A 70,399-nucleotide genomic window follows, 5' to 3' on the forward strand; every position below is an offset into this window, starting at 1 on the left:
TTCGCGGGATGCCCTGGAAGAACTTATCGTACTTACCACAAGCCAGCGTGGGCAACGGCTGGGCTTGTAGTGTAGCTTTCCTCTAGTCAACGCATCCAGGCAAGGGTGGGCGTGATGGAGCGGGGCGGGCCCTGCGACGGCCTCTGTCGCTTCCGGATTCACCTAGGCACGAGAGGGGACTGCCCGTTGCCCGCTGAGGACAGGGGTGAAACCTGAGGTGTGGTGTGCTTGGCTAGAGGGGGTTATGCGAAGGGTCCTGTCACGGCCTCTTTCTGGTATGTCGTGGTGGCATGTCGGCGCACGGAAACGTGTCGTGGGGCTGTGTCTTGTGGGTACAGTTGTACACCTCTGATCAGAGTAAAACTATTCGAATAGCCGTGCCCGCGGTTATGGGCGGTCGACCAGATTCACCGTGATTAGTCTCACACCTAATAAATCGACCCAATGCACTGTAGTTCAGGTGGGTTGGTTAGGCCTATTCAACGTGGTGTAGCATTGATCAGTGGAGATTTAATGTTACTTTAATTACTCAACCGTTTTACCGTTTTCTCAATAAAATGTTTTACAACCGCCTTTATGCAAATAGCCACAAACCGTCCTTGTATCCCTTTGCACATCTGCATTGTTGGTGTGGCTTGCTGAGTACGGTGGTTGTACTCAGTCTTGCTATTATCCCCCCTTTTCAGAAGTGTAGTGCTTCTGAGCTGAAGATGGAGTTAGAGGACCAAGGCTCAGACCCCAGTTGAGTTTTGCCTGTGGAGTGGAGCTGAAGCCCCGCTAGGATCGCCTTTTTCCGCTGCTGTCGTTCTGTTTCGGTGTGAGGACTAAGTGCCTCTTCTGTAAGTATTTTGCGCTTGATTTACGTTTGGAACTATATATTACTTGTCGTTTTGTGTACCCTGGCTGGTCCTGGACAAGGATTTAATACGCAAAATAGTCTGGAAATTTAGGTTAAATTTCTGGGCGTGACAGAACAATAGTGAGGTGAAAGTACGTGCGGTCAACCGTCACCGCCGATGTATTGCCGTAATTATTGTGTACACGATGTAAACTATTTTGGATGTATTGATTATCCATATAAATCAATTGATGTATGGCATATGTTAATTACGCACGATTATTAGAGGTTTTAACAAGTTTAAATCATGTATATGCTAGTTATATGCGATACTTACAATTTTTAAAAGTTTTAAATCACGCAGGTGGCAATTTCATATGTTAATTAGAGTTTTTAACATTTAATTTACTATCATTCATATGCTAATTATAATTTACTAGAGAATTTTTAAAAGTTTCAAATCATGCATGTGGCATTTACATATGTTAACTAGAGTTTTTCACAATTTAATTTACTATCATTCATATGCTAATTATATATGACTATTCGAATTTTTAAAATTTTTAAATCATGCATGTGGCATTTACATATGTTAATTAGAGTTTTTAACAATTAATTTAATATAATTCCTATGCTAAGTATATATGATGATTACAATTTTTATTAATTTTAAATCATGTCGTATGTATATACATATGTTAATTAGAGTTTTTACCAATTTAATAATATCATTCATATGCTAAGTATATATGATTATTAGAATTTTTATTAATTTTAAATCATATATTTTCTTATTATGTTTTATCCACTTAATTTATTACAGACAACAATAATTTTTCGAAGTAATTGTCATTAATCTTTGTACTTTAAATAATTGTAATGCATTATCTTCTATTTTAGAAACACATATGTAATGGAAAATAATATTCAGTGCGCTTATCAGTAGTCCCGGTTCTTAACCCTAACCGGGTATAAAAAGAATTTGGAAATAGCGGGAAAAGATCTTTAGTCCCGGTTGATGAGAACAACCGGGACTAAAGATATCTTTAGTCCCGGTTGTTCTCATCAACCGGGACTAAAGATCTAGGGCTATATATATTCCCGATGCGCGCCCTCGTCTTCTCCACCAACACTTAGAAGTTTTTGCCCGATCGATCTCTCTCGGCTTCTCCTTCGCCGCCACTGCCTAGGGCATCCCCGCGCCGACGCCGCCGCCGTATCTCGCCGTCGTCTCGCGCTCGTCGTCGTCGCCGCCGCCGCCGCCTCCTCCGCCGCCGCCGCATCTCTGGGGTGAGAGCCGCCGCCGCCTCCCTCTCGATCTCTCTCTCCGATCTCGATCTCTCTCTCTCCCCCTCTCGGTTGCCGCCAGCCGCCGAGTTTCAGACGCCGACGCCAACCTCGTCACGACACGACGCCGCGCCACGACGACTCCGCGCCACGAGATGCCACGACGCCGCCGCGGCACTGCACCGGCGCCGTGCCGCCACACCGCCGCCACGCCACGCGCCACCGGCGGCCGGCGCGCCACGCCGCCGCCGCGCAACGCCGCCGCCGCGAAACGCCGCCACCGGGCGTAGCGCCACGATGGCACCGCGCCGCGCGCCGCACGCCGCTGCCGCGCCACGCCGATGCCGCGCACGGCGCCACGCCGCCGCCGCGCCGCCCCGCCGCCGCTCCGCAGCCACCACACCGCCGTCCCGCTGCGGCCACACCGAGAACGTGAACGAGCGAACGAACGTGAACGAGAACAAGGTGAATGAACGTGAACGAGAAAGCGAACGAACGTGAACGAGCCAACGAACGTGAATGAGAACGAGCGAACAAACGTGAACGAGAACAAGGTGAATGAACGTGAACGAGAACGAGCCAACAAACGTGAACGTGAAATGCAATTATAGGCAGGTTAATGAACGTGAACGAACAAACGTAGGTGAATGAAACGTGACCTTAACGAGAACGCGAACGTGAACGATATCGTGAACGAAACGTGAACGTCAAATGCAATATATGTTACTTCGTGTTTATCCTAATACATCTTTTTGTATCTTGCAGAAAAGACGTTGTCGGAGTCGTCCCTCAAGCCAGAGTGGTAGAGCTAGCCCTCGAAGGAATTCGCCCAGGCAAGTGACGTAATTATATATATATGATTGTTATATTTGAAATGCAATTAAGATTATTAGATTTGTAATTAGACTTAATTAGCATATAAGATTATGTAGTGTTCTAATATACGACAGTTACACTTAGAATATATGACTATTTGAGTTTTAGTATAAGATTATTGGAGTTTTAATATAAGATTATTATATTTGTAATTAGACTTAGTATATAATTATTGACTAGCTAGGGTCCTATAATATACGTCACCTAGACTTAGCATATATCACTATTTGAGTTTTAGTATAAGATTATTAGATTTGTAATTAAACTTAGCATGTAAGATTGTGTAGGGTTCTAATATACGACAGTTACACTTAGCATACATGCCAATTTTAGTCTTAGCATATAAGATTATTGGAGTTTTAATATAAGATTATTATATTTGTAATTAGACTTAGTATATAATTATTGACTAGCTAGGGTCCTATAATATACGTCACCTAGACTTAGCATATATCACTATTTGAGTTTTAGTATAAGATTATTAGATTTGTAATTAGACTTAGCATGTAAGATTGTGTAGGGTTCTAATATACGACAGTTACACTTAGCATACATGGCTATTTTAGTCTTAGCATATAAGATTATTTGAGTTTTAATATAAGATTATTATATTTGTAATTAGACTTAGTATATAATTATTGACTAGCTAGGGTCCTATAATATACGTCACCTAGACTTAGCATATATCATCACTATTTGAGTTTTAGTATAAGATTATTAGATTTGTAATTAGACTTAGCATGTAAGATTGTGTAGGGTTCTAATATATGACAGTTACACTTAGCATACATGACTATTTTAGTCTTAGCATATAAGATTATTTAAGTTTTAATATAAGATTATTATATTTGTAATTAGACTTAGTATATAATTATTGACTAGCTAGGGTCCTATAATATACGTCACCTAGTCTTAGCATATATCATCACTATTTGAGTTTTAGTATAAGATTATTAGATTTGTAATTAGACTTAGCTTCTAAGATTGTGTAGGGTTGTAATATACGATAGTTACACTTAGCATACATGACTATTCGTTTAGTCTTAGCATATAAGATTATTTGAGTTTTAATATAAGATTGTCAAAACATAAATGTCTCATGACTTAGCAGATGTTTCCTGTATGAACAGATGGCTGATCGCGATGAGGAACAGATATTGTACGATACAATCGCGGAGGGAAGCAGCCAGTACTGGAACGAAGAAGAGGGGAACGAGGATCCAAACCAGTATTTGAACGAGGAAGGGAACGTGGAGAGGGATGCGGAGGGGAACCAGGAGGGGCACGTGGAAAGGGATGTGGAGGGGAACCAGGAGGAGGAGGCTAGTGGAAGTCAACCCTCCGTTGGACAGAAGAGGGCACGCGGGCAACGAGGTACCGCGAAGAAGCTTGAGGGTCGGCACATCATAACGGAAGTGGAAGAAGATGGACGACCTAGTGCCCCGGCAGAAGCCGCTAAGAACTATGTACGTCACAGCGGTTGGGTTATGCGGGATAACGTGCCTGTCAGTACGGTGTACTGGCGAAGAACAAGGGCACGCGGAGATCATGAGAGCTTTGTCCCAGATTCGGAGAAAGAGATGCTGTGGACCACAATGCTCGAGACATTCACCCTTCCCGCGGGTACAGAGGACAAAGTGAAAAGGTGGACTCTGAAGAAAATGGCAGAATAGTTTCAGAGCTTCAAGGGAGATCTGTACCAGAAATATATCCTGAAGGGGCAGACACCGAACTTCGACACATTCCCAAAGCTAAGGGATCACTGGGACGAGTTCGTTGCATATAAGATAGGTGAATAAGGGCAGGTGATGATGGAAAGAAACAAAGAAAATGCCGCCAAGAAGAAGTACCATCACCACTTGGGGTCAGGCGGCTATAGCGTCGCGATGCCGAAGTGGGAGGAGATGGAGGCTAGCTTGCTTGAGAGGGGTATCGAACCGGCCACCGCTAATTGGCCGGAACGATCGAAGTTCTGGTACTATGCTCACGGTGGAACGCTCAACCCAGCTGATGGCTCACTGGTCTTCAGTGATCAGATATCGAACTCTTGCAGATCTAGAGTTCAGGGTATCGAGCTACGAGCGCAGCATGCAAGAGGAGGTGGCAAAGAAGGTTCATGAACGCATGGCCGCACATCGGTCCCATGATCCCCAGCCGACCATTCCTCCTGCAATGGTGAGCCCGTCAGGAAACCGTAGCAGCTGTGCCTCAACGAGGCAGGTAGGATCACAGAACATGGACGCCATGCAAACCCAGGACGAATCCACCTGCCCCGTTGATGACATCACTCAGTGGACACCATGTGAGCTGCATATTCCTTTCAAGAACTTATCAATAAAGGTAAGCTCGTAGTTTATATATTTTAGATTTGCCCATTCCGCTAGTTGCTGCTTACATATATTGATTACTAATAAATAACCTCTCACCACATGAAGGTGGCGTCGGGCATGGCTATCCCAACGGACCCTTCAGGTACTTACCACTGCAGGCCGATTCCAGCAGGATACTCCAAGGTCGAAGTTGAGTTGGTCGAAGGCGCGTACGAGGACCTCGAGCTGGATTACCCTGGAGGAGACGGTGAGACGCATCTACGAGACACAAGCCATGCCATTATTCTATGGCGCAGGCGGTACATCATCCTCCCTGGGCGACAAGCGGCGTCTCGTGCACCATCTCCTCTGGCTCCGCCATCTCCTCCTCAGGATCCTGCACCGTCTCCTCCTCATGCTCCAGCACCGTCTCCACCTCAGGCTCCTGCACCGACTCCTCCTCGGGCTCCTACACCGACTCCTCCGCAAGCTCCTCTTCCGACACCTTCAAAGTCAAGGGCCCCCCAAGCTCCACCGCCTGCCCACACAAGGGCAACGAAGAAGGCGAAAGTTGACGCCGCCAAGAACAAAGACCCGGGGTACGATTGCACGCAAGAGGAGCTTGACGCTTACGTGGCATTAGAAGTCAAGAGACAATTCAAGCCTCGAAGTCCAGAAAAGAAGATTCCTATAGACCCGAGTGTCATGAACTTCTTCAGGGGTATGTCTGCACCTGCCAAGGAGGCCATTAAGCTATCGGACTATGAGCGAACGCTGAAGAAAGCATCTTCTGGAAAGTCCAAACCAGTCCCTCAGCTTGGAGAGCAACCAAACCAGGAGATCGAGCCGTTGGTGACCGGTAAAGAAATGACGATAGAAGAATTTATTACTGACACCGGTCTAACTACGGATCAATTGCTAGGAGTCGCACCAATCGAAAAGGCGGAAGTGAAATACATGTACGAACTCGTTAAACCGCATGTCAAGCCTGAGCTGCTGCAGTCCCTACCCAGACAAATGTACAAGTTCCATTAGCTGTACATGGAGATGAGCGCCACCGGTAGAGAGATGATCGGAGCGAGGATCAGGGACACGGACTTCTTGCAAGGAGATGACATTCTCTGGATCAATTTCAAGGGAATCTACTAACTATACCAGCTGGACGCCCTCGACGTCTCTATTATGAGTTGCTGGATTTTGTAAGTATATCGTTTAGTTAGATTTCTTACTATGTCTCCTTTAATTAATTAGGTCCTTGTATATAAGTAGACTATAGAAAATAATATACTCCCTTTTATCGTTGTAGAATAGAGATTCAAAGGGCCCGACGGCGGGGGGTTTTCGATACTGGATTCATCGACCCTCGGAAAGTAAATGTCGCAATACTCGACCAATATCCGCAAGCCATAGAGGACAATCTCGTCCATCTCCTGAAGGCGCAGCATTACAAGACGTTCATACTGTTGCCGTACAAGACAGAGTTAGTTTAATTTTACTGTCTTCCTATACCAAATTTCATTCCCGTACGAACTTGCTAAGTGTTTCATATGTAATGCATCACACGCACATTGCAGATTCCACTGGGTGCTTTTACTCTTCGACCTGTTGGCCTGCACTGTCAACGTATATGACTCAATGGATAAAAAAGAGTCTACGTTTGACAAGGTTTTCGAACTTATAGACAGGTACCGTCATAAGTTCCTCTGTTAATTAAGAAAATCTTATTATGTTAATTGCTACTACGAATCATAGCTTTAAACTCCATGTAGGGCTTGGTATCGGTTCCGTCATTTGGTCCGCGGCAAATGGAGAGAAAGACTTAGGCGGAAGTTCAAATTTCCTGTGAGTACACATGCTCTACATTTATATTTCTCCGATTCAAATACATACAAGTGTATATTAATTAGATCTCTCGTTGTTTGTCATTTATTTGTAGTGCGCAAAGCAAAAGCAGGGAACTAACTTGTGCGGCTATTACGTGTACGAGTATTGCCACTGCCTTGCAGACCAAATCATCACCACAAGAGAGCTCGATGTACGTACAAATAAATTCAAAATTTCATTACGTATCGATTTCTTGTTTAATTACTAATCAATTTCATACATTCATATAGTTTATTCGCATGAGGGATAACCTGACCACACACAAGGAATTTATCGCGGCGGTTCAAGAACAACTCATGGGATTCATCAACGAACAAATCCTTGATCCCAAGGGTGAATTCTACTACGACGAAAATACAATTCATAGGTCCTTAGCTTCTGAGCTAGCGACTACTACTACGTCGAAATCGTAGCTAGCTAGGACATATAATGGATTGTAATTAATACATGACTACATATGTTTCTATATGCATGTGTACACATTTTCTATAATGTAAATATATTTTGGTCATATATATATATATACATATGCATTTGCATAACATATATATGTATAAATACATATATATTATGCATGTACATATGTATTGAAACATATATAAATATAATATAATATATATATATATATATATGCATATATATGTACTGAAACATATATATGCATGGTTTATATATATATAAACCATGCAGCAACAGGGCCATGAAAAAAAAAAGGTCAGCTCGATCTTTAGTCCCGGTTGGTAACACCAACCGGGACTAAAGATGGCTCAGCCGGCCACGTGGCTAAGCCATCTTTAGTCCCGGTTATTTCACCTGGGACTAAAGATAGCGATTTTTAGTCCCGGATTGGTAGTCCCGGTTTGAAAACCGGGACTAAAGGGGGTTACGAACCGGGACTACAAAGGGTTTCTCCACCAGTGAATAGAAGATAGATAGATAGATAAAACAATCAATATGGATTTAAATTATTTATTTAATTGTCAAGAATATAAAGAATTAAATTGATCATAAAATCAACATATATTTTTCAAAAATTAACACATGCGGATCCACGCATGCATGTAGCCCTCCATGAGGACGACACTCTGACGTATAACCATACATATTCAACCGAAGATACAAATCAAATGTTGTTTAGATTTTATTATGTTTGAGATCTCGACAACTTACAGAGAAAAGAGAGAGGAATTAATCTTGGCTGGTCGTTCAGGTTTGTGGTTTTATAATTAATCTTGGCTGTGTGTTTTTTTCCAATCATATATATGTAATGTTTTGTGTTTTTTGTTCTTTATTTAGATTGTATATGTATGCATATCTTTGGCTTTTTTGTTTGGATGAATCGTACGTAAAGATTTTCTCTCGTACGTGAACGCGATATTAGGAGTGAGAGACTATTTTATTTACAGATCTAATAATCTAACGGTCTAAAATAACGGGTTCACCGCTTTAAGTGAAAATCAAGAGTTAGATGTTTTGTTTTTTTAGAATTTCTATGATTTTTTTCTAATTTATTATAACGCCACGTGGCGGCGTAGGAGCGTTTGTAGAGTGCCACATGGCGATTTAAGAGCGTTTATAGGAAATTTTATGGACTTTTAGTATATAATAGATTCTTGGTTGCATCGACTCGCTTTTTTTATTATTCTTGAGACCTTAAATGTGCGGTTCCAAAATCGGCACCTTTGATTTTTCTCTGACAGTTGTTTAGTTATTTAGTTTTCTTTAGTACTGTCTGCAAATCAACTCCTTGATAGTACTGATATTGCTTGGGTGGCCCGACCATATTAATTTGGTTGACAGAGTTGTTTTTCAGATCCCGGGGACGGTGGACGTGATCCTCCCGTCTCACCTGCAGGGACAGACCAGGGACAGCAGGCTGATTAACTGCACCCAAGATCGAGAAATTTGGTGACTAGACGTAAAAAAAAAAAAGTCAGCACGGGCTGAATGAAACAGGACAACAAAATAATGTACCTAAAATATACTCCAAGAACCTAACACCAAGTAGCATTGTGCATAATTTTTTATTGACTATAAATTAAAGCTGATGCAAATTGTTGATGTGTGCATGTGATGCACCAAGTTTATTCAGATCACACACGTATAGTTGTACAGTACGTTAATTGGTACTCCATACTTAATTTTCTCAATCTTTGTTGCTCGATACGACGACACATATATGTAAACTAAGGCTGTAGGCCCGGTTGCTGGCCGGAGCAACCCTCCGGCGGCGACGGCGGCGGAGGGCGATTTGCCTTTGGAGCTGCAAGCAAAAGGGGAGAACAAATCTCGTTCGTCACATGTCCATGATGTTAATTACTTCCTCCATTTCATATTATAAGATTTTTTTAGCATTACCTACATTCATATATATATATATATTAAAGAACCTAGACATATATGTTTGTCTAGATTCATTAACATCTACTGTATATAAATATAGGTAATCCTAGGAAGTTTTATAACCTTAAACGGAGCTAGTATTAATTTGTGCGTGCACCGGTGAAGGAGGATCCGGCCGGATCGGGGCCGGAGAAGAAGAGAAAGGTGCTCACGAGGAGGAGTCGCCGGCGTACGGCCGCCGTCCACCAGCCCGGTCGGCGGCGGCGGCGGGACGGCGTCGAGCTTGCACTGGTAGCAACTCGTGGCCGCCAGCCAGATCGCCACGGCGAGCCGAACGATGGCGAGTAAACGGAGTCGCCGCAGCCGCGCCATCTGATATCACAATGAGAGAAGAAACAAGATTTTGGAGTGTCTTGTGTCTACTAGCTACTGTACTAAAATAGCGGCCCGGCTGTTCAGGATTTGACGACAGCAGCTTAATTACTCCCTCCGTTTCACGTAAAACCTAATCCTGAAGATTAATTTGGACATACGCTAAGTCCATATTCATTTTCAGAATTACTGTAATTTTTTTTCTACAAAGAAAGTAATTATTAACTCTCATCAAGTGTACACGCATGCCAAAGTTTATCCTCTCTGCCATGCTAGCTAGATAGAAGTGATCATTTATTCTTTTAAAAAAAATCACTAGTGATAATATCTCTAATATATCTCCGTCCCAAAATAAGTCAACATTTTATTAGGATGTAACACATCCTCGTACAATGAATGATGTATCACATTTTAGTACGAGGTTGACTCTATATCCAAATTTGTTATACTATGATGAGATATGTCACATTCATATCAGTCTAATTTGAAAATTCTCAATTAGGTTGAGCAATCTTCATCTTGGCACGTAGAAAAAGAGAACACGGTAGGAGTACTCCATTCGTCTCAAAATAATATATTATCTCATGTTCAAATTTCTTTCCATGTTATACCATCCATTCTAAAATATAAAAATTTATGGTAACCTAGTATTATACGAATATGAATATGGATGTGTCTGATACGAAGATATCCTTTTGTAAAACGACTCATCTCTTAGATAATTTTAGCTCAAAACCTACAAAATTTTAGCCCAACTTTTTTTAATCAGTAATAACATTTTGTAGGCAAAAAATTTAGTACACGTTGATAGTCCAAAACAAATAAAGGCTGACGTCGCGGGCCGGTGCAATCCGGCGGGCAGACCGGCTGCCGGTAGTAGTTCCGGCCTTGTGTGGATACTGGAGCTGCAAAATTAAAAAGGGAAAACAAATTGCGTCAATCGTCACATGTACTATATTCATCGCCCAAATTAAGATTCAGGTGTGGTGTTGACAGTTAAGCTAGCTAGGTGCTAACAAATACTCCCTCTATTTAAATATTGAACTAATCAACGTTATATGTATAAATGGAGAGAGGAGTATTTCATTGTTTTTAAATTTACGATGGTGTTGTCTTTAATTTGAACTGGACGTTTCGTTTGACTGTTTCCAGTTATTAAAAATTGAATACATATATTAAAATAACATCAGTCATGTGTATTATCTTTATAACAAAACATGTCGCAATGAAATAAACGACGTTCACATAGATCTAATATATTTAAGAACGAAGGTACACCTTCCATCCTTATAAATTATACGACGTCCTTATTTTTAGAAAAATCAAACTCGGTTACTTTTGATTAATAATTACACTAAAAATATCTATTATAAATATTATACATTACCATATTTGTATTTTAAAATACTTTTATGTGATACTAATTTTATAATTATTAATAATATAATATAAAATAAATTAATAATCATGACAACCATTTTTAAAACGGGATTTTTTGGCAACCATTTTTATTTTTTTTTACCGACCAATTTAGCTGGTAAACGTAAACTCTCGGTAATAAAAACAGAAATGGTGAAAATCAATTTATTAGCATAGGCGGTGTCTTAGGACGTCCGCCCATGTCCACAATTTTGAGACAATTTTCTTTAATAGCTGTCTCCGTATTGTGTTTTCGTCTTACCAGGGCCACTACTTACTCTATATTTTCAGAAACAAAAGTCAATTCCAACCATTTTCTATGTATTTCAATTCAAAAGTTAGTAACTCAACTCAAATGTTACTTAAAATTGGAAAAACAAATAGAACATACATGAATTTTTTTCCCATGTGAAATATTTCTGTTTAGAATCTTTATAGGTCATTAACCAGTCTTAATCATTAATATACGTCTTCAGCAATAAATCCAATTGCCACGTCAGGCTACATCATCAAAACCACTAGTGGTTACCTTGAGGGTTGCAGCGGAAAGTTTAGAAAATGCTTTAAAATAAACTTGAAGGAAACAATTTGTAATGTCTAAAAAGACAATAATTTAAGCTTGATAGTTGGTGATGTGGAATTTCCAATTACTTCATCCGTTTCACAATGTAAGACTTTCTAGCATTGCACATATTTATATAGATGCTAATGAATCTAAACATTATTATATATATAGATTCATTAGCATCTATATAAATGTGAACAATACTAGAAAGTTTTACATTATGTAATGGAAGGAGTAGTACATAACACATGGATTATTACATTGATGCTTCTTCAATCTTTGCATCACCCTTATTCAATTACAACTCAAATATTCAGCGTCTGAAATACATATATACTAGTATGTATTAAGCTTGGGACTTGGTTTATTATTATCCATCGATAATCCATATAGCAGAGCCCTAACTTGTCTGCATGGAAATTTGTTGACTGGAGACGTAGGGCGAACGACGTACGACGTCGATGATTCTGTTAAGGTTGGCCCTTGCCGGAGCAACCTTCCGGCGGGCAGATCGGGCGCCGCGGCGGGCAGAAGAACGGCCAGCGACAGATCGGTCGCGGAATGATCGGTCGCCGGGGTGAAGCTGCACGCAACAGTTAACGGGGAACCAATTAATTAAGGCGTAGCCCCAATAAAAAGTGAATTTTCTGAATGAGATCTCTTAGATTTTTTTTAAACGGACCATAACTAGTGGCGTCTGCAAAAATCGATGGTTATTTTTGCATGCGGCCCCTTAAGTGGCTCATTTTTGCATGTGGCTCACTTAAGCGCCCGCATGGAAAAATCGATTTTTCCGTACGGGCCATTTAAGGAGCCGTATGCAAAAATAAAATTTGAAAAATTTAAAATTAGTGTATCTCAGTCATATGAATTCCAAATTAGATGATTTTTTTTTAATGTTTCTAAAATCATGCTCTATCATGTTATTGTGTTCTTACTGCTATTATTTTGGGCATTTTTTCTTGTGACTTTGTTTTATCAATTAAAATTTTGAATTTCAAAACTTCAAATAATATTTTGAAGCAGTAATTGATTTCAGCTGAAAAAGTCATCAACAACAAAGTTGTATAATTAAAATCTATAACTTCTATTTTGGTCATTTCTTTATCCGACAAAGTTATTTATAAGATTGTTCACAAAATGTACATATCTTATAAACTATATAAGAGATATGTACATTTTGTGAACAATCTTATAAATAACTTTGTCAGATAAAGAAATGATCAAAATAAAAGTTATAGATCTTGATGAGTTATACAACTTTATTATTGATGACTTTTACAGATGAAATCATTTAGTATTTAAAAATATTGTTTGAAGTTATCATAATTTGAAATTCAAATTCAAACAGTTCAAACAAAGTCATATAGAAAAATAACCAAAACAAAAGTTGTATATCTTAATAAGTTATACAACTTTGTTGTTCACAACTTTTCCATTTGAAATCATTTATTGCTTTAAAATATTATTTGAATTTCTTATATTTTAAAATCCAAATTTTATATAGCTCAATCAAACTCGGATGGAGAAATGACCAAAAGAAAATTGGTAGATCTCCACAAGTTGTACAACTTTGTTTTAGATAACTTTTTCGTATGAGTTTATTTAATATGATAAATTTTGATTCAAAGTTTTGATATTTTAAAATTAATTGTTTTTCTCTCCTCATCCCTTCAAATTTTTTCATCTCCCCTCCCCTATCCAGACATTTTTACCTCCACTCTCCCTCTCTCTCTTTGTATCCTCTCCCCTAACTCTCTCTTTCTTTCCAACTCTCTTTCTCTCCTCTCCACTCCTCGGGCGGCGGTGGCTGGGGCGGCTTGGCCCGGAGCTATTGGCGATGGGGGGCGGAGCTAGCGGCGGCGGCGACCTAGGCGACCTAGGCGACCTCAGCGACCTCGGGCAGTGACCTCGAGCGGTGGCGCCACTGCCCTCTCCTCCTCGCCACCGCCGCCAACGGCAACTAGGAGGCGACGGGCCAGATCCGGCCGCACCGGTCCTTGTCCCACTCGGATCTGGAGGCGGTGGGCCTCGTCTCGCCCGAATCCGGCGGTGGCCTTGGGCGAAGAGTGCCGCAGCGACCTCGGGAGGCGGGAGCGGCCGGTGGTGGGAGCGGCAGCGGGCGGCGGCGACAGCGGGGTGGGCCGCGGCGGGAGCGGGGGCGGGTGGCGGCAGCGAGAGCGGGGACGAGCGGTGGCGGGAGTGGGCGGCGGCGGCGGGAGCGGGGGCTGGAGGCGGGAGCGGGGGCTGGCGGCAGCGAGAGCGGGGACGGGCGGCGGCGGGAGCGGCCGGCGAGCTCGGGTGGCGGCTAGAGTTTCTTTTTTTTTTTGATTTTTTTTGGAATTTTATTTTTTTGGCGATTTTTTTCTCTTTGCATGCGATCGGCTTAACCACCCACATGCGAAAATTAAATTTATGGCCATCTTTGAAGAATATTAGGGGAGGACCTAATATCAAATAATAAGAAGGGGTGAGAGCTTCGAACCCAGGTCGTCTAGCCCACCAACTTGTGGAGCTAGCCAGAAGACCCCTGGGTGTTTCTCGAAAAAGAGGACTAGGCAATGGTATAATGTTGTTCCAAAAGAACGCTTTATATAATAATAACAATATATACTGGTATAAGTATGTGCTAAATCTAAATCGAGAGTACTCTCGATTTTGTCTTAACTAGCGATAAAATCAACGACGTCTTTATGTGAAAAGTGACTGCATGTACGCAGCACGTAATTAATTTTTTCAAACGGTCAAATCTTCACCAACGGTTTATATAAAGAAGAAAATATCCCATTTTAAGAAGAAAACAACAGGTAATTAATTAAAGGAAAAGGTCCAAATACCACCCTAAACTTTAGAACGAAGTCCATCTAGTACCCTAAACTTTAAAATCGAACATACAACCCCTTCAACTTTGTTATACCATCCATATTACCCCCTAATGTGGTTTTGAATGATGATTTATATATTTTGAAAGCTTAAACGAACAATTTGAATAACTAATATAACATATTTGCATATTATCAGTTATAAGTTATCAATTTATTCTTATACAGTGATATCATGCTATTATTATGTTGGTATTTGTTTACAAGTGGGAGTTAATAAGGATCAAAAAGAAACATTTAAGTTAAAATTTTAATATATATGTCCAAAGTATATGATATGTGATCAAACTCATCCAACTTATATACAAATTAGTAAAAACCACTATTGCAAAACCATCTTAGAGGTTAAGATGTTATATAAACGGTATTGTAAAGTTTAAGGGTTGTGGTTTCAAGGTTCAGGGTGCTAGGCGTATTACCATCCAAAGTTTACTTAATTAAACTCCGGGAGAATTGATACTCACGAGGAGGGACGATCGGCGGCGGCGGCGGGGGAATCGACGGCAAGTAGCTCTGCTGGCACAAGTAGCCGTTCGTCGCCGCCAGCCAGAGCAGCATGACGAGCTCAACAACTGCCAGCAGTCGCAGCCGTGCCATCACTGACGGATCGAGGACCAGTACGTTAATCGCAAGCTAGCTAGCTAGTACGCTTTAATTTGCTACTCGAATACTTCGATCGTTTGTTAGCTTACCCATTCGCTGCTTTGGTATCGCACTATTTATAGAGGGCGAGATGTAATTAAGACCACCATAACAATTGCGTGTTTAACGGGGCGGGCCTAAGCACAATTCAAGGAGTACCTAAGATTATTGATAAAAAATAAGTTTGTATTTATATATGTGAATGATCAAGAAAAAGATTGTATCCACACATAATGTAATACGTACGTATGTAATATTATTATAACATCAGTATTATGATATTATACTTGTCAAATATTGAGTTATATATTTTTGGCCGTCAATTTCTTTTATCCATTCGATCCATATTCTTTTTCGATGTCCCTTCACATTTTAAATACACAACCTTAAATTAAATATTGGACCCAATCTTTCTAAGGTTTATCGCCAGAGGTTGTGGCCGTGCATCATGGCATCCATGGCTGCTTATTGCATTATGGTTAGTGCGTCTGCAAGCCCCATGTTAGTCTCATCAGTCTGCAGAGTGAGAGGCGATGGAATTCCAAATATGGTGGTACTGCGACTCATACGGCCCCTCCATGATGCTCCATGTTGGTGCATTGTGCACTTGTGCAGTGCATCCCCTCCCATCCCGCGGTGAAAGTGGAGGGGCCGTGCGTGACTATAGTCTGTTATACTGTCGATGTGATATCCCTATCAGTAATACTAAAGAGGGTAGCATACGAGTTATAAAGTAAACAGTTGTAGAGATAAAATGTTTAGGTGACAAGTTCAGACCCTCTTGGCGAGAGGCAACCTACTCTTTTTAGGGATTATATCATCCGAGTGTATTATGTTGATCTGATGACCGAGTTGTGGTATTTGCCCTTGGAGGAGTCTACCTTTTTATATAGGTCAAGTGGTAGGGATACAAGAAACTTGACTTAGGCTTTCTTTAGTATTACAAAAGATAACTTAGTCGAAATCTAGAATCCTACCTTAATCGACAAGGAAACTCTAACAACTAAGATAGCATACTACTACAAATATCATTGTCACGGCCCACCTCCTATAGCAATCGGATATACTGGCCCTGTAGATACCTGGTACACATATTCTCCACATGTAGTGTGTTAGGCTAAGTCCAGAAGCTTGTTTAGCTTTTGCAACTCTCTCGTTTCAAACTACTAAATTGTATTTTTTTAAAAAAAACATATATTGCATATACATATATAAGTTTTTAAAAAAAATCAAGAAAAGCGTATTTTTTAAGTTTACAATAATTAATAGTAGTTTATTAATCATATGCTAATAACATTTCTCGTTTATAAATGGACTAAAAGCTAGAAAATTAATCCTCATATAAACGGATTAAATTTTTTTTTTACAAGCGGATCTCTTAACATGGCCACTTGTGAAAATATGTTTCTTTATAGGCGGGCATGTTAAGAGGCTTGTACGAGAAAATATATTTTTACAGTAAGTGGATTGTCAGCCACGTGAGAAAATCATGTCTCCTTGATTTTCTCTCCACCCTAAGCGTTAAAGCCAAAGTTCCCCCACTCCTCCACACATCCTCTCATCCACTCCCTCTCTCCCCCATCTCCTCTCCCCTTCTACTGGTCAGCGTCGGCACGCTGGCGATGGGAGCAACAACGACAATGCTCGGCACCTCCTCCTCTCTCCCACTTCCCCCTCTGCTCTCTCCCTTCCTCCCCCTCCCGTCCGGCCTCCTCGGTCTTGGTATGGAAAGCGGGTGGGAGCAACACGGGCGGCGGTGAACTTGAGGACACCAAATCTGGCGGCGTCGTCCTCAACTCAGGGAGGGGTGACAGAGCCTTGGGTGACGATAACGGTGGGCGGCAGCGAGCTCGAGGACAGCGGATCTAGTGGCTCCGTCCTTGGCCCCGGGAGAAGTGACAGCGACATCGGGCGGTAAGCTCAAGAGAGATGGGAATGGTAGCTAGGGTTCCGGGAGATATAGTCTTGGGAGTTTGATTTTTTTTTTGGAATTTTTATTATTTTTTCAAAGTTTGATTTTGCATACAGACAGCTTAATGCTCCATATGCAAAAATTCTATTTTTGCACGCGGTTCGCTTGGAAAAATTCTGATTTTCACAAACATACAGGAGCACGCGACAAAGCTATAGCGCCAACTTGCGAGAATGTCTTCTGACCGTATGTAAAAATTGCTTCTGTGCTAGACTAATAGTAGCTTTGCGCTGGATGGAATTTATTACGCCGTGTTTAGTTTCAAAGTTATTCTTCAAACTTCCAACTTTTTCATCACATCAAAACTTTCCCACACACACAAACTTTTAACTTTTCCGTCACATCGTTCCAATTTCAACCAAACTTTCAATTTTTATGTGAAATAAACACAGAGTGGGAGGAGAGGACTACATCAGTGTGTCGCAGCAAAGCCAAGCGCATATAGCAAGGAGTCAATGGAGCAAAGACTGACAGTCAACGGTCTAGTCTTCGTTCTATGCACGGAGAAAAATTTGGCACGGACGGTCGCATGCGCAGGCGCACTTAGCTACAAAGGGAGAAATCTGCAGAGAGCAACAAGTGCGCATATGGTAAAATGGCAATCTCTGTTAGATATGTTGATTAATTCTCTTCCCTGTATAAGTTTATTTTTTAAGAAACGAAAGCTCATAATTATTTATGCAGATAGGTTTAGAAACATACTATACATGAGTGATTGCCCTGCTTAAATTACAATATAACGGGGATACACAACTACTCAATAATTTAAAAATAAGCCTCTTTTCAGAATGGGCAGTATATATTTTTACTCAATAATTTGCAGAGAAAAGGACTAGCTAGAGAGAAGAGAAAAAATTTAAAAACGAGTCAATTCTGCGTTTGTCTTCAACGTCGATAGCGAAATGGTGCTCAACGCTGGTGGCTATGGAAACTCAAGCTATTCCCTTTATCCCGAAAAAAATAAATCTAAAACTGGATGTGACATACTCTTTTAGTACAATGAATCTGGACAGAGGTATATCCAAATTCATAGTACTAGAATATGTCACATTCAGTACTAGAATATGTCACATTCAGTACTAAGTTGGTTTTTTTATTGGACGGATGGAGTAGGTGAGCTACATGAGAGAAAGCCTTTTGCACAATCCCAAAACCGGGCCTCACACTGTCAGACAGGAACAGGAGGTTCAAGCGTTGACAAATATTACAACGGAAAGCTTCAGCTACACGACATGAGTTTTCCACCGGCACTTTTTACGAAGAAAATCAATGCAAAAATATTGAAAAGATTAACTAGAGGTCGCATCCATATATATCTACGTATACAATTCATCGGCGACGGAAGCAGTAAAATTAAGCATGGCGAGCAGCATAATAAACCAAGGGGCAAACTTGAATGATTTCTCCGTGAATGGTAGGCTGAGATCACCATAACAAAGCTTGAAAACTCTAGCGACTACCTTGTGAAAAAACGCCGCTGGAAAGCAAGAAGGAGAAATCGATGAAGGCCCGCGCAACCTTTATTTACACAAATTTGGAAGCATCCCATCCAATGGCTAGGAGCAGCATGCAACCTGGGTGATGCATGATGACCACTTCAAGAACAAAAAAGAGGAAAAAAAAAAAAACGAGCGAGCATGCATGAGAACATGCACTACAACTGTGTTACGGACTTACGGGGAGCTAAGGTCCCAACCCTTCTCCAGCAACGAGTCACCGGAGGAGGAATTAGAGAGAAGGTGAGGCTAGCGTAGCAGAGATTCGGGAAGGAACAAGAGATCAAGGCTGGGAGATGATAAGGTCGCTCGTATGGTAAGGTTTCATCGTAGGGTTTTCAATTTCGAAATTGGTCTTTTTTTTTTTGCTGGGGGCCCGAAATTATCAAAATTTTGAATTGTTTTGCTGAAATTATTTGAAATTTCAACTGATTTTGAATGAATTTGAATAAAATTTGACCAAATTCATAAAAATTACAAAAAAACCAAAAATTTTAGGCGAGATGTGAGTTTGCCGGTGAGGGATTCGAAATTTTGAAATGAAATTTCAAACCCTGTTCATCGGTTGCGCTGATAAATCAAAGCCAAAAGGCCCAAAACCAAAATTTGAATTTTCAAATTTAATTTTGAAGTTGATATTAAGATATTTTTAATATAGTTTTTATCAACATCGACTTTTAAAAACATATATATAAAAGTTTTGCCTGTAAATTAATTTTTATTTCTTAACAAGGCAAGCAGTTTAGGCTTATTAGGCAATATATGATAACCGATGAGATCAGTACCCTCCCAAGGCCGCGAGGAAGGGCATCGTACGTCCACACATTCCATACATCTATCATTCGACGGTCAATTGGACTCAAAATTGGGGTGTAGTAATCTGACATTCTGCTAGCTTTCTTCAATTTGTTTTTTTTTTCTCAATGTGTTTTAGAGAACGTTCGCACAGAAACATCAAGAAGTGTAGAGCCAAACCGAGATTGATTGCCCCTTCAATCGGGTATGTCTATTCCAGCTGCTACTTCACCTGCACTGCAATTTCTTGCTGCGAATACTTAACCCTATGAATCTGAGAGGGTGTCAAGATAATCTTGCATTTGTGGCTTCGACGCGACGAAGACGACGAACACTGCCTGATTTTGATGGAGCAAAAGCTGCCATTTCCCAATGGGCACAGCAAACTGTTCGACCGAGGAATCTCTACCTCCAATGCCGATGCAACCTCTTGCACCGACAGCAAGCTGCTCGCCGGTGCCGAGGAGGAGCCCTTCTTGATGTTGATGTTATTCCAATATACACGCATAACCGGTAATGTCGTAAGCTAATATATTGACGTGCAATCCTTTTGCGTGTTCGCGAAAAACCGGTAATGTGGTAAGGAACCAAAAGCTCCCACATGTGTTCACCCTTCCAACCTCTTACAGGCTAGATGTTGAAGAAGCATCCTGGGCCGTTGGATATCAATCCAACGCCTAGCAGTAGTCGACTGAGTAGACATTGACTTGGGCCGTGCCCGGCCCGGCCCATCGTGCTTCGTGCCAAAACGGGCCGTGCCGGACCAACCCCCCCACCACGGCGGCGGCGGCGGCGGCGCCATGGCGAACAGCGGCAAGTCATCGCCGGCGGCGACCTCCACCACCGCGCCGCCACCGGGTCGGCCGAAGGCGAAGGCGCCGCCGCTCACCGTCGAGGGCTACCCCGTGGAGGGCATCTCCATCGGCGGGCAGGAGACCTGCGTCATCTTCCCGACGCTGAGCTCCGCCTTCGACATCGGCCGGTGCCCGCAGCGCGCCGTCTCGCAGGAGTTCCTTTTCATCTCCCACGCCCACCTCGACCACATCGGCGGCCTCCCCATGTACGTCGCCACCCGGGGCCTCTACCGGCAGCGCCCGCCCACCATCTTCATCCCGGCCTGCCTCAGGGACCCCGTGGAGCGCCTCTTCGAGCTCCACCGCTCCATGGACCAGTCCGAGCTCAGCCACAACCTCGTCCCCCTCGAGATTGGTCAGGAGCACGAGCTCAGGAGGGACCTCAAGGTGAAGGCCTTCAAGACCTACCACGCCATTCCCAGCCAGGTGAAGGGTTCATCAGTTCTTGGTAGTTCTGGATGAATTGTTCTTGATTGATTGATTGATTGATTTGGTCGGAAATGTGTGGTGAATTTGGTTGAGATGTGATGTGATTGTAGGGGTATGTGATATACACGGTGAAGCAAAAGCTCAAGCCAGAGTATCTTGGCCTCCCTGGGAGCGAGATCAAGCGGCTGAAGCTATCAGGTGTGGAGGTCTGTAGTTTTTTTTTTTTTTGATATTGTGGATGTCTGGATGAAATGGATCACAATTCACAATTTAGTGATGTTGTTGATGCTGTGCGTGGTTCTGTTTTTCAGATTACGAATACATTGACGGTGCCTGAGATTGCTTTTACCGGAGATACGATGGCAGATTTCATTCTTGATCCTGATAATGCGGATGTTTTAAAGGCGAAAATTCTTGTAGTGGAGGTATTGCTTCTTATCGTCTATATGGTTAATTTGTTGTCAATTGTCATTGTTACTATTCAGCCTGAGTGAAAAAAAGGATGGAAACTGTTTATTCAAGCACGTATATCTGTATATTACCAAGATTAATTTTATCAACAGAAGGAAAAGCAACAGCCTTCGCTTTTCAGGAGAGATTGATTCCAAATCCATATTAACTGATAACTGAGTACCATTTTTTTGTGGAACCAATTGGCAGCAATTAGTGGGAACTATGTTGCCTGAAGCATGTTTCAGTTTCCATACTGAATATTTATTGTCCTTCTTCTCCTGAAGAAAATTTAATTATCTCCAAATTTAACTTAGTGAAATGTGCTCTGGAAATTGCAGAGTACTTTTGTTGATGACTCTGTTACAATTGAGCATGCAAGAGAATATGGGCACACCCATCTGTTTGAGGTTATTCCCAAATTTTGCTTGTTTCATATTTCTGTGGAAGAACAACATTTCACCTAGCATTGCTAATTTTGCCCTTATTTTTTTATGTATGCAGATACTGAATCAGTGTGACAAACTTGAAAACAAAGCTATTCTGCTAATCCACTTTTCTGCTCGTTATACCGCAGAGGTGAGCTATCTCTGTTGTAATCCAATTTAACTTATATCATTTTATCCTGATTCAATTAGTAATATGTATGCTTTGTTTCAACTCTGTGGATTTATTTTTTGTTTGAAGCAAGTTTCACCAATATTGTTAATTTTTAATGCCATCACTATGAGCAGGCAAAATGTGCCACTTTTCTTGCAGCATATCCTCCTTTCCTCTTAAAAGGAGACATGTTTGTATTTCATTCTTTACAAGTAAATTTGTTATTGTCTTCAAGTTTTGCTCATCATAAACGTTTCACCACATCCTTTTCAGGAAATTGACACAGCAATCAATAAGTTGCCACCCTCTTTCAGAAGTAGAGTTCATGCATTGAAGGAAGGCTTCTGACAAAGATGAAGTGATCGAATCAGAAATGAAGCATTCAACCTTGCTCTCGATGCACTCATGTACCAAGAACTCAACAGGGAGAGTTTTGTTCTACTATTTTTTTTGGGATCGACTCCTTAACTCTCTTGAGTCCTGAAACATTTCTGTAGCACCCCCCTTCACACACCGAACATTAACAATATTTTACATTTTTTTTGGTCATTGGTGATCGCAAAGAGCAATCGTTACATCCATGCTGTATTACATTTTTACATAGAGATAGTACATGTCGTGGATAATCCCTGGCCCCTCTTGAAAATACGCAGATACGAACATGCCAAAATTCACTCAATTTCAAGACAAAATGGACAGGAAATTTAACCTGGCTACCCTTCCATTTGTCACCCTTCTATGTCGTCCAAATGTTTAATTTTCTTTCCCCATTATATTTTTTTCTTGATGATGATCTCCGTGGTCGCTCAGCTGCATGCCTACGTGACGTCATCTCGCCGGCGGATCAGCACGGCTCGCCGGGCCGGCAGGAGAGCGCGCCGGCGAAGCGTGTGAGCCTCCTGACGTAGGAGCCTGGCTTGGGCTTAACCATGTCGGAGCCCTTGACCTTCCTGTTGATGGCGCCGTTGGACGCCTGGAAGTAGGCGCCGTTCATGAACAGGTCTCCATCCGAGCGCCACGCCCAGTTCTTCCACTCCCACTCCGGCGCATAGTGCCTCGTGATCTAATCCATGACAAACATCAACTGTTTAGATAATGATATGGTCTCTAAAATAATATAGTCGATGATTTTCCTTTTTTTTTATCGACATGGTATTTAGAGTACAATGGTATTGATTTTCGCGTATCGACACGATCTACGAAACGCGAGACTAGTAGGTGCTACTTCCTCCGTTTCAGCTTATTTGTTATTCTAGCCAATTTCCCATAAACAAGTGGAAAATTACATCGTTACCTCATTAACTACATCCTAATCATTTCCCAAAGCTTATTTATTAACCGTTGTGCACGGTTGTATTGATAAAGGTTAGAGATGGAAAGCACTCTCTAAAATATTTTGCAATCCGGAAAACGATTATTACTATTTTGATAAGAAATTTCAACGCTAGCTAGAATGATAAGTAATCTAAAACGAAAGGAGCTAGTAGTACCAGTTTGGCGGCGATGTTAGGAGGGGCGATGTATCGGTTGCCCTGGCTGAGGATGGTGGGGCTCATGCCGCCGCCAATGGCGTACATGAGCCAGTGCGTGTAGTCGTTGTTGACGACATGGAAGAACCCCCACCGGCATCGCGGCATCCGCTGCACGAGCCCGCGGCCGAAGTGGTTGAACGCCACGGTGATCTGCATCACCTTATCCTGCAGGTAGGGGTGATAACGGATCAAGATCCATGGTTTTTCTTTTTCACAACTTTAGGTCAAAAACAAATAAAATTTTAGCTCACCCTGTTTTAAACTCAGCCCTCAAATTTCGTAAATTTAAAAAGTTAGACTAAGGAGGTGTTTGGATCCAGAGACTTAACTTTAGTCTCTGTATTTAGACACTAATTTAGAGTATTAAATATAGACTACTTACCACACTAATTACATAAATAAAAGCTAATTTGCGAGATAAATTTTTTAAGCCTAATTAATTTATAATTAGAGAATGTTTACTATAGCATCACATAGGCTAATCATGGATTAATTAGCCTCAATAGATTTGTCTCGCGAATTAATCCAAGATTATGGATGGGTTTTATTAATAGTCTACGTTTAATATGTATAATTAGTATCCAAACATCCGATGTGATAGGGACTTAAAAGTTTTAGTCCCATCTAAACATGGTCTAATTACCTGTGGGTACGAGTCGCTGGCGCCGAAGAGCATGACGTCGTTGTGGTTGGTGAAGTGGCTGTTGGAGATGGTGACCCCCGTGGAGCCCTGCACGACGTCGATGAGGCCGTCCTCGCACATGGACATGGAGACGTGGTCCACCCACACGTCGGTGGCGGCGAAGAGCGAGATGCCGTCGCCGTCGGCGCGAGTGCGGGGGCCGATGTGCGTGGGCGAGTCGCGGACCGCGCCGCCGTCGCTGTGCTTCACGTCGTGGACGTGGAGGCTGGTGATGATGACGTTGCGGGCGAACTGGACGGTGATCCCGGCGCCGCCGCGGGCGATGTGCACCTGCGCGCCGCGGCCGTCGATGGTCTTGTCGCTGGCGACGAGGAGCTCCTGCGTGAGGCGGATGACCATGGACCGGGCGAAGGTGATCCACAGCGGCGCCGCCTGGATGGCGCCCCACCGGAGCGTGCCGTAGCGCGGGTTGGCGGCGTCGCCGTCGCCGGGGTCGGTGACGACGTAGATCTTGCCGCTGGCGCCGCCGGTGGCGCCGCGGCCGAAGCCCATGGCGCACCGGGCGAGCCGCTTCCGGTCGGTGGCCCAGTCCTTGCGGCAGCGCCAGCACCGGTCGATCGGGTTCGTCGCCAGGCACGGCCCCTTGTACTTGCTGTTCTTCCCGCTCAGCTCTCGCCGGAGAACGCCGCCGCGCTCCGTCGATCTACATCGTCAAATCAAACACATGGAGGGAATTAATGGATTCGTCTAATATCTCGCGAGGAAATTATATATCCCCTCATGCATGCATGCACCTTTTTCAATCAAATTCAATGCAAACGGCTGTTGAAAATTCTAAAAAAAAAATAGATATGGATTTTCATCCCTGGAAGGGATGTCCCCTTATTATTTGCATGTCATATAAATAGTTATAAAAAAATATGAAAGAAAAAATTGACAACATATGTTAATATAAAATATATCACTCCACAATCATGCGAGACTAAATTCAACTTTTATAAGTTGCAACAAAAGAATAAATTAATCTGAAAATAATAGTTATCGTAGATTTGCAGCTATATATTTTTATTTTCGTTACAACTTGTAGAAGTTGAATTTTAACTTACATGTTTGTGCAATCTATCTTACCAAATATTTTTATGATTGTTTAGATAGCACGCACGAAACGACAGGATATTCCCTCGAGGGATTAAATCACTTTAAAAAAAATGTTGACAATGTAGAGTACGGTAACAAAAGGATATTTCCTAGAGAGATTAAAACAGTTTTGTTGAACGCGTGTGCTTTTGTCATGCAACAATAATGGCAATCTACGATTCCATCCCTCGATTTCAAACTAAATTCGAACAAAAACTTGAAACATAATACGAATTCCGACAAAATTTGAACGAAAATTGTGTGAATGGCATGCCTTATGACAGCGTGGTTGAACTCGTTGGTGACATTGAAGGGGTCCGGTTTGTACACCTCCCTGGCCGCCGCCTCCGCCGCCACCCTGCGCTTCTCCCAATGCTCGTCGAACTCGCCGATGCCGGCGTTCGACACGGCGGCCGCCGCCGCCAGGAACACGCCGGCGACGAGGAGGAAGGAGCCGGGCTTCCTCCACTGGAGCCTCTGGTCATCCATGGATATATATCTTCCTATATATTATTCTCTTTGTCTATAACTATATACTATTTGTCATGAAACTTTGTTTCTCTTTTTTCTTTTTCTTGATTGTTTAAATAAAAAAACAAACTTAATAGGGTTGGATTTTTTTGGGAAAATAAAAGAACCCTATTGCTAACGTGCGTGGATTGAGAAAGGAGAGGGTTATATATGGAGGATGAGATGGTATAATTAGAGAAGAGGTGTGAGGCGAGGAAATAGGCAAGAAAAAGCTCTGGGTTTTTTTTGTGTGTTTATGTGATTTAATTATTGGTGGTGAAGAAGCTTGTAAGAACTTGTGTGCCATCAAGTGACATTACTTTGTGTTTTTATTGTGTAATATTTGGCTCTCTATTCTTGGTAGGGAGAGACGAGGGCAAATGGTTCAATTAATAATTCCTTTTCTTTTTAACGAGTACACGTAAGTTTTGTGGATCATTATACTTACTTCGGACAAAAAAAGTACTTCGTATAATCTAGTATAGAGCTTGTCCAGATTTATAGTTCTATTATACTTCCTTCATTATATATCTGTATTAAGTTATATTTATATTGGGATGGAGAAATTACTTAAACACCTCTCAAATTAAAGGTCTAATTGTGTTCAATTCGTCCCCCAGTTTATCTCGGGATTGGACACTGTCATTGACGTCGTCCTATTTCTCTGAAGCTGAAAGATAAAGACCACCCAGATCGTGGAAACCGATGATGAACCAAATTAAATGGGCAAATTCTTCTTACTACTCTGTCTCGTAAAAAGATAAGTTTTAGATACGAATCTGGATAAGTATGTGTCCAGATTCATAGTTAAGATTAGATTTTTTTTTTAAGACGGAGGGGTAGTTTATACAGAAAAAGTACCTGGGTCTTTTCATCACGATCTTTGAGAAGATTGTAGACCTCCGAGTGATCATAACACATGGCATCAGGTACAGCTTTGGGATTCGAGGCGAAAACAGAATTAAATCACAAACTGATAAACAAAATGCAAAAATTTGAAATTTTTTTATGTTGATCGTTGAATAGGCAAACTGATCGTGCTGCACCACCACCAGTCGTGTACGTCACTGTTGGCCTTCGGGGTAAGCAGGTGTGTGACAATTAGATACCGACGTACCTCTAAATATTCTTTAAAGAAATTATAAACGTGTTCGAGATTGAATATAGAATCTCGGGTTGAAACCACACACCCCTTAGCACTACACTATCAAATACATCTCCTCTTCTTGTATCAACGTGCTTGGTAGAGCCAAAATATTGGATAGGCATGTACCTGAAATGTGCTTTCATATCATAGATTTGACACGTGCGGTGCTTGCATTTACGGCTAATTATTCTTTTAATGGTAGACAATGTACCATCGATAGCTATGCGTTCGTGGTAACTTCATCAATCTCAAAATATACTGACCCAGTCTTTCGGATGTGCTCATAGAAATATGATGTGCACGTGTACTTTCATACGAGTGAGTGTGCGTGTGTTGTGAGCATTTACGTTTGTACTGTGTTTCTAGAAAAATCTTTGGATAGGCATAAACGTGAAAGGAGCCCCCATGTGAGTTCACCATTTACGTGTCGTGGGAGCACAACACACCCTAGCTAGGACTGCGTGGTGCCACCAGGACATCGGTTTCTATCTCTTTTTGCATCTCTTTTCTCAACTCAACGTACACGCGTAAGAGTTGGTTTTAACTTTTTTTTTCCGTCCAAATTGCTGAAATTGCCAAATAGGACATTACATGTCCAATGAGTCCCTCCAAACTCGATCCGTTGGCAATGAAGCATCCGACGCAACTGCAACCTATACATATCAACCTGTATATCGTAGACCACCTGTACATATACAGAAGCGCACATAGTAAAGAAAGAAAAGAAAGAAATAAAGCATACTTTTAAGCGAAAACAAACAACGTAAAGAGCATGTCACCTTGTCGATTCTCTAAGGTGGTAGCAGGGTCCAGGGAATGCCATGTCATGCTATCTTATCCCTGTGCTTTGCACACAACTTTTTCATCACCAAATCCCTGAAAGAATCCTCCTATAAATACCACCCAATGGATCCATCAATTTCCCATCACAAAACACATAAAACTATCATCATCTTCCATAGCTACACATTCTATATTTTCATTCATGGCGATGACACCGCAGCTAGCATTTTCTCGCATGCCTCCAGGGTTTCGGTTCCAGCCGACGGACGAGCAGCTCGTCGTCGACTACTTGCAGAGGCGTACCGCTGCGCAGCCATGCGTTACTCCCGACATCACCGATATCGACGTTTACAACGTAGACCCGTGGCAGCTTCCAGGTGCTATATAGTATATGCACACTTTCATTTGCATGAGCCTCGCTATGTACGGTTCTCTCTACTTGTAGTAGAAATCAATCTAAACTGTTAATCTTATTTGATCGAATGGTTTAGATCTACTTATACTACGGTAGTAAAAACATGGATAGGTATTATCGTCCGAAAAAAAAATAAGGGTGGAGGGTATAGTCGTCATTTAGTAGTGACGAAACCCTTTTTTCTTTCTTTTTTGGCTTTTGTGATGCCAGCGCAATGGATGATCATAGAACAATTTAGCCAAGAAGAAAACATAAATAACAAAATAATTTCTAATCATTATATTAGTAAATTACTAATTTACCCTTAATAATATTGGTAGTATAATACTACCAGTAGAAAGCACCGGAGCATCGCTTTGCATACGAGGCAGGGCGGAGGCAGGCCAAGGACAGGTAAGGCTTAAGCCCTAGGCTTATTGCCTCCAAAATCATGGTTAAATTCTCTTAAATCATCATTTAAATTTGGGGAAAAAATAAATAACTCATTAGTAACGCCCTACCTTAGTCCTACTCTTAGATAATTTCTGGCTGCGTCACTGCATACCCAAGAGATTATTGGATAGTGCGATACTGATGCAACATATTGACGGTGTTTGTAGCCATGGCAATGTATGGATCAGATCATGACCGGTACTTCTTCACGATGGCGGCACGAGAGGTGCAGACCAGGCGAACGACACCGTCGGGTTTCTGGAAGCCCACCGGCACAAAGAAGACGATCTTCGTCGTCGCCGGTGAGCATGAGGTGCCCACCGCTGTTAAGAGGAGGTTCGTCTTCTACCTCGGCCACCACCAACCATCGGGCAGCAATAACAACAACAACAAAACATCATGGATCATGCATGAGTACCGTCTCATGAACTCTCCAAGAGCAGCAGTGCCGTTGTCTTCTTCGGTGAATCGTCTTCCCACTGATGATCTCACGGAAGAGATGGTGCTGTGTAGGATCTCCAACAAGGACCTGCCTAAACCACCCTTCATCCACAACGGCTTGTTGCAGTTCTCTTCAGTGGGGTTGAATGGTGATGGGTATAATTACTTGATCCTTGATCACCTTGAGCCTCCGGCAATGGAGTATCCTAATGTTGGCATTGGTAATGTTGATGATGCTGCTGCTGGTACTGATGATCCGGGTGACCTTGATGAGGAGATTGATGATAGCATGCAAAGAAACCATGGTGGCTAGAATTAACCAGTAGCATCATGAGTGAATGGTTTTGCGGGAGATTTGAGTTAAATATCAGACAATAAAATAATAATACAAAGAATAAAAAGAAAAACAAACCTGTATAGTTAGCAGGTTTTGATTCATTTCGTTGAACTTTGTGTGCTTGTTAGCTAGCCTATATACCAAACATGCCTTGGCGAGGCTTTCTATTTGTATATAGCTTTTTTTCTTTTTTCTATTGTAAGGTTCGAACTCTATTGAGTTGATTGAATAAACATTATGCAATTTATGTAACATATTGTCTATAAAGTTCTATTGGCATGCATATTCATATATAGTTACAGTCCTTTAGTTTTAAATTGAAATTTCATTTTAAAAGTTCATTATTTGTCATTGACAATAATGACAAAATGCTCTAGTATGTTGTTTCCATTTACAAATGGAAAGTCCGTTTGGTTTGGCTGTTACCGTCGAAACTTTCATCCAAATTGCCATAAATGCCCTTAGTAAATGTTGATAGCGAAATCTAAACAATAGTTCTGAGCAAAATTGGGGCTGACAGGGCCCAATTATCAACACCAGTTTATTTTGCCTCCATAAGCGGTCTTAACGCTGGTTTCATCCGAGGTGATGCTTACGTGATATTACAATTAGAAAAATAGATCATGAGTCGCACATATTGACGACGCACTCCTTTATCTCCCTATTTCATTCCTCCCCATTCTCCCTCTTCTCTCCAAATGGGCACGCCATGGAGCTCCTCGTGTGGATGGACACACAAAAAAAAACTTGTATAATTAGCTGGTTTTGATGCCATCTAACCTATATCCCAAGCATGCCTCGTAAGGCTTTCTATTTGTAAATGGCTTTTTTTCACCTTTTAAAGTTCCAAAGCTATTGAGTTGATTGAATGAACATTATGCGAAGCATATCATTTGCAATGTTCTATTGGCATACCTATTCATAATTAGAAATCCTTTAGTTTTTTTTTCATTTTTAAAGGTACCTTATTTTCCATTGACAAAATGCTAGTCTGTTTTCTATTCACAAACGGGAAGTCCGTTTGGTTTGGCTCTGTGGCATTGATTAAGTGCAAATGTGTGCAACTGGAAATGGAACAGTGGAGTACAAGATTTCATCCAAAAATACCTTAAATGCCCTCAATTATTAATAAATTGATAGCCCAATAATTTAAATAGTGCCTAATGAAGTTGTGGAGGAAGGCGAACCAGGCAAGCTGATTATGATGTTATAAACATATAGGGGTGCTAACTTTTTAGCTTACAAAATTTGAGGGTTCAGTATAGTGGGCTGAATTTTTATTCATTTTAAACCAAAAATATAGGTAAGGTTGTAAAAAGAACCCATATTTTTGAACCAATACATGTGCAACCCCTTAGAATTGGATAGGGAGCATTTCGTACAATTTAGTTTGGGTGAGTTTTGATCGGTATTAGAGTTAGAATAAATTAACTACTCAATATCTCACAAGGTAAATTGGCCCTCTTTATAAGAAAATATTGTCTCTATGTATGCTGATGAAACATAACACTGAACTGATGAGAAACAGTACATGTAGTAGGGCGGTAATTTTACCTGTATTGATTATTTCTGAATATCGGCTAACTGTAATAAGATTGTGCTGCCTTTTACTTCTGCCAAAAAAAAAATAGCTTTGTTGCCTATAGAAGCGTGAATAAGGCATTATATATTTTAAAATAAATATGTCAACACAGCTTAATGTATCACACCACATGGCTGACTAGCATTTCTGATCCAAGATTATCATTATCGGGGTTTCCTCTCTCCCCTAGGGCGGCTCGGGAGGCGACTCGGCCGCCCCCTCTCTTCCACCCCTTTCACTGTACTGGAGAACCCCACATCTCTCCCGGTTCGCAACTCCCTTTACTCCCGGGTAGCGAACCGGGAGAAGGAATCCGGGACTAAAGATCGCAGTCTTTAGTCCCGGTTCAGATACCCGGGAGTAAAGATTCATCTTTAAAGATAGCTGAGCCACGTCCGGTTGATCCCCTTTTCTTCTTCTTTAATTGTTAATTTACTAATGATAGTTAATCCCTGTATTTTCTCGCATCGGGTGAGAAGCATATCCCCAAATTAAACCCCAAATCAAGTAACATCCCAAATCATTCACCTCACAAATCTAAGTTACACACAAATCAAATACATCACAAATCCTTAAATAAATTACACACAAAATAAAAACATCACAGATCCATGCAATGAATCACAAATTCTAGAAATTATACATCTAGGGAATCACAAATCATAAATCACACAAAAAAAGGACGCCGGCCGCCGCCTGTGTGCGCGGCCCCACCAAGCGCCCTCCGCCGCTGGCCGCCCGCCGCGCGCCCGTCGCCGCCGGCCGCAGGCCGCCTACCCGCCGTCGCCGCCGCCAGCCGCCTGCCCGCGCTCGCCCGCGCCGGCCGTCGCCTGGCCCGGCGCTCGCTCGCATCGGCCGTAGCTCGGCCCGCCATTCGCCGCTCGCTTGCGCCGGCCTCCGCCTGGCCCGGCGCTCGCCCGCGCCGGCCGCGGCTCAGCCCGCCGCTCGGCCGTGCAGAGGGAGGAGGGGGAGTAGAGGGGAGGAGGAAGGGAAGAAGGGGGAGGAGGAGAGGGGAGGGGAGGAGGAAGAGATCGGATCTGAGGGGAGGAGAGATCGAGAGAACTTAACTGATCTTATCTAGGACTTAACCGATCAGAGATGGGAGAGAAATATTTACTCCCAGTTGGTAACTCCAACCGAGACTAAAGATAAATCTTTACTCCCATTGGTAGTACCAACCGGGACTAAAGATCTAAATGATCTTTACTCCCGGTTGGTACTACCAACCGGAATTAAAGTGGTAATCTTTACTCCCGGTTGGTAGTTTCAAACAAGACTAAAGATCCTCGGCCCCCTGGCAGGCTTCTGACAGGGGATGAACCGAGACTAAAGATCAATTTTTTTTAACTGGGACTAAAAACAATCTTTAGTCCCGATTCTTATTAGAACCGGGACTATTGTGGAAATTGCTCGACCCTCGAAAGATCATTTCTCCAGTAGTGTTTCCTCCGCCTCGTCGTCGCCCGAGTGGCCGCCGGCAAAGCCGCGAGGCTACAAGGACGACGGCAGGGGGCTTCTCGCTCCCCAAAGTTCAGGCGGTCAGGGGACCTGCCCGGGCGGCGGCGGCGGTGACCGCCAGATCCATGCCGCTCGACCGGATCTGGTGGGATGGCGATGGCGGCGGGCGACGGGGACGGCGACGGCGGCGGGGTTGGTGACAACGAAGATCAGGGTGAGCGGCGCTGGGCGGGGATGTGGGCGATGGCGTCAGGGATGGCGACGGTGTTAGAGCGGCGGCCGTGGAGTCCACGGATCCGGCGGCCAGCGACCTGCCCCACATCTCGCGCTTGGCCAGCAATGGTGGTGAGGAGGACGGCCGGTTCTGGCTAGGTCTAGATCCGGTACGTCCTCGGTCAGGTCGGGGGTGGCATGGAATCCGGTCGTTGTGCAGGTGGTGTGCATAGTGCATGTACCTTCGGTGTGTAGGTGCAGGTGATATTTGGTGGCTTCCGCTGTAGGTGCTATGGTTGAGGGGGACTCCGAGGCGAAAGCCTTGCTCCGCTTCTGGTGCTAGCAACGGCGATGCCCTCGGGTGCCGTTCACCTTCTTGAAGGCATTGCTATTGGAGCCCTCGTTCAACGCCACTAAAGGAGATCCTCTGGGTGAAAACCTTAGATTCGTTAGGATCGGACGATGTCGCCATTCTTTCGGCGTAACCTTCTTAAAGGCTTCGTTTTAGGAGTTTTCTCCCTTGTTGGACTGCTGTTCTTAGGATCAGTACGTCAATGTCAGGGTTTTCGCCGGTTTTCCTTTAATTAACCGTGCTGTTGTAAGGTTTTTGGCCCCGGTTTTCCTTATAAACTGGGTCAACTCTCTTCTTCTATAGTGAATTGCAGGAACTCCCTGCATGTCCCCTGAAAAAAAAAAAACATGGCTGACTAGCTAGCTGTGTATGTGTACCTTTACATGTGTAATCTGTGCTAACCCACTATCACAAGCCTGTTTGAGAATACTAATTTCGATCTGCAGAACAGCAGCATCAAAGAGATGATGAGACCGGTGAATTCGTTGGGATAAGCTGGGTTTCGCGTCAGGTTGCAGGCATTCCTACTGATGTCCCTCTTGCTAATGCAGATGCCATTTGATTCTGCCTTGTACGCTTGCCATCGGCAGCTTTGGAGACAGGGAGACGCATCATGGAGGCCATCATCATCTCTTAGCTCCAAGCAAATCAACACTGTCTCGTCGAATCCTATCAATTGTTTGCATTACAAGTGTCATTACCAGAGCTAGAGATCGAGAGGCAACCTCTGACGAGCATACATATCGATCACTGTCGTTTTCTTTTGCTTGCACGATTTCATTAATTTGATTTGGAGTTTCGTACGTTTTCAGGCGGCCCGGGCGGGTACACAACGACCCTCCTTGTTGCTAGGAATTTGAGAGCAGAGAGCCAAGGAACAAAGGATGCAATTGTTATTGCATGGAGCAATATTGGATGTAAAGGATTAGCGCAGAATTGGATGCCTATGTGATCGAGATCATGTGGAAATTAGTATCAGTTGGGTCCATGTATTTTGGTTTTATTTGAAGTTTGTCAAGTGTGGATCCTTTGGACGATTGTGCGTGTTTTACTTGTATTGACTAACATAAGTTAGGTCATGAAAATCTAAGCATGTAAGGTGGTTATTTAGGGCTTGTTTATTTTTTTTCTTTTTTGTCGCTTTCAAACCTACCAAATTTTGGTAGATCAACGGTGTCAAAAAAAAAATGGTAGATCAACAAACCAAGCATATATTATCAATGCTGTCCTACTTAATTTTGGTAATTCTAGAAGTTTCTACTCTTAACAATTATGATGAAATCCCTTCTTTCTATAAAGTTAAGGCCAAAAGCTCAAACCTCGTGCTTCCACGTCATCATCAAATTATGAACCGTTGGATGAATGCATTAGATCGCTTTTCAGACGTTGGATAGAATGCAGCATAGAGCCCAATCCATTAGTCACCGGGTGAGTCTCTTCGCCTCCTTAGTGCCAAATGTAGCCCACATAAACACAATGGCCCATCTCCACACACATCTATATGTATCCAGCCCGTCAATCCGTATAAAAGAGCTTTATGGCTGAACGCCCCTTCAGTTGACATGTGCTACCTAAATTATCTACAAAATTTTGGATAGGGCTGCTAAAAAGAATTTCTCCAAGAAAGCTATTTGTTTCTTCTGTTTCTCCTTGAGATTATACCTCCTATCTAATAAATTAATGTTAACCAAATCCCGCAGCAACGCGCGGGGCATCCTCTAGTTTGGTAAGGCTTAAAACCAAACATATCCAACACTATCAAAATTTAGTACTAACACAAAATATGTCAAAATTTTGGTAGTGTTAAAAGTGGTTATGAAGTGAACGCTCTGTTTCTGTTGATGTACATGATGGTTGGAACTATGACGAAGATTGAGACTATGCCCATTGAAAATGCAAAGATAGAAGCTTCAAACTAGAAGATAAAAACAGGGGCTTTCCAATCTTCAAATCATTTTGATTGGTTGAATTTGTGCCAAGGAGTAGAGGAGGAGCGAAGTTATAGTGAATGTAGTAACAATTTATGATTTAAGCTCTTTGTCAACAATAACGACTCTGCCAGAGTTTGTTCAGTCAATTCAATGAATTTACACCGAACAAATATAACTGTACTAGCATGACTTTCAAACAAGAAGACATTATTTTAAAAAAACGAACCATCAGAACTAATTTATTTTTAAGATAATGGATAAAAATTCGCCAACGAAAAACCAAATTAGCTCCAAAAATTATCTACAAGAGTTACCCACGGTCGCCGGCTCGCCGCCGAGCAGTGCAGTCCGCCCGACGCCATGATTTCCATCCTGTCCACGTCGAGAAGCTCCACCGTGTTTGCGCGTTGCCTCGCCTCGCCGGCGGCGGCGGCGGCGGTGATGGCCGCTGGATAAAGCGGGCCCAAAAAGGATCGCGGTGTACGGTGCGGCTTGGGCCGGAACGGGATTGCAGCCTACGTGAGTCCTATAAGTGTTGGGCCGGAACGGGGTTGCGTTTATGAATAAGTCTATTTAGCCCCTCTCAACTCTCGCCCCCGATTCAGTCAGTGGGTATGAGTTGAGGGAGAAATAATAGACTTATTTCTTATCCATGCGGCCCATATATTTGGGCCGGGACGGGATTATTGCCGCCTCCGTGAGGCCCGTGGGCCCTGGTGATTTGACAGGTGGGCTGGGCTACAACGAGCCTGCGCTGCAGGCCGCCTCGGCGTCTTCTTCTCCGGCTCTCTCCGCCGCCGTCTCGTCTCCGGCGCGCATACGGCGGCGAGTCGCCCTGGCTTGCGGCGATGGTGGGGGCATCGGTGATCGTCTCCGCCGCCCGCACGCCTCATGCTCCGCCACCACGAGGCATATATCGAGCGCGCATTGCGATTTTTCCTTTACCCTTCTGGGTTTTTGTTCTAGCTAGGCAAGGCAGCCGGCTAATCACGCCGCCGAGATCGCCGGAGCCCGGAGGCCGCCGCCCGCGTAGGCCCGTCTCCACCCAGCGTCTCAACTGGTCGACTCGGTGGTGATGCTCCACCCCCCGCCTCCGCTTTCTCCTCCCCCGCTTTCATCGAAGGGGTAAACGCGGAAACTTTTTTTTTTTCCTTTTGTGAATACACTGATACTCTCTTGTTTGCTTGGGATGATGTCGATGCATTTGAGTTTGCAACTTCTCAACCAAATGGGGAAACATAAAACATTATACTTTGTGGTAATGGATCTTGGTAAATGTCCATTCCTTTAGGTTAGTTTAGTGCAGTTGCAGTACTGAACCATTGGAATTGGGATTTTTCAGGAGAGGAGCTGTTTGCTGTGAGTCTCTGAACTTGCGTGCTATCGAATGCTTCCATCAAAACAGTTTGTAGGTTACAAGCGAAAAAACAAAAACAAAAAAAACTGTATGTGCAGTTAGTCGATTTACATATTCTTCCTGCAAATGCTAAATGGTTCATGGTTCTTATATTTTGTTCAGTAACAGCACCCTGCATTTGGCTGTGTGCACCCCACAAAGGTGTAGAGGCCGGGTTTGATAATCCTTTATCTAAAAAAAAACAGCACCCTGCATGTGTGAACATCATGAAGCTACTCATACAACCTGAACCTATGCTGATAAGGCTTCGGTTGCTCGGCTGTAAATATCTATTATAGCCTGGGGATTATTATGCCAAATTATTCAGAGATTTGATGCTTCAACGCAGGGACACGCTAAACTTGTCTTTCGTTCTCTGCAACTCTTTCAAAGCATCTCCGATATGCATGCGATCTGCTGGAGATTCCTTTGAGCAGGAGACTCCAATCTGCAGAATTGATATGATGCAGGCTATTCTCGTGTCTCTTTCTTTTGCCATCTGAGTTTCTTTCTTCTCCATCATTGTTCTCTGATAGTAAGTGTTGGTCTGCAATATCGATCACATTGTCTGGAAGTGCCATCTTTACATAATTATGAAGGCTGAGAGCTTCTTTAAATTCAGTGCCAGTTGGTCTTTTTCCGGTAAACATCTCCAGCAACAGTATACCATAGCTGTAGATATCACCCAGAATTGAAACCTCATTGCCCAAACCGTACTCTGTAATCATAAGAAAATGTTACATAGAGGAAATTGTTGCAAGTTTAAGCATTTATATTTAAATTTATATGTAGGCTTCAGTCTAATAATATATAATTTACACTGCTGCATAATTATCATTTGCAAGAATTTGAGTTTTTTCATAACAAATTGCACACATCTGAATAGCAAAACGATCTACTTAAGTATGGATCAATGGAAAGGTTTCTGAATAAATTAGAAAGAAAACCGTGGATTGTAGCTGTTAGAAGCATACCTGGAGCAGCATATCCATTCCTCTCATTGTAGCCCAGCCACTTGATTTCTCTAACATGTCACTATGGTCTTGATGCAGGACTCTTGCAAGCCCAAAATCACCAACGTGAGCAACCATTTCACTATCTAGGAAAATATTGCTTGGCTTGAGATCACAGTGAATAATTGGCAATGGCCTATGTTGGTGAAGATAATCAAGTGCAGAAACCACATCAATGGCAAATGTCGAGCCTTTTGATGATATTTAAAACCTTGTCTTCCCCATTTGTTTTGACAGCGCAAACGAAGGAAGCCTTAGCCACTTCTACTAGTGGTTGGGAACCTTCCCCTTTAGCACACAAAGCGAAACAACGGTTTAGGGCATAATAATTAAGTATTAGCTAAAAAATCTTGAAAAATATATTAATACTAAAAGCAATTTTCTTATAATTTTTTTTCAAAAACACTGTTTAGTAGTTTAGGAAACGTGTATACGAAAAACGAGGAAATAGAGGTTCGGAAAGTGTAGGGAAGAACACAACCTTAATAATTATATCCTAAATTATGCATATAGACCCCTATTTGGATAGCAAAATTTTCAAATTAGCCTTCCTCATCTCATTCCCTTGCTCGGTCGGTGATCTGAACCAAAACTCTGGGTCGCAACCAACCATCAAAATAAAGGACGATTTTGCAAAATGTATTACAATGAGAGCGTGTGTGTGAGAGAGAGATAATCACCGCCGTTGGATCAAGCAGGAATGGTTCAGATGCCACTGCCCCAATCCTTCCTGGCCAGTCGCCGCCTTACGCGGCCTTGCCGGAAGTCCAGCCAGGAGCACCGCCACATTGTCGGAGCCACCACCTCCCCCTCCTTCCCGTCGTTCGTAGCACCCCTGCATCTTCTCCCGGATCCATCATCCTATCTTCATCTCCTTCCCGAACCTCTCCTTGACAATGGAAGCAGGTGTCGAGTTCATATCCTTATATATTTACATTGTTCAACATTATCTAAAAAAAAACTATTTACATTGTTCAAATCCTTTATATTATGAGACAAACAAAGTACTCAGTTAAGCGGAGATGGCTGCTTGTTCAAATCCTCAACGGGAGGTGGCTGCTTGCACCTTAAGCGGTAATCCTTGAGCATTTGTTGCCTTCTTCTCAGTTACTACTTGTTTGCTTTTGATTTGTGTCGATTAATAAATGGAGAATTAATCAGGAAATGATAATTAAAATAACCTTCTTATATTTTTTTTGCAAAAAAAAATAATCGTTTAATAATTCAAGAAACGTGTGTGTGAAAAATGAGGGAAATGAGGGAGTAAAAATTAGGAAAATAAAGAGCCGAACACATCCTAAACATTGATAACAACTACGCTAATTATGGTTCCACTGATAAGCCGGAAAAAAATACTATACTAGTAAATCTGTTATGAACACAACACAATGTAGAGAACACACAAGGCACGGGGTTTTCGCCTGAAATTCCATATCTCCATCTAACAGTCTAACAGACTGTACATTTTAACTTGCTTCACGTTACATGTTTTGTTTTGTACTACATTGGTCAGTCAGACTAATGCCTCCACGTCCAGTATTGCCTGAACATTATGGACTTCTTCAACAAAAGAAACAATGGTAAACTCCTACAGAAGAAACAATCAAACAGTGTTTGCTCTTGATTTGTGTCGATTTTTAAGTTTGAAATGTCAAGATGCAGTATACAGATCAACTCCAGTTTCTGCCAACTTAAGAGCATGCAGGAAACCTTGACAGAGAGCTCGTGTCCTGAAGGTAGCTAAATCATGGTCTTCTGGTGCATAGCTGCTGGTGGGTTCGGTCATTTGGGTGAGCTTCCCGGTTCATTCCTGGCGTTGCCTGGCGCGTTGACGGCCACCGCATTTGCATCCGCAGTCTATCGTCGACAAGCAATGTGAAGATGAAAAATACTTGTTAGAGCAGATTAACCATGGTGTTAGATAATTCGATATCCATATAGGCATTAGGCAACGCAGAGCTTTTGCTATGGATTTGCAGATGGATAGAGAAGACGACGACTTACAGGAGCTTGCTTGGAGGAACCAAGATCCTCTGCCATCGGTTCTGGTCCTTTATGTTCGGTTGTTAATCTCTTACCATGCTGCAGAATGTGTAAATCAGAAAGTGTTAGTTCAACAAAAGATCACACAAAGATACCACAAAGTCCAAGCTGCAAGAATTTCAAAGGGCTCCGAAGGATGAACACGACAACCGAGGTTCGAGAATTTATCCTGCTCTGGCACTTGATACAACAGGTACAACTGGATGAAGACAGGGAGGACGACCTAATGTGGAAATGGAATGCGAATGGAATCTACTCAGCCAACTCGGCCTACAAAATTCAATTCACTGGAAGCATTCAGGACAATCGTGTTAACTTCATTTGGCGAGCAAAAACAGAAAACAAATGCAAGTTCTTTGGATGGCTCATGGTCCAAAAGAAAATTCTGACGTCTGACAAACTCCAAATCCGAGGTTGGGACAACAGTCCAACTTGCTCCCTCTGTGGGACAGAACCAGAAACAGCGACACATCTCTTAATGGATTGCCCCTTCGCGAAACAGGTATGGACAAACATTTGGTTGAAACTAGGACTCAACATGCCTAGGTCTTCTTCCTTCAATGGAAACATGATGGATTGGTGGGAAGCTTGCCGAAGAGAAATGATCAAAGAGCAGAGAAAGAATTTTGATGGCCTACACGACATGGGGGATTTGGCTACAAAGAAATGCTAGAATTTTTAACAATGACTATGGTACAGTGTCACATGTGGTTGACTCCATCATCAACATGTGCAAAGCCTTCGATGAAGCGCAAATCGTTTAGATGAAAAAACGCCTACTTTTGTTGTTAGTGGCTTTGCACTTTCTCAAAGTGCTGTAACCTCCTCCAATGTAAAAATCTGAAGACACCTCTTGGAGGTGTCCATGTACGTGAAACTGCTTCTTTCTCCTTTAATGAATAGGCAGAGCTCCTGCCATTATCCCCTCAAAAAAAAAAGAATTTCAAAGGGCTCGTTTCGCATAAATGCAAGGTATAGATTCTAAATAATTTGTATGAGACTATGCACAACCAAAAAAAAATCCTGTGAGATAAGGAAAAGGTACAACCAATGCTGCCTTAAATTTCATTCAGATGAAAAGGTCAATACATCTATGGTAAGCAAAATAATTTCATCAGCACCACAGTCTTTCTCCACAACTCAACAGCACAAGAGAATTTCGCTATGTTTCTAGCACCGATATGGATAAAGATTATAATTCACATATAGCAGCAAGCCAGCAAGAACAGAACTCTACAATGAAAACTTCATTGTTACTCCATCAATTTCATACTTTTATATTATAAGTCGTTTGACTTTTTTCTAGTCAAACTTGGTTAAGTTTGACCAAATTTATAACATCTAAAATACCAAACTAGTTTCATTAAATATAACATTGAATACATTTTGATAATATGTTTGTTTTGTATTGAAAATACTAATATAATTTTTCTATAAATTTGTACAAACTCAAAAAATTTTGACTAGAAAAAAAAAATCAAACGACTTATAATACGAAACGAAGGGAGTACATAAATAAGCACAAAAGGGGAATGCCACTTCTTTAAACAAAAGGGCGCATGTTAATAAAAGAATGGAGTAAGTATACTGTTAGTTCTAATGATTCAGGCTCAGCTAGTTCTAAGGATTCAGGCTCAGCTAAAAAGGAGACATCTCAAAATAAAATGGTGGACGTCGTGTCTTGAATTTTATAAATGAGACAGGACAGAACCGCTCATTGGAATGAACTGAGAGGAGAAAGTACCTGATCTTTGGTCTCTGTTTCAGTAATTTCTCTCTTTACTCCGATGTTGTGAATAAGGCTTCTAAAATGAAAATATAACATGAGGCAGGGCACATAATTATACAAAATTTAATACAGCTTTTAAAAAAAGGAAAAATAGATACCTTGCTGAGTGTCCCGTAGGTTTGTGATCATCCAACACCATATCAGAGTCAGGGTCGTGCCTTTCATCTGGATCCTCTTGATCTTCATCTGGCTGAATAATGAGCACATATGCACAGGACACAAATACATTCAGTCAGCCCTTGAGTTATCACTTCCAAGACATCATTTGCATGCTTATATTAGGAAGCCTGGAGACTCACCTCAGGTAGCTTTGTTTCAGGAATTCGCTCTTGAAATTGGACGCTAGGTGCATGTTGAAGTTTCGAAAGATTGTCCAGAATATTGCATTTTATTTCCTCCAGTTGCTTGTTTGTATTTCTGTTCTCCATGTTACTTGCTGCAACGTAAAGACTGTATTCTGGACCAAAATATTCATAATACTCATTGTAAGGTAACTTCTCCTGTAGCTCTTCACCAAGTGCAACTCCTGTCTGGCCAAATAAAAAACCAAATAAACAATCAGAGGATAAAACCATAGCTGTAGCAACAGATGTTCCTGATATAAGACTCCAGCAAGCATAAGGCACTGCCATTCGCACTTGTTCGCCATGTTTAGCCTGCTGTGTGTTCAGATTTATAAATTCACAAAAGGAAACGAAAGCAGGCTTGCAAGGTCCAAAGAGCCACCAGATTTTGGGTTGCTAATTTATTAAACACACCTTTGATGAAAGCTAACAACTGAGGAACAGGTGGTGGCATGAAGCATATAATTTTGCAAGGGTTAACAGTTAGCTAGTAGCGTTTTCCGGGATTCATCGGAAGTAATAATGTTAAGCTTGTCTATGAAAGCTCTCTTGTGCCTTGCCTGATACTATATCTGTTTTAAAATAACCACCCTTTAATGCTTTGAGAAACACAGGATGATTTGTTACTGCACAAGTTCTCACAAATTAATGCATTTGAATGAAACAGAGTAGAAAATAAATAGATTAAGCATTACATGTAAATGGGCGATAGGTGTTCTGTGCATTTCAGTCATCTGCTCAGCAGAAACCAAAATCTTAGTTTCGTGATTGTAAAATTACAGCAGCATGGATCAATAAACAAAGCCAGGTAGAAGGTACAGACCACTATAGAAGACAAGTTCTTGATGCTGAGCATCGAACACAGTTGAAACACAAAGCAAATTAGGTTCTAACACATTACCGAGCTCATGGCTTTGCTTTATCATCCATAAACAATAGAATTACTTGTATGTTAAAGGCACAAAGGAAAAAAAAAGCGGGGGGAAAGATATATATCAGTTTTGTCTTCTGATCAGATTACATACCTCGTAACACCAGCAGCGTGCAACATTTCTTATGGTATATCCACCACCACCAAGAAGAAGCAACGGAACATTGAAAGACCTCATGAACTTAACACATTCAGCATGACCTTTCCCTGAGAGATTGAAACAGCCCAACCTATCACCGGACAACGAATCAGCGCCGCACTGAAGCACGACTGCACCAGGACGATACATCTCCATGACTTTGCCGATGATCGGCTTGAAGATGGACTGGTAGCTGTCATCATCAATTCCATCATCCAGCGGGACATTCAGGCAGTAATACTTCCCTTCTGAATACCCAATATCGCGGATGTCCCCTGTTCCCGGGAAATAATCCCCAAACTTGTGAAATGAGACTGTCATAACCCTGTTTGTTGTGTAGAATGCCTCCTCAACTCCATCTCCATGATGGATATCAATATCAATATACAGAACTCGCTGTAAATATGAAGACAGCATATTAGTGGTTTAGCACAAGAAGACAACTAGACCAAATAGGGGAAAAAACATCTGATCTGTTTTCAAACTTTCAACTGTTCATGATAATCTAGGATTGTCTTTACGCAACATCCATTCTTCAGATCTGTCTGATTAATCACCTCTTGTTCTGAATACGTTTCAATCAAATCAATCTCTTATCATGAACCGTCCAATGAACATTCTAATTGTGTACGTCGTACTCCATAGTCCCATAAAAAACCAACCTAGTACTGGATGTGACACATCCTAGTACAACGAATCTAGACATTGTACTATAATATATCACATCCAGTCCTAGATTCGCTTTTTTTTGGACGGAGGGAGTACATAGCTTTAACAGTGTACATCATGGGCAAATTTAATAACAAACGCAGCAAGTTCGTCGTCGTATCATTCTCTCTCTTTGGAACATCATTATATCAACTAGAAATACATACATACATTCAGCATGATTCATCAACGTACATGAGCTTTTATCCAGGAAAACAAAAATCTGAATAAATTTGTTAATACATAATTCTGCACGTGCCAATATGACATACTATTCAGACAATGTGTAATCGCGTAACGAATATATATGAGATTAAGTTGAGCCAAAAGTTAATCCAATTTCTGTCTACAGATAGCCATTTCATTTACACTTACACATGATTAATATTTCCTACCGATCAAAATTTAGCGGAAGATCGATCGAACTGTACACGACAAAATCAGAGCAACTGAAGAGAAAGAAGTCAAGATGATTTTTGCTTCCGTCTTCATTGACCCACCCAACTTACACATCAAGTAATCTATCTATTCGAAAAATTAAACAAACCACCCATCCAAATAGTACTACTCCTAATCTATTCGAAACATTAAACGAACCCAAAAAAAAAAACAAACACAAGTAAGAACACAATACGAGCGGAATAGGATGACGTCACCTCATGGAGCTTGAGGAGCTCGAGGATGGCGAGGACGATGTCGTTGACGTAGCAGAAGCCGGAGGCCTCGGACTTCTTGGCGTGGTGCAGGCCGCCGGACCAGTTGATGGCGATGTCGTGGGTGCCGTGGTTGAGCTTGACGGCGGCGCCGACGGAGGCCCCCGCGTAGGTCTGGCAGTAGGCGTAGAGGCCGTCGAACACGGGGCAGTCCTCGCCGACGTTGAAGCGGCGGAGGGAGCGGATCTGGTCGAACTGGGTCTCCGGGGTGACGGCGCGGAGGAAGGCGACGTAGTCGTCGGAGTGGAAGCGGCAGAGGTCGCGGTCGCGGGCGGGGAGCGGGCGGAGCACCTGCATCTTGGCCGGGGCGAGGAGGCCGTAGTGGGCGAGCAGCGCGTGGGTCATCCTCACGCGGTGGGGCTTCATCGGGTGGCCCTGCCCGTAGTAGTAGTTGCCCACCTCCGGATCGTAGAAGTAGCACACCCGCCGCTTCTGCGCGTCGCCGCACGACGCCGACGCCAGCGAGTTGCCGCCGGCGCCCGCCGACGAGGGGTCCATCGCCGCTGCCTCCGCCTCCGCCGCCGAATTCGGGGTTGGGTTTTCTCTCTCTCTCGAGGTCGAGGAGCTCGCGTGTGTGTTGTGGTCGGGTGCTTGCTGGAGAAGGAAGCGAAGCAGAGGAGGCGAGCGATGCCGCGATGGGCGAGGAGGGGAAGGGGAGGTTTATATACAGGGGGCGGAGAGATGGAGAGGAGACGGCTGTGTCAAACAATGGGCTCTCGCCTCTCGGCGCCTCGTCGTTTTCCCTGCACAAAATCACCGATCATTAAAATTTAAAATTTAAATTTAAAGGTAATTTTATGATATTTTCAATGCAATTTTTCTTTTTATATTTGTTTTAAGTTTTTTAGAACACGTGTATAAAAAATTTACTCATAAATTATTTTTTAAATCGTTGATAGATTGTTTTAACTTGCAATCAGCTCACGATCAATTCAGTGGGGCCCTAGATATTCCATGAATTATCAGGGTCAAGGCTAATATAATTTAGTCTAAAGTTAATCATAAGTCTAAAATGATATAATTTTTTTATATATGTGTTCTTAGTAAAATCATTTCTAAAATATAACTATAATGCAGAAAAAATCAACTCTAAACTTAAGTGTTATTCGAATTTTGGTTGTGGCATAAGTTGAAAAACAAACGATGGAGCTTTAATTTCTTAGGTAGTTTCCTTTTTGTTTCTGCAGGGGTGGCTCACACAGCTTTATTTTTTTTCTTTGATATTCCGCAAGGTATATACGGCGATCATGATGGTATTGGCATTCAAGAGATATTTTACAACTATAAATTTCTACACACTACAATAAATCACACAATTTCTAGCACAAATCAACAACTTTATAGCCCATGTTTTTGGCTGATAGGTAGATTTAGACTAAGGGGGTGTTTAGATCCAGTGGTGTAAAGTTTTGGCGTGTCACATCGGGTATATAGGGTGTCGCATGGGGTGTTCGGGAACTAATAAAAAAACTAATTACAGTATCCGTCAGTAAACCGCGGGACGAATTTATTAAGCTTAATTAATCTGTCATTAGCACATGTTTACTGTAGCACCGTGTTGTCAAATCATTGAGCAATTAGGCTTAAAAGATTCGTTTTGCAAAGTAGTCGCGATCTGTGCAATTAGTTATTTTTTAGCCTATATTTAATACTTCATGCAGGTGTTTAAACGTTCGATGTGACAGGGTTAAAAATTTTTGTGTAGGAACTAAATATGGCCTAAGGTTGTGTTCCTCCCCTCATTTCCCACCTCACATTTCTCCTTTTTCATGCAGACGCTTCTCAAACTACCGCCGAACGGTGTGTTTTCTTAATATATATATATATATATATATATATATATATATATATATATATATATATATATATATATATATATATATATATATATATATATATATATATATATATATATATATATATATATATATAGACACATACATACACACACGAATGTTGCTTTAAAAACTTATATTAATCTATTTTTTAAAAATAGCTAATACGCAATTAGTCATGTGTTTAATAAGTCACTCCGTTTTACATGCACCAGAGATCAGAGATTAGTTCCTAACACCAACAAAAACAAGGGATTAGTTACCAACACCAACAAAAGAACACAGCTACTCTATGTCTGCGTGAAACCGTGAGTATGTCATATGTGTGTTGAAGCTTGACCCAACGTTCCAAGGTTACAATTCCATGATAAAGTTTGACGAATATGCCATACCTGTCACGGGCAAAACGTTGCGTTTTAAGTTACAATTCTATATAAAAAAACCATGTAAAGATGGTTGCATTAACTAAAATATCATGCTAAAGTTGCAGCATAACTAACTACAATTTTTGTTAACCTTATTCTAGGTTTAATCTTATATAGAAAAGGTTTACGAGTATTCGTTTGCATTAAGTTCACAGATCAAAATGAGTTAGCACCGGATGGCTGGCGTGTAAAAGATACAGTACACTCATCTTGTACATTATAAAACGTACATTTTATAATGTTATATGCGACAATAGACAACACTATCGATTTTGAAGGCCATTTAATTACCGATTATATCATTTGTCGATTACTATGAAATTCTACAGGTAAATCCACCAAATCCTTACAGTTCTATCATTACTGTGGCTAAGAAGAGTGGTACAAGCAGTGTATTCTACTCAGCAGATCACACGCTACGGCGCAGACTAAAATATTCTGCAAAAAGAACATTCCCAGCAAAACCAGTGGGCTCATCCTCCACTGATACAAGGGACCATCAGCTCGCAAAAGATGACAAATTTGATTTTAACTTCTCCATCTCCAGCTTGCATTCTCAGTGATGCCTAAAGCGGCACTCACAGTGCGAACCTCTAGGCCTCCACAGTGCAGGTGGTTCTTTGCTCCCACCACTTGACACGTGTCGACCACAGGGTCAATCTTGATCATGGCTTTGCGGCAAAATGCAAGCTCAAAACTAATTCTGCTGAGATGGCACAAGGTCACTACGAGAGTTTAACACAGGTACGCAGCATATCAACCTAATATCAGGTTCTTGATATTGTGGAACTGTAATGTTTGGTACCATGGCACCATCTTTACTTGCGAGGGAATAAGGATGGTGCAAATTCAAATCAAATGTCACCCCGCAATGACCAGGCTTTCATGCACATTCCTACTCTTGAGTGTTGCAACCTGGAAACAACTTTCCTGCCAAGAAAATACAAAGAAATGTAAACCAATAAATATATAAAAAAATTATCCATTAATGATCAAACTAGGTAGAAGAAAGTAAATGATTAGCAACAAACATGTCAATTGCTGTTGTTTGGAAAACATCATACTTGAACTCCCAGCATTGCCGAAAAAATTGATAAGGCTGAACAAGCATTCGGCACACTTGTCATTGTTTTTTTTCAGAATATTTGGCTGGAGAGGAACAGAAGAATCTTTCAGCAGCAACAGAAAGACAACTGCAAATCGCCTTCATGGCAATTCAGAACATCACACAGATGGAGTTGCCAATCTCTGCCGACGAGAATTAACCTGCAGAAATTTCTGTACATCAATTAGATCCTAACAGTTGTTTTCTTTCGGTTCTTGTATCAGGACACGTAATTTGAACCTACTCAGTTGATATTCTTCTTAATATAAATCAAGGCAGATCTCCTGCCAGTTTCTCGAGGAAAAGAAAAACCCTCCATTTGCATCTTACTAAAAGATGAAAAGACCTGGACAATCTCCCGTGGTGTGCACAGTCTGCAGACCCATTAATCATCAGGTTCCATGTAAAACTGTCCGGCACTCAGGCTTGAAACCTTCTGTTTATCATGAACAACCCTGTGTGCCAGAAAACCCGAGATCATGGTATTCCAAGACACCAAGCTTTGTTCCTCCACGGCTGATAAAAGCCGATAAGCACTAACTGCACCTTGCATACATGACAACAGGTGTTTACCAAGTGACAATGCTGACAAACTTGTGCATGCTGAGAACACCAGCGAAATCATTCCCATTAGGTTCTTCACTGAACCCAAATATCATTTCTCCAACAGTATCCAAGGGCATGGTGTGCTCATCATTCCTCAATAACCCAGAATCCATCGCATTGTAACGCTAGCAATTCAAACAAGCCAAGCCAATGCAACTGCTCCCCGTGCTTGACCACCGCATAAGTAAGGCAGGCAGCCATGACAGAGCTCGGTGGCTGGCAACCCTTCTTCCCGGAGGGGCTTAAGACTCGCGCCTCGCCTCATCAGCTTCCCCGCGCTGCGCGAGCCCAGCGAAGAGGGCGTTGAAGCGGGCGACGGTCCGCTTCGGCATTTCGTCGAACACCCTGCGCGCGACCCCGAGGCGGAGGAGCTCGCGAGTTCGGCGCCAGCTCGTAGCGTAGGCGCAGGAGGAGAAAGCCCGAATTGGCGAGGCGGGCGTGGACCTGGATCGTGGAGGCTTCGTCCCGGGCCGGAGCTCGACTAGGTGAAGGCCTTGAGCAAGCAGGGTTAGGTGAAGGCGGGACGGAGGCTGGAGGAGTAGGCGGTGAGGGTTTCTTGTCGGAGACGAGCTCTGATGATTTCTTTCCACGAGGAGGAGGCGATGGTGGCCGCGGGGCGTCTGCCATTGGAAACGCGAGCGAGCTCGCGGAGATGCTGCTCTCATGGCGTCAATGGCGGCGGCGGCGGCACGGCAACGGTTCGCGTGGGAACTTCGAACGGGGAGATAAATTTGCAGCTATGGGGCTGCAGAAGTTATAAATTTCATATACTAGATACTTTTGCATCTTGTCAGTGAATATATTCAATTTACATATAAGTATAAGAGGAGTATTTGATTTGAAGCAAGTTGAATATTGTTACTACTCCCTCCGTCCCATAATATAAGGGATTTTGAGTTTTTGCTCGTAGTGTTTGACCGCTCGTCTTATTCAAAAAATTTATGCAAATATAAAAAACGAAAAGTTGTGCTTAAAATACTTTGGGTAATAAAGTAAGTAAAAAAAATAAATAATAATTCTAAAATTTTTGAATAAGACGAGTGATCAAACAGTGCAAGCAAAACCTCAAAGTCACTTGTATTATGGGACGGAGGAAGTATGTTATCCTAAAAGTTTGGACGTTCTCCCGGCCCGTCCAACTAATGTCCCAGGAAAAATATCGTCCTGGCCATAATCAAAGAAGTGGCCCACTTTCAGAAATAGACGGGCATTCCTAGGCACCGAAGCACATACTACATAGGCTAATTCAAATGTTTAAACTATGGTAATGGTTGTTTTCTCATGTGTAATTTTTATGGCCATGGCTCTAATGTGTTTATGCAAATCTCACGTGGTAGTCAAGGTGTGCTTCGTTTACTATTTAACTGCAATATCTATTATTCTGTGGGGCCTTCTAGAGTGCATGCACATCAGAGCTGAATTGAATTAATGAGGGTAAATTGGTCATTTTTAGTAGACATTAATCTGCGTGATAAACCTTAAAACGTCATGCTTTACGGTACAGAGGAAGTATTGAAATTTGTTTGGTAACACTAGAATTTATAATATTAACAAAACAACCATAACCATGTATATTTGATTGTTTGTTTTAGAATGTGATCTTCATCAAATCATCACAATTTTTCCAAATATATTGCTTTCGCTCAAATTTTGTAGAATATTACAGAATATGCTAATTCAAACTAGCTTAAACAAGTAAAAAACCATGAATTCTAAGTGGGTTTCCTCAAAAATATAAGCATTGCATCATAGTAGCAAAGATACTTCGGCAAAGAGAACTAATTTTGAATGTTACAACGCTATTACGACTTTTTCTTCTTTAGATTGTTCATATGTTGGCGGTAGGCGGTAGCACAATTATACCAGCCACAACAGCTATAGCCAATCAATATGAAATCGTTGTCTCCTACAGTAACATTTTCACACATTGCACACCTAAAACATCGCAATTGATGTCTATGCTCGTACATTTTCTACCAGTACTTTTGAACAACTTCTTTGTTTTCACGGTATCATTTCACAAGGGCTTGTCCTCTCGAGCAGCCCTCTTTTACAAATTAAGAACCTGGGAGGGTTATACGTGCAAAACAACCAAAACGGAATAACCATGGCACCGCACGACGTCAATTTCCAATATAGCCCTTCTGGTTCCATAGGCTTTTTCTGGCTACCCAGACGAGGCGGGCGGCGCCGCAGCCGTCCACCCCCGCGGACCCCAAGCCCAGGAAGGAAGCTTCTCGAATCTTCTCGAAGCTCCCTGATCCTTCCTCCTCCCCCAAAACCCTAGATCCCTAACCCCATTCGGCCACCACCACCGCCACCATCTCCCCCATGGACCATCCATGGCGGTTCCCCGCCGGCGACGAGCTCTGCCCGGTCTGCGCCGCGCCGCACTTCCCCTTCTGCCCGCCTCCGCCCCACCCCTTCCCCTACGATCTCCACCCGCCTCCGCCCCCTCCTCCGCCGGAGTACCACGCCCCCTTCCACCCTCCTCCTCTTCCTCCCCCGCCGGAGTATCACGTCCCCTTCCACCCTCCGCCGCCGATGTGGGCCCCCCCGGGGCCGCACCCCTACGAGGTCCTCGACATGGAGGCCCCCCACAAGCGGATGCGCGTGGGCGATCCGTACGGCGACGGGATGCCTCCCCCGCTGCCCCCGCCGCCGCCGCCGGGGATGGTTCCCGTGGAGGGCGACCGGCTGCTCGGCTTGATCCGGGATCACGGCCGCCCTCCGTTTCCGCCGCCGCCTGGGATGTTGCACGGCGAACCGTACCCACCTCCTGATCGGTTCGGCTATGGAGGAGGGAGAGGCTATCCTCCTCCTCCAAATTATGACAATCCCTATGCGCATGAAGGCAGTTTTCCCGATTACGAGCACGCCGGGAGGTTTCCACCTGCGCATGAAAGGCTTGCCGCCTTAGGTTCAAGTTTTGTGCCTGGAGGACCTCAGGAGGGGTATTTCAACCATGATCACCGCTACAATCGCTTCCAACGCTCGGAATCGCCTGTTGCGCCGCCGCTCCCTCCACCGGCTCGATACCCTGAGGCGAGAAGCCGTTATGATTCCCACGGTTGGCATCCTGAGGCGGATGTTCCACCACCACCACCACCACTGGAGCCTCCTGTACCGTCTTCCTCAGATTACCATGCCAAGCCACCTTTGCAGGCTGTGAAATCATCTTTGTTTCCTATTCATTCTGGTTCTCCAGCCGCAACTGCGCACCCACCTAGTTCTCATACTTTGCATCAAGCTCACCTGATGCCTAATGCAAATCGTTACAATGGACCTATCCACAATGAGGTTTATCTTCTTCTCTCTGTGAACTTGTGTTCACTGGTTATGATTCAATACTTTCCCGGGCACTCAGAAAGCAGTACTTGTTGTTGTACGAATGTTTCAGGTACCAGGTTTGGCATATCAACCACACTTAGAGCAACATTTAGGAGGTGGAAGGCAAACCCAAGCTCAGCATTCCATCAACAATGCTAAAATCAGTGTAATTAGTGCCTGTGACTTGTTCAAGCAGCCACTTCGTGGGTCACGGCCTGATCATATTGTTATCATCCTCCGTGGGCTGCCAGGTTTTCTCACAACCGCTTTTATGTCCCATATGGCTGATTAAGCATTCCAAAGAACATTGCCAACACTGTTGACAGTTTTGTATGCTAGCCAGTGGCCACAGCGCTTGGTTAGACTAATTTTGTTATACTATGCCTCAAAAAGCATTCATCTTTTGTGTGGTAGCTTTACTGTACCTGTTGTTTGTTGAGATTGATCTGACCTTCTCTGCATATAACACCTGGGAGTTGCTGATGTTTCTTTTATACTTATCAAATGCCTATATTTTCAGTTCACAAAACAATACACATGATAAGCTCTTTTACTACTCTTCCATTCATAAATATATGTTGTTTCTAGAAATGCACACTGCTTCATCTGACTTCAATCATGATCTTAATAGAGGCATTTATATTGATCAAACTACTAAAATAACATCAATAATAAACCAATGGTTGAAATACTTTCATAGTGCTATTATTCTTGTAACATTTTACAAGCATATCATAGTAGACGATCAGAAACTTGTGGTCAAATTGGACCATGAAGATTGTAGACATTGTCTACTGTCCAGAGTGCTCGTAACATTTTTTTATCTGATTTTGATACATAACTTTTTTTCCTCTTATTGCACGCAAGCATTATGATCATGATTTAATAGTCTGCAAGACTGTCAATATTTTTTACTCTGGGAATTTATTCATATATATCTGTGTTACCACTGTTACAATTTATAGGTAGTGGAAAGAGCTATCTTGCAAAGGCATTGCGTGACCTTGAAGTTGAGAATGGTGGAAATGCACCTAGAATTCATTCGATGGATGACTATTTCATGATTGAGGTTGAGAAGGTCAGTTGAAGAATAGCAGAACCTATCATGAACCCTGTACACTAATTTGTCACACTATACTCAGAATTGCTTATTACATTTCTGTTTTATTTGATGGGTATTCTGTCTTGTAACTTGGTTTAATGCTCTTAGAAAGTTGAAGACAATGAAGGGTCAAAATCTTCTAGTACATCCAAAGGAAGAAAGCAGCTGACCAAGAAAGTGATCGAGTACTGTTATGAGCCTGAGATGGAGGAGGTGATGAAATAGTTTTTGTTTGACTTCATTCCTTTATCTCATTTATTATGAATGCTATTGCCAATTATTGGAGCTATGTTATGGCAAACTGTTTCATTTGCCTGAAAAATTAGTCTTTACTCATTAGAACTAATGTAAACCTTTAGAAATGTCACATTCCCCAGGTTTACTTTAAATAACAATATCAGAGCACATCGCCTAGAAGTTGCAGCACTGGGCATTTTGATGTTGAAAGGATATGATCTCCCAGACTGCAGTATACTTCATAACCCACATAGATGTGTTTCTGTTGTGGAATCTGTATACTGTACATGGGAGTATTGTCCATCATTCACATTTTCGATAATTGCAGCATGAGTAATTGTTTTTTTCATGTATTTCACTATTTATCATTTGATGTAGTAATTTTGCTAAATTTCTTCTTTATTGGACAGACGTACAGATCAAGCATGTTGAACGCATTTAAGAAGACCCTTGATGAAGGGAATTTTACATTTGTGATTGGTATGAGTTATTTTAAATATTGTTGCTTTAGGATGAATTAATGATTTAATGATTTAATTCATGGTGGTGGTAATTACTTTGGTGGTTATGATTATGTTCTGCCTCATTATTTATCATAAATTTCATTGAGTACGGAAAAAGCCCTATGCAAACTTTATCATATATTCATTGACATCATATTATTTCAATCTATTGGCTTTTCTTCATGATTGGATCTTTGTCTTATCAAGTTCAATGTTTGGTGGCCATTTTCTGGGATTAGGACATAGGCAATGGGTTCCAAGACATTGGGAGGATGACAGGACATCCATTTGTACTAGTGGTTTATGTTTTGTACTGTTTGAAACATTCAATTAAGCAACAGGCCTACAATGGCATTGTACCGGGTGATGCCTTCATTCTTAGCAATGGCTGATGCTGGATTTGTGGTAACTGACTTGTTTATTGCTGGTATCCCTGCCCGTTTTTAGTGGATGACCGCAATCTGCGGGTAGCTGATTTTGCTCAATTTTGGGCAAGTGCGAAGGTAAACTCTCAGTCTCTGTTGCGTCAACTGTGAGAATTACATTGCTTGTTGGAGCTTTTTGTTAAGGTTTTGAATCCTTAAGAGGGGTTCTGCTTTTTCTCCCCTTAGAACAAGAGGTGGCCTGCACTTGAAAAGCATACTTTAGTGCAAATTATAAGGCTGGAAAACACTATTAACTTATCTTGGATACACTACGAATCTTCTATTTTCTCTTTCCTTTTTTATTAATGGTCTCTTAATACTACTCCCTCTGTTTCAAAATATAAGGTATATTTTTTTTGCTAGCACAAGACTTTGACCAACAATTACTCTATTAGGATATAATTTTTGTGACACGAAATTGAATTTGTTAGATTCGTATTCAAAAGCACTTAATTATGATTATGCTTCTGTATCACATAAATAATATCCTAATAGAGCAATTGTGGGTCACAGCCTTGTCCTAACGAAACAAAACATGCCTTATATTTTGAAAAGGAGGGAATATTATAGTTATCCTCCTAGCACCCCCTTGACATATGTGTAGTGGATAGTATGAGAGGCATAGCATTAAGTAACTGTCATAAATTAATGCCCTGTTTGGAAACCATTTTTTTCTTTATTCCTGCTGGAATTGATAATTCCTACAAGAATTCGCGTCCCAAAGCCTTAATTAATAGCACTGTGCATTTATTACCACTAAGACACTAAGGCAGTCCAGTTTATTGGACCCTTCTCTCCCTTCTTTGCTGCAATTGAATGTACCTATACACCAGAGGGGTTATTTGGTTGTTTCTTAGTGCAGACTTATCGCTAGCTGTATTTCTGGTTTCTGTATGCAATTAACTGCATATATGTGCTTTCTTTCAATATTACATGGTTTGCCCAATAATATAAACCTTTTGCTCATTTATTTTCAAGGGTTTTTGGTTATCTGCTTGTTTTACATGCCCTGAATCAACTGTCGAGTTGCTAAAATGAATTCGGTATTTGTGTATCCGTGTGGTTCTTGATGCTTCAGTTGGTCCAAAGCATCTTTGACTTCCACTTTAATGGCACTATTGACTTCTTAGAATTTAGATGATATGCCCATATGACAAGTGACCGTTTCATATGATTGTAACTTCTAGACTAATCTGTGCAAATTTTGTTGGATTATACCTTGCCATTTCAGGAGGCACTCTGTTCCTATACCTTGTTCTTTGGAATTTTATTCTCTGAATCATTTTATCTTGTTGGTAGTCATTTGAAAGTAAGTTCACTGTTCTTCTATTCCTTTTGTAGAAATCAGGCTATGAAGTGTACCTGCTGGAGGCACCATACAAGGATCCAACAGTAAGTTTTCTTAACTATAAGCTATCTAGGCAGTCCTGGGAAAATCATATTGAATTTATTTGATTCATATATGTATCAGGCTGTAAAAAATCTTGTTTGCACTCCCATTAGTTATATTACCAATATTTACACCATATATTATAAACATCTGAGAATGTATTTCAGTTCCAGTAAGTACATGGGTTTACAGTAGATGATGTGATATCTTGTGAACAACAGGGCTGTGCTGCTAGGAATGTGCATGGGTTTACAGTAGATGATGTGAACAAGATGGCAGCAGACTGGGAAGAGGCTCCACCACTATATCTTCGACTAGACATCCATGTATGTTTTCTGATAGTATTCATATGATTGGCGGTTAAGACTTAAGACATGCTATTAGATACATGATTAATCGTGTTTTTCATGTTTTGTATTAATATTTTTAGTCATTATTCAACGATGACAATCTACGCGAGCATTCCATTCAAGAGGTATCCCATATCAGTATATCCCTACCCTACCAGTCACTTAAAGAGATCTATGTGCTCAAAATCTATTGTACTTCAAATAGGTGGATATGGAGACAGAAGACACTGATGGGGCCAGTAACACAGCAACTAGTACTGAAGCTGAAAACACACAGAAGGCTGTGTCTGAATCACTAGATAATGGACATGATCAAGGTACAGATTCCTATTATTCTTCAGTGATTAGTGTTGGCATTCCTTTGCCACAATTTATTGTAACATTTAAACCTTCAAAACTATGAGGAAATACTGTAAGTTACTTTACACATAATAGAAAGCCTTTTTCTTGTTCTGTTGTGTTAGTTAGTACTTATAATACAACCAAATACTTATTTGGCAATACTGATGAAATGTGGAGAGATCAAATCCCCTGCAAAACAAGCACTGTGGGTTTGAAATAGATGGTTAAATAAGTGCAACAGACACCCTGCCATTGTGAATATCAATAATAGTAAACTTGTACTATTCACTGTACCATGAATGTGGACCCACTGTTCTGATATTGTAGTGCATGCATCAGCAGTAGCAGACTGTTAGTTTGATTTGGAAGTTATCCTTAAGCATTAAAATTATAAGAAACACTATAACGGATTCTTAGTGAAAGTATTAAGGACATGTTAAGTCAGACCTGTAAAATTCTGTTTAGACATCTCAGGAGCAGGGAAGAAGTGGGACTCGTCAGAAGAAGACGACCTGGATGGCTACAAAGAGCTAGGACAGAGTAAATGGTCAAAAGATTTTGATGAGGATACCGAGAAGTCTGACCATGCAGAAGGAAGTACGCATGCTCTTTCTGGATTGGCTCAAACCTACAGCACGCATCGAAAAACAGTTACCTGGGGAGATCGGGTATGCCTTTTTGCTTCAAGGGAAAAAATGCATTGTTTTCTTGCATTTTGTTAATATCAAATGTTAGCGGCCTATATTTCTGTCATTGCAATAAACCAATCACTATTAAACAACTACCTTGTATTTCTAGGGAATTAAGGACAGATTAGTAGGATAGACAAATGACCACAATAACCTTATTTAATGAACACAATACATGCACACATTCCATATATAAACTTAATTAAAAGGAATGTTGAGAGTTGAAACAACAAGTTAGAGATGTGATGGAAGGAATGGATATTACAAGGAAATATATTTTGATGTAATTAATTTGCTTGGTCCTGCATTAGTAGAAATACAATTTTTATGGGATGGAGTACATAACTAATCGTATTTGATTGCTCACTTAGTATTACAAACACATATTTGATGATACTTATAAAAAGAAGAGGACAAGTGATGCCCTTATTGTCCTTCTGCAACTTCTTATTGGTATGCATCATTTAACTAGCCTCCCATATTTTCTGTTCTTCCCTTGCAGCTAGAAAAGGGTGGTTTTTCTATTGGTGCAGCTAAAAGAAGACTCACTTCTTCATTAATCATAGGACCCGGATCAGGGTACAATTTGGTCAGTGGTCTAATTGACTTATTACTAAAGTTTGGTACTTTCGCAGTCTTTGATCTTTCTGCATGCCCTACGTAGTTTCATAACTTGATCCTCTATCCTTGTATCTCTTTGCCATCTTATCCTAGTTCTTGCAGAAAACGTGGGTCATGAGAGTCATTAATAATGGATCAGACAATGGTCTAAAAGGCTCTGCGATGTAGAGAAAACAATTATATGCTTTGATTTTAACACTTTTAACTTTAGAAACTTCTTCATCTGCATACTCAATAAAAAAATTACATTCATTCTCCAAGTGCTAATGTTATGAAAATTGATTCTTGTCAGTGCTTAAAGTTGAGGGCTTGGGGCAGCACGTTGGCTCTTAAAAACCTGTAAGCATAGATGATGTAGCAGAGGCCTTTTTTGTGCGCGGTTGAAGCTGCTGTAGAAGTAGAACCCATGCTAGTAAATAACAAGGCTTAAGCAAATTCTTTTCGTCTACTGGGCACTGGCACTTGCTTATAGTGGGCACGCTTTTGAAACTGCTAAATGGTGTGATTTGTGCAAAAGTTTCTGTAAATAAATATATTTTTCAATTTTATAATATTTAATACTTAACTAAACATATCCTAATGACTTGTCTCGTTTTTTATGCTGCACAAGCCCTAACATCTAATTCGAACATAGCCTCAGACTCATCTTTCTTAGTTTGCAAGTTAGAAGATCCTCATGCTCATATTTGGTTAGGATTCTGAAAGGTTTATTAGATGGTTGTTTTTCCTGCTTTAGCCACATGGTACAGGAAGACCCATAGATAATGCATGCAGGAAGCCCCTCCCTTGACAGTTGGGCAGTTCAATTTATTTTCCCATTGCTTGCAGGTTTCCAACCCCTTGGCTGAAGATAATTCCAAGCAGGCAAAGGGGGTAATCAACACCGATACAAAGAAGCGATTCAGCGAACAACTTCGTGACGAAGGTGAATCCTTCAGGGCAGTTTTCGATAAGAGGAGGCAGCGCGTCGGAGTTTTTGGCAACGGAGATGGCGAGTGATCCTCGACAAGAAGCCTCCAATGGCCTCTCTCGATGGTCAGGATACTCTAGGCATGGTTTGGCCATCAGTTTTGCTTCGGAATCAGTTTTGCTTCGTTGCAATTCTGCGGCTCGGAATGTACTGCTGCTGCCTGGCTCCTTTTTCCCAATTTCCCCATTCACACAGTTCACGGAGAGCCCTTGTTCCGGCCTTGTGCCTTGTCCATGTGTACCCCTTTGGTCACAAACAGAAGGTAACGGGGAATGCAGATTTGTGGCACTGTTGTATCTGTAATCTGTCCCAATACCCAGAGGCTGCTAGTTAAAAAGCGCCCCCATAGAATGTAGCACTATCAGAAATGCTGAATTATCAATTCTTGTTATTTAATATAGAGATTTTCCAGAGTAGTACTATATTTGTAGTAGTGTTCTTATCATGTAGTCTTTACTTATTATGACTGCAGCCTGATGTCTATAAATACAAGGCACATGGTAGGAAGAGCCATATATACCTGTCTGAAATTTCAGTACTGTTGATTTTCAGTTTGAGTATAAAGTGTACCATTCAATACTCTATGTATGTGTTTTGGGAACTAAACAGGGCCTTAGGCAATAAAGTGTACCATTTCAAACATTGGGAGTGAAGTCTCCTGCTGTGTCTTCCATAAACTCCAGTCGCGTCTCGCATTTCTATATATCTTGCATTCAACTCACTCCGCGTTCGCTGTCTAAATCGATCTCCAATTTCAACTATGCCTATCTGTCAGGCCCCGTTTAGTTCTCAAAACAAAATTTTTCACTGTTATATTGAATATTTGAACACATACATAGAGTGTTAAATGTAGACGAAAAAACCAATTGCACAAACTGTGTGTAAATTATGAGACAAATCTTTTAAGCCCTAATTGCGCCATGATTTGACAATGTGGTGCGACAATAAAAACATTTACTAATGATGGATTAATTAGGCATAATAAATTTATCTCGTAGTTTTCTGGCGGAATCTGTAATTTGTTTTATTATTAGACTGCGTTTAATACTTAAAACGTGTGTACGTATATCCGATATGACACGCAGGGACAAAAAATTTTGTCAACTAAACAAGGCATTACACTGACATGCATATACTATGTACAGAAATTTAATTTGATTTTGGTTTCTGATGGTAGGAATAGTCGATTAGTCTAACCGTCACGGTCTCGTACGTGATTCATCGGAGGTGTGCATGACGGCTTCATTTTTTTTTACTTTTTTTACTTTGGTGTATAATCTCTATATCCATGTTAGCTCTTCAAGTTTAGTACAACTATATTATTTATTATTGATATATGTGTAGAAATGTTAATTCTCCATTTATTTATTATAATAGTACTTAACGACCGTTTACACATATCTCCTCGCCGCCATGGCTACGGCGGTGGTGGCCACCACTCACTCCTACTCCTCTACACCGCCGCCCGCCTCGCCCTCGCATAGCACTCCTCTTCTTCGACCACCCCCATCCTCCCACTAGCCGTGTCTCCGAGGTGCATGGATCACGGCAACGATGACAATATGGATGTGTTCCTTGCGCATCCTATCGCGACTCAGCAGCGCCGCTGTCTCAACGGGCCATCCCCCTAGCGCTCTACCTCATGTAGGGTGCCTTCAACACGACAAGTGGCACGGTCATGTCCGATAAGACTATCAGGCTGATGGTGGAGGGCGTGGCATGGCTAGCCTATGGGTGTCTCGAGAGAAAAGAGGGGAAGAGAGAGGGGGGAGGGAGAAAGAAAAGGAAAGTGATAAGTAGCTTTTTTTTTCAAAAATAGATCAATATGATTTTTTAAGCAACTTTCATGTAGAAATTTCTTTTGCAAAAGACGCACAGTTTAACGGTTTGAAAAGCGTGCGTGCGGAAAACGAGGGAGAGGAGTTGCGAAGAGGTAGCAGCGAACACAGCCTTAGGCTGAGTTCTTATCCCACTTTTCCCAACTCATCTCTCTCGTTTTCTGCGTGCACGCTTTACAAACTGCTAAACGGTGTGTTTTTAGCAAAAAAAATTCTATATGAAAGTTATTTTAAAAAAAATCAAATTATTCCATTTTTCAAAAAAAAAAGTTAATACTTAATTAATCATCCAATAATACGTACTTCGTTGTGCATGTCGGGGAGGAGGGGTTCCGAACCCAGCCTTAGTCTATGACTCTACGTCTACCTGTCAGCCAAAAATATGGGCTACAAAGTTATTGATTTGCGCTAGAAATTGTGTGATTTTATTATAGTGTATAGAAAATTATAGCTGCAAAATATTTCTTAAACCTATAGTTCCAATACCATCATGCGCGCCGTATTTACCTTGCGCAATATCAAAGAAAAAAAATATGTTAACCACCACTGCAGAAACAAAAAAAAACTATCTAAGAAATTAAATTAAGCTCCATCGTTTGTGTTGCAACTTGTGTCACAACCAAAATTCGAATATCACTTAAGTTTAGGGTTGATTTTTTCTTAATTATAGTTTATATTTTAGAAATGACTTTACTAAGAGCACACATATAAAAAAACTATCACTTTAGACTTATAATTAGCTTTGGACTAAACAATTCTCCCTCCGTTTCTAAATATTTAACGTCGTTGTCTTTTTTTAAACATGTTTAACCATTTGTCTTATTAAAAAAGAATTATTAATTCTTTTCCTATCATTTGATTCATTGTTAAATATACTTTTTCATATATACATATAGTTTTACATATTTCACAAAAATTTTGAATAATAAGAATGGTCAAACATATGCTAAAAGGTCAACGGTGTCAAACATTTATTAACGGAGGGAGTATTAGCCTTGACCCTGGTAATTCATGGAATATCTAGGGCCCCACTGATTGATCGTGAGCTGATTGCAAGTTAAAACAACTTATTAACGATTTAAAAAATAATTTATAAGCAAAATTTTTATATGTGCGTTATTAAAAACTTAAAACAAATACATTGAAAATTCATAAAATTATTAAAATTTAAATTTAAATTTTAAATTTTAATAATCGGTGATTTTGTACAGGGAAAACGGCGAGGCGCCGAGAGCCCATTGTTTGACACAGCCGTCTCCCCTGCCCTCTGTCTCCGCCTTCTATACTTCTAGACCCTTCCATTCATCTCTCCATCTCTCCGCCCCCTATATAAACCCCCCCTTCCCCTCCTCGCCCATCGCGGCATCGCCTCCTCTGCTTCGTTTCCTTCTCCAGCAGGCACCCGACCACAACACACACGCGAGCTCCTCGAGAGAGGAAAAAAACCCAACCCCGAATTCGGCGGCGGCGGCGGAGGCGGAGGCGGCGATGGACCCCTCGTCGGCGGGCGCGGGCGGCAACTCGCTGGCGTCGGCGTCGTGCGGCGACGCGCAGAAGCGGCGGGTGTGCTACTTCTACGACCCGGAGGTGGGCAACTACTACTACGGTCAGGGCCACCCGATGAAGCCCCACCGGGTGAGGATGACCCACGCGCTGCTCGCCCACTACGGCCTCCTCGCCCCGGCCAAGATGGAGGTGCTCCGCCCGCTCCCCGCCCGCGGCATCGACCTCTGCCGCTTCCACTCCGACGACTACGTCGCCTTCCTCCGCGCCGTCACCCCGGAGACCCAGCTCGGCCAGGTCCGCGCCCTCCGCCGCTTCAACATCGGCCCGGACTGCCCCGTCTTCGACGGCCTCTACGCCTACTGCCAGACCTACGCGGGGGCCTCCGTCGGCGCCGCCGTCAAGCTCAACCACGGCACCCACGACATCGCCATCAACTGGTCCGGCGGCCTGCACCACGCCAAGAAGTCCGAGGCCTCCGGCTTCTGCTACGTCAACGACATCGTCCTCGCCATCCTCGAGCTCCTCAAGCTCCATGAGGTGACGTCATCCTATTCCGCTCGTATTGTGTTCTTACTTGTGTTTGTTTTTTTTTTGGGTTCGTTTAATGTTTCGAATAGATTAGGAGTAGTACTATTTGGATGGGTGGTTTGTTTAATTTTTCGAATAGATAGATTACTTGATGTGTAAGTTGGGTGGGTCAATGAAGACGGAAGCAAAAATCATCTTGACTTCTTTCTCTTCAGTTGCTCTGATTTTGTCGTGTACAGTTCGATCGATCTTCCGCTAAATTTTGATCGGTAGGAAATATTAATCATGTGTAAGTGTAAATGAAATGGCTATCTGTAGACAGAAATTGGATTAACTTTTGGCTCAACTTAATCTCATATATATTCGTTACGCGATTACACATTGTCTGAATAGTATGTCATATTGGCACGTGCAGAATTATGTATTAACAAATTTATTCAGATTTTTGTTTTCCTGGATAAAAGCTCATGTACGTTGATGAATCATGCTGAATGTATGTATGTATTTCTAGTTGATATAATGATGTTCCAAAGAGAGAGAATGATACGACGACGAACTTGCTGCGTTTGTTATTAAATTTGCCCATGATGTACACTGTTAAAGCTATGTACTCCCTCCGTCCAAAAAAAAGCGAATCTAGGACTGGATGTGATATATTATAGTACAATGTCTAGATTCGTTGTACTAGGATGTGTCACATCCAGTACTAGGTTGGTTTTTTATGGGACTATGGAGTACGACGTACACAATTAGAATGTTCATTGGACGGTTCATGATAAGAGATTGATTTGATTGAAACGTATTCAGAACAAGAGGTGATTAATCAGACAGATCTGAAGAATGGATGTTGCGTAAAGACAATCCTAGATTATCATGAACAGTTGAAAGTTTGAAAACAGATCAGATGTTTTTTCCCCTATTTGGTCTAGTTGTCTTCTTGTGCTAAACCACTAATATGCTGTCTTCATATTTACAGCGAGTTCTGTATATTGATATTGATATCCATCATGGAGATGGAGTTGAGGAGGCATTCTACACAACAAACAGGGTTATGACAGTCTCATTTCACAAGTTTGGGGATTATTTCCCGGGAACAGGGGACATCCGCGATATTGGGTATTCAGAAGGGAAGTATTACTGCCTGAATGTCCCGCTGGATGATGGAATTGATGATGACAGCTACCAGTCCATCTTCAAGCCGATCATCGGCAAAGTCATGGAGATGTATCGTCCTGGTGCAGTCGTGCTTCAGTGCGGCGCTGATTCGTTGTCCGGTGATAGGTTGGGCTGTTTCAATCTCTCAGGGAAAGGTCATGCTGAATGTGTTAAGTTCATGAGGTCTTTCAATGTTCCGTTGCTTCTTCTTGGTGGTGGTGGATATACCATAAGAAATGTTGCACGCTGCTGGTGTTACGAGGTATCTATACTTTCCCCCGTTTTTTTATTCCTTATGCCTTTAACAAACAATTAATTAATTCTATTAATTATGGATGACAAAGCAAAGCCATGAGCTCGGTAATGTGTTAGAACCTAATTTGCTTTTGTGTTTCCACTTTGTTCCATGCTCAGCATCAAGAACTTGTCTTCTAGTAGTTGGTACCTACTGCCTGGCTTTGTTTATTGATCCATGTTGCTGTAATTTTACAATCACCAAACTAAGATTTTGGTTTGTACTGAGCAGATGACTGAAATGCACAGAACACCTATCTCCCATTTACATGTAATGCTTAATGTATTTATTTTCTACTCTGTTTCATTCAAATGCATTAATTTGTGAGAACTTGTGCAGTAACAAATCATCCGGTGTTTCTCAAAGCATTAAAGTGTGGTTATTTTTAAACAGATAAGTATCAGGCAAGGCACTGCTAGCTAACTGTTAACCCTTGCAAAATCATATGCTTCAGGCCACCACCTGTTCCTCAGTTGTTAGCTTTCATCAGAGATGTCTTTAATAAATTAGCAACCCAAAATCTGGTGTCTCTTTGGACCTTGCAAGCCTGGTTTCGTTGCCTTTTGTGAATTTATAAATCTGAACACACAACAGGCTAAACATGGCGAACAAGTGTGAATGGCTGCACTTATGCTTGCTTGAGTAAATTATCTTTCTCTTATATCAGGAACATCTGTTGCTACAGCTATGGTTTTATCCTCTGACTGTTTATTTGGTTTTTTATTTGGCCAGACAGGAGTTGCACTTGGTGAAGAGCTACGGGAGAAGTTGCCTTATAACGAGTATTATGAATATTTTGGTCCAGAATACAGTCTTTACGTTGCAGCAAGTAACATGGAGAACAGAAATACAAACAAGCAATTGGAGGAAATAAAATGCAACATTCTGGACAATCTCTCAAAACTTCAACATGCTCCTAGTGTCCAATTTGAAGAGCGAATTCCTGAAACAAAGCTACCTGAGGTGAGTCTCCAGGCTTCCTAATATTATAAGCATGAAAAAAAAAAGATGTCTTGGAAGTGATAACTCAAGGGCTGACTGAATGTATTCGTGTCCTGTGCATATGTGCTCATTATTCAGCCAGATGAAGATCAAGATGATCCAGATGAAAGGCACGACCCTGACTCTGATATGCTGTTGGATGATCACAAACCTATGGGACACTCAGCAAGGTATCTATTTTTCCTTTTTCTAAAAGCTGTATTAAATTTTGTTTAATTCTGTGCCCTGCCTCATGTTATATTTTCATTTAGAAGCCTTATTCACAACATCGGAGTTAAGAGAGAAATTACTGAAACAGAGACCAAAGATCAGGTACCTTTTCCTCAGTTCATTCCAATGAGCGGTGCTGTCCTTTCTCATTCATAAATTTCAACACACGACGTCCACCATTTTATTTTGAGATGTCTCCTTTTTAGCTGAATCCTTAGAACTAACAGTATACTTACTCCATTCTTTTATTAACATGCGCCCTTTTGTTTAAGGGGCTATTGCTTATTTGACCCCGTTTTGAATCCTAACTACCAATTTGACCCTACTTTTTAGAGTTTGCTTATTTGACCCTCCTTTTCAAAAACGAAGCTCCCGTCTGACCCTGTTTCCATTAGTCCGTTAAGTTTTGATTTAAAAAAAAAAAGAAATACAACTAATATTCATAATACCCAGAATACCGTTAGAAAACCCTATGCATCCACCCAACCCTATCCACATTTCTCTCCTTGCGGCGACAGCAGCGACTTGCGGCGAGACGGCGAGCCGGTGCCGCCACCCCCTCAGATCGGCGCCGCCCTGGTGACGACGACGATGAGCCGGCACCGGCCCTAGTGACGACGACGATGAGCTGGCACCGGCCCTAGTGACGATGACGACGAGGAGGAGTGGCGGTGGCGGCTCGTCGACGACGAAGAGCCGAAGCCGGCGCCCTGCTGACGAGGACGACGACGACGACGACGAAGAGCCGGAGCCGGCGCCGCCACCCCCTCAGATCTGGCGCCACCGCCGCCGCGTCCTCCCTCCTTTCGCACGCTTGCGCCAGCGCCGGCCCCCTCCCCCGCCTCCTCCCTCCTTCTGGGCGCTTGCGCCGCTGCCGCCGTCGCCACCTCCTCCCTCCTTCCGCTCGCCTGCGCCGCCGTCGTTCCTCCCTCCCTCCACAAGCCAGGACGGCCGCTCGCCCCCTCCGTGCGCCCCCGCCGCAACTCACCCCCTCCGTCAGCCGCCGCTGCCTCCCTCCGCCCCCTCTCCCTCAGCCCCCTCAGAGCGCCGCCGCCGCCGGCCCATCAGTCGCCGCCTTGTGGAGGAGAGAAGAGAAGAGAAGAGAAGAGAAGAGAGAGGAGAGGAGAAGAAGGAACTGCGGGTGGGTCCCACTTGTAATAGGGTCAAATGAGTAAGGGCAAAAGAGACATTTTGTGCTTCAGTTAACACCGTTAGATGCCCTTAATAGAACAGGGTCATACGGGAGCTTCGTTTTTGAAAAGGAGGGTCAAATAAGCAAACTTTAAAAGGTAGGGTCAAATTGGTAGTTAGAGTTTAAAACGAGGTCAAATAAGCAATTGTCCCTTTGTTTAAAGAAGGTGGCATTCCCCTTTTGGGTTTATTATATACTTGCTCCGTTTCATATTATAAGTCGTTTGACTTTTTTCCTAGTCAATTTTTTTTAGTTTGTCCAAATTTATAAAAAAATATATTAGTATTTTCAGCATAAAACAAACATGTTATCAAAATGTATTCAGTGTAAGATTTAATGAAACTAGTATAGTATTTTAGATTTTGCTATTTTTTTTCTATAAATTTGGTCAAACTTAGTTAAGTTTGATTAGGAAAAAGGTTAAATGACTTATAATATGAAAGTATGGAACGAGTAACAATGAGGTTTTCTTTATAGAATTCTGTTCTTGCTGGCTTGCTGCTATATGTGAATTATAATCTTATCCATATCGGTGCTAGAAACATAGTGAAATTCTCTTGTGCTGTTGAGTTGTGGAGGAAGACTGGTGTGCTGATGAAAATATTGTGCTCATCATGTATTGACATTTTCATCTAAATGAAATTTAAGGCCGCATTGGTTGTACCTTTTTTTATCTCACAGGATTTTTTTTTGGGTTGTGCATAATCTCATCCAGATTATTTAGAATCTACCTTGCATTTATGCGAAACGAGCCCTTTGAAATTCTTGCAGCACGGACTTGCATCTTTGTGTGATCTTTTGTTGAACTAACACTTTCTGATTTACACATTCTGCAGCATGGTAAGAGATTAACAACTGAACATAAAGTACCAGAACCGATGGCAGACGATCTTGGTTCCTCCAAGCAAGTTCCTGTAAGTCGTCGTCTTCTCTATCCATCTGCAAATCCATAGCAAAAACTCTGCATTGCATAATGCCTATATGGATATAGAATTATCCAACACCATGGTTTAATCTGCTCTAACAAATCTTTTCATCTTCACATTGCTTATCAACGATAGACTGCGGATGCAAATTCGATGGCCATCAACGCGCCAGGCAACGCCAAGAATGAACCGGGAAGCTCACTATGAACTAACCCACTTCAGGCCACCAGCTCTTATGCCACGGATTCCTGCATGCTATTAGTTACTTACTCCGAGGTGTTGTATGACTGTTTCTTCTGTAGGAGTTTACAAATTACAACTGTTTCTTTTGTTGAAGAATTCCAAAGTGTCCAGGCAATACTGGACGTGGAGACATTAGTCTGATCAATGTACTGCAGAGTACAGAACATGTAACATGAACCAAGTTACAGCGTATAGTCTTTTAGACTGTTAGATGGAACTTTCAGGCGAAATGCCTGTGCCTACTTGTGTGTGCTCTCTGTTGGTTGTTTTTCGTTAAAATATTTTGTTCCGGTTTATCATGTACTTCCTCCGTTTCACAACGTAAGACTTTTTAGCATTACCCACATTCATTTAGATGTTAATGAATCTAGACATACGTATGTGTTTAGATTCATTAACATCTATATATATATATGTGGGCAATGTTATAAAGTATTACATTGTGAAACGGAGAGAGCAGAAGCATATTTTCTTTAACGAACCAGTACTTAGGCCTATTTTTTTTTCTTAACTTCAAACTTTTTCTTGTTTTCTATTAGTACGTTTTCTAAACTGTTAAATGATGCGTTTTTGATAAAACGTTTTTATGTATGAGTTGTTTTAAAGAGACAAATAAATCTATTTTTTAATTTATAATAGTTAATATACTATTGAATAGAACGGAGCTTTAGATTGTGTCAATTTGATTGAATATAGTCAACTATTTAGAAGCATAATCAGTGGAGACGGAGGTGCGGTTCAGAGATTACTGTTAAACCAACCAATTAATGGGGTTCAGAGTTAGATCTACACTTGCAATGATGAGAAAGGGAATTGCTTCTATATTATTAATGTAGACTCTGATAATCTAGAGAGAATGAATGACTTCTATATGATTAATGTTGACTCGGATAATCTATCTAGAAGATGGGGACTTCAGCAGTGTAATAAGTGCAGGTTCAGCGATGGAAAAACAATATATATACAAAAAAAGGTTCAGCGATGGTGAAGCAAAATAAAGATATTCCGATCGAGTAGAAGAACTAGATGGTAACTAAAATTACTTTTGATGTGGTCATGAGAGCATATGTAAGATTTTACTTGTATTATGCATGCACCAGGGACCAAGATTCATACTGATAAAGGAAACTATCCCTTTAGAAAATATATTATATAAATTATTTTTTGCGGGGAAATATATTCATATTATTGATAAACGAAACTGTTAGGAAACGATAAGCGAACAAACGATAAAAAACAATAGATCAATCACAGAAGACACGAGATTTAACGTGGAAAACCCTCCCAAAACAGGAGAGAAAAAAAACTACGGGCGCCAGCCAGCAAAATATCTTCACTATATCTGAGATGAGGTTACATCGCCGCACGGCGGCTTACAAGAGGTATATATATGGTGGAACCCTAAAAGGGATGACGATCCATATCGCTCCGCTACGGCAGAAGCTGGCCTTTATTAAGTGCAAATGAATTTGGATCACAACTCAACAAACTCCACCTTGAGACAAATTCCTCCTTGTAGCATGAATCAATCCTTCACCCTGAACACAACAAAGACAAAAAACACTTTCGGCGCCAAATAGCCTCTCGGGCTAAACTACTATACCAACTAAGCTTGAGCAAAGCTCAAACTTAGCAACAGGAACATACTTTGTCATCATATCAGCATGATTATCATGAGTACTTATCTTGCATACCTTTAACTTACCTTGCGCGACTACATCGCGAACATAATGGTACTTGATATCAATGTGCTTTGTATTCTCATGAAACATCTGATCTTTGGTGAGGCATATAGCACTTTGACTGTCACAAAACAAGTTAATGCAAGAATCAACTCCACAAAGCTCAGCAAACAATCCTTTCAACCAAACTGATTCTTTACATGCTTCAGCAATAGCCATGTATTCTGCTTCAGTGGTAGACTAGGCAACAACAGGCTGCAATGTTGCCTTCCAACTCACAGCACAACTACCAATGGTAAACACATAACCTGTGAGTGACCTTCTCTTATCCAAATCTGCAGCAAAATCAGAATCCACATATCCAACAAGCCCCTTATCAGTCCTGCCAAACTTCAAGCAAGCATCAGCTGTACCTCTGAGGTACCTGAAAATCCACTGAACAGCTTTCCAGTGTTCTTTACCAGGATTCGCCATGTATCTACTAACCAAACTCATAGCATGAGATAAATCTGGACGGGAACAAATCATAGCATACATCAAAGAACCAACAGCACTAGAATATGGAACTCTAGACATGTATTCTACATCCTCATCAGTACTAGCACATTGTAAAGCTGATAATTTAAAATGAGGTGCAATAGGAGTACTAACAGGCTTTGCATCATGCATGTTAAAACGCTGAAGAACCTTCTTAATGTAGCTTTGCTGACTAAGAAATAACAAACCAGAATTTCTGTCTCTAGTGATTTCCATACCTAGAATTTTCTTAGCAGCACCGAGATCCTTCATATCAAACTCACTACTCAACTGTTTCTTCAATGTAGTGATTTGTTCCTTGCTCTTGGCAGCAATCAGCATATCATCAACATATAACAGTAAGTATATAGGTGATCCATTAACAAATTTAATATACACACAGCTATCAAATTCAGACCTCTTAAAGCCATGTGACAATATAAATGAATCAAACCTTTTATACCATTGACGAGGAGACTGTTTCAAACCATACAAAGATCTTTTCAACTTGCAAACATAATCCTCCTTACCAGGTACTATGAACCCTTCTGGCTGGTCCATGTATATCTCCTCCTCAAGCTCTCCATGTAAAAATGCTGTCTTCACATCTAACTGCTCAAGCTCAAGATCATGCATAGCAATAATACTGAAGAATGTGCGAATTGAACTATGCTTTACAACTGGAGAGAACACATCATTATAATCAACACCAGCAATTTGATTGAAACCTTTTGCTACTAACCTTGCCTTAAACCTCGGAGGCTCGCTAGGAGATAAACCCTCCTTTCTCTTGAAGATCCATTTACAACGAACAGGCTTCTTCTGTTTTGGCAAGTGCACAAGCTCCCATGTGCCATTCTTCTCAAGAGACTGCATCTCCTCCTGCATAGCTGAGATCCACTTCTCACGGTCTCCAGTAACAACAGCTTCAGTGTATGTGGCTGGCTCAAGAGTATTCTCCACCTGTTCAGCACAACTAAAAGTATAATAAACCATATCACATTCCTCAATAAGACGGACTGGAGCTCCACAACTCCTCTTTGTTCTGCGATGGGCAATAGGTTCATCTTGTGGCTGCAAAACAGGAGGTGAGTGCTGAACAGTATCATTAACATCATTACCAACAATTTCAGTTTCCTGATCATCCACGTGCTCCACCTGCACGCTAACATATTGCTGCTCCTCATCTGAACCACCTGGTATGACATCTGTGGGCAAGCTGTCATTACACATAACAGATTCAATGAAAACAACACTCCTGCTCATGAAGGTCTTGTTAGTTTCAGGATTCCATAACTTATATCCTTTTACTCCTGAACCATAACCAAGAAATAGACACTTAATAGCTCTAGGCTCTAATTTTCCATTATCAAC

General features: G+C 41.8%; 6 protein-coding genes and 1 long non-coding RNA gene across 11 annotated transcripts; 4 read left to right on the plus strand and 3 right to left on the minus strand.

Annotated features, from left to right (window-relative positions):
- The first annotated feature begins 20,431 nt into the window (after nt 1–20,431).
- LOC127761213 (nuclear ribonuclease Z) lies at nt 20,432–22,592 on the plus strand. The gene is made up of 6 exons (XM_052285466.1): nt 20,432–20,960; nt 21,074–21,169; nt 21,275–21,388; nt 21,755–21,823; nt 21,918–21,992; nt 22,287–22,592. The coding sequence occupies exons 1-6, from the start codon at nt 20,481–20,483 to the stop codon at nt 22,359–22,361; spliced, it is 909 nt and encodes a 302-aa protein (XP_052141426.1). The 5' UTR covers nt 20,432–20,480; the 3' UTR covers nt 22,362–22,592.
- LOC127761212 (pectate lyase-like) lies at nt 22,534–25,960 on the minus strand. Its single transcript, XM_052285465.1, has 4 exons — nt 25,600–25,960; nt 24,189–24,891; nt 23,504–23,710; nt 22,534–23,076 (listed from the first exon to the last, which is right to left on the minus strand). Exons 1-4 carry the CDS (start codon nt 25,812–25,814, stop codon nt 22,858–22,860), a joined length of 1,344 nt encoding a protein of 447 aa, XP_052141425.1. The 5' UTR covers nt 25,815–25,960; the 3' UTR covers nt 22,534–22,857.
- A 2,007-nt stretch (nt 25,961–27,967) lies between these two features.
- LOC127761359 (NAC domain-containing protein 23) lies at nt 27,968–29,366 on the plus strand. Its single transcript, XM_052285640.1, has 2 exons — nt 27,968–28,142; nt 28,780–29,366. Exons 1-2 carry the CDS (start codon nt 27,968–27,970, stop codon nt 29,364–29,366), a joined length of 762 nt encoding a protein of 253 aa, XP_052141600.1.
- A 9,360-nt stretch (nt 29,367–38,726) lies between these two features.
- On the minus strand, nt 38,727–44,623 carry LOC127761202 (histone deacetylase 3). Of its 3 annotated transcripts, none has more exons than XM_052285455.1 (7): nt 43,946–44,623; nt 42,537–42,977; nt 41,467–41,697; nt 41,266–41,357; nt 41,123–41,180; nt 39,340–39,417; nt 38,727–39,192 (listed from the first exon to the last, which is right to left on the minus strand). In XM_052285455.1, the coding sequence occupies exons 1-7, from the start codon at nt 44,498–44,500 to the stop codon at nt 39,118–39,120; spliced, it is 1,530 nt and encodes a 509-aa protein (XP_052141415.1). In that variant the 5' UTR covers nt 44,501–44,623; the 3' UTR covers nt 38,727–39,117. The 3 variants fall into 3 exon arrangements, with proteins under 3 accessions (XP_052141415.1, XP_052141414.1, XP_052141416.1); XM_052285454.1 differs by having other exon boundaries at nt 41,123–41,183; XM_052285456.1 differs by lacking the exons at nt 38,727–39,192; nt 39,340–39,417 and adding an exon at nt 39,427–39,648 and having other exon boundaries at nt 41,123–41,183.
- A 1,806-nt stretch (nt 44,624–46,429) lies between these two features.
- LOC127763791 (uncharacterized) lies at nt 46,430–48,195 on the minus strand. The gene is made up of 3 exons (XR_008015758.1): nt 47,612–48,195; nt 47,327–47,540; nt 46,430–47,192 (listed from the first exon to the last, which is right to left on the minus strand). It is a non-coding gene; the product is annotated as an uncharacterized LOC127763791 (long non-coding RNA).
- A 1,928-nt stretch (nt 48,196–50,123) lies between these two features.
- Nucleotides 50,124–58,445, plus strand: LOC127762701 (uncharacterized). 2 transcript variants are annotated; one of them, XM_052287170.1, is made up of 13 exons: nt 50,124–51,273; nt 51,374–51,554; nt 52,269–52,381; nt 52,514–52,618; nt 53,053–53,122; nt 53,593–53,648; nt 54,912–54,962; nt 55,182–55,286; nt 55,391–55,435; nt 55,516–55,627; nt 56,118–56,320; nt 56,844–56,930; nt 57,791–58,445. In XM_052287170.1, the coding sequence occupies exons 1-13, from the start codon at nt 50,305–50,307 to the stop codon at nt 57,959–57,961; spliced, it is 2,268 nt and encodes a 755-aa protein (XP_052143130.1). In that variant the 5' UTR covers nt 50,124–50,304; the 3' UTR covers nt 57,962–58,445. The 2 variants fall into 2 exon arrangements, with proteins under 2 accessions (XP_052143130.1, XP_052143131.1); XM_052287171.1 differs by having other exon boundaries at nt 56,127–56,320.
- Nucleotides 58,446–61,148: 2,703 nt separating this feature from the next.
- Nucleotides 61,149–67,108, plus strand: LOC127761527 (histone deacetylase 2). Of its 2 annotated transcripts, none has more exons than XM_052285834.1 (7): nt 61,149–61,813; nt 62,781–63,221; nt 63,987–64,217; nt 64,335–64,426; nt 64,508–64,568; nt 66,495–66,572; nt 66,720–67,108. In XM_052285834.1, the coding sequence occupies exons 1-7, from the start codon at nt 61,259–61,261 to the stop codon at nt 66,789–66,791; spliced, it is 1,530 nt and encodes a 509-aa protein (XP_052141794.1). In that variant the 5' UTR covers nt 61,149–61,258; the 3' UTR covers nt 66,792–67,108. The 2 variants fall into 2 exon arrangements, with proteins under 2 accessions (XP_052141794.1, XP_052141795.1); XM_052285835.1 differs by having other exon boundaries at nt 64,511–64,568.
- Nucleotides 67,109–70,399: the final 3,291 nt, after the last annotated feature.

The sequence above is a fragment of the Oryza glaberrima genome, chromosome 2 (genome assembly GCF_000147395.1).
Source record: "Oryza glaberrima chromosome 2, OglaRS2, whole genome shotgun sequence".
Lineage (NCBI taxonomy): Eukaryota > Viridiplantae > Streptophyta > Magnoliopsida > Poales > Poaceae > Oryza > Oryza glaberrima.

Bases quoted from the DNA above. Each gene is read 5' to 3' on its own strand.
- LOC127761212 (XM_052285465.1), bottom strand. From the start codon at position 25,814: ATGGATGACCAGAGGCTCCAGTGGAGGAAGCCCGGCTCCTTCCTCCTC. The intron at 24,892-25,599 runs GCATGCCATTCA...TTGACGATGTAG, and splicing joins TTCAACCACGCTGTCATAAG to ATCGACGGAGCGCGGCGGCG. The intron at 23,711-24,188 runs GTAATTAGACCA...CCCTACCTGCAG, and splicing joins CCAGCGACTCGTACCCACAG to GATAAGGTGATGCAGATCAC.
- LOC127761213 (XM_052285466.1), top strand. From the start codon at position 20,481: ATGGCGAACAGCGGCAAGTCATCGCCGGCGGCGACCTCCACCACCGCG. The intron at 21,389-21,754 runs GTATTGCTTCTT...TGGAAATTGCAG, and splicing joins CGAAAATTCTTGTAGTGGAG to AGTACTTTTGTTGATGACTC. The intron at 21,824-21,917 runs GTTATTCCCAAA...TTATGTATGCAG, and splicing joins GGCACACCCATCTGTTTGAG to ATACTGAATCAGTGTGACAA.
- LOC127761527 (XM_052285834.1), top strand. From the start codon at position 61,259: ATGGACCCCTCGTCGGCGGGCGCGGGCGGCAACTCGCTGGCGTCGGCG. The intron at 61,814-62,780 runs GTGACGTCATCC...TCATATTTACAG, and splicing joins AGCTCCTCAAGCTCCATGAG to CGAGTTCTGTATATTGATAT. The intron at 64,569-66,494 runs GTACCTTTTCCT...CACATTCTGCAG, and splicing joins AAACAGAGACCAAAGATCAG to CATGGTAAGAGATTAACAAC.
- LOC127761202 (XM_052285454.1), bottom strand. From the start codon at position 44,500: ATGGACCCCTCGTCGGCGGGCGCCGGCGGCAACTCGCTGGCGTCGGCG. The intron at 41,358-41,466 runs GTGAGTCTCCAG...CTCATTATTCAG, and splicing joins CTGAAACAAAGCTACCTGAG to CCAGATGAAGATCAAGAGGA. The intron at 39,193-39,339 runs GTAAGTCGTCGT...TGTCGACGATAG, and splicing joins GTTCCTCCAAGCAAGCTCCT to ACTGCGGATGCAAATGCGGT.
- LOC127762701 (XM_052287170.1), top strand. From the start codon at position 50,305: ATGGACCATCCATGGCGGTTCCCCGCCGGCGACGAGCTCTGCCCGGTC. The intron at 52,619-53,052 runs GTGATGAAATAG...TTTATTGGACAG, and splicing joins ATGAGCCTGAGATGGAGGAG to ACGTACAGATCAAGCATGTT. The intron at 56,321-56,843 runs GTATGCCTTTTT...CTTCCCTTGCAG, and splicing joins CAGTTACCTGGGGAGATCGG to CTAGAAAAGGGTGGTTTTTC.
- LOC127761359 (XM_052285640.1), top strand. From the start codon at position 27,968: ATGGCGATGACACCGCAGCTAGCATTTTCTCGCATGCCTCCAGGGTTT. The intron at 28,143-28,779 runs GTGCTATATAGT...CGGTGTTTGTAG, and splicing joins AGACCCGTGGCAGCTTCCAG to CCATGGCAATGTATGGATCA.